Below are 72,089 nucleotides of genomic sequence, written 5' to 3'. Positions count from 1 at the left end.
CCTTTTGTCCTTAATATCTTTGTCTAAATCCTTTGCATTCTTCTTAATTCTATTTTCCAAAGCCATCTCATGTCCGCGTTTTGCCCTCCTGATTTCCCTCTTAAGTATACTCCAACTTCCTTTATACTCTTCTAAGGATTCACTCGATCTATATTGTCTATACCTGACATATGCTTCCTTCTTTTTCTGAACTAAACTCTCAATTTCTTTAGTCATTCAGAATTCCCTATACCTACCAGCCTTCCACTACACCCTGTCAGGAATATACTTTCTCTGGACTCTTTATATCTCATTTTTGAAGGCTTCCCATTTTCCAGCCGTCCCTTTACCTGCGAACATCTGCCTCCAATCAGCTTTCAAAAGATCTTGCCGAATAATGTCAAACTGGGCCTTTCTCCAATTTAGAACATCAACTTTTATATCTGGTCTATCCTTTCCATTACTATTTTAAAACAAATAGAATTATGGTCGCTGGCCTCAAAGAGCTGGCCACTGACACCTCACTCACCTGCCCAGCCTTATTTTCTAACAGTAGGTCAGATTTTGCACTTTCTCTCGTCGGTACATCCACATACGGAATCAGAAAATTGTCTTGTACACAATTAAGAAATTCCTCTCCATCTAAACCTTTAACACAATGGCAGTCCCAGTCAATGTTTGGAAAGTTAAAATCCCCTACCATACCTACCCTATTATTCTTACAGATGGCTGAGATCTCCTTATAAGTTTGTTTGGCAATTTCCCTTTGACTATTGGGTGGTCTGTAATACAATCCTAATAAGGTGATCATCCCTTTCTTATTTCTCAGTTCCACCCAAGTAACTTCCCTGGATGTATTTTTGGGAATATCTTCCCTCAGCACAGCTGTAATGCTATCCCTAATCAAAAATGCCACTCCCTCTCCTCTCTCACCTCCCTTTCTATCCATCCTATTGCATTTGTATCGTGGAACATTAAGCTGCCAAGCCTGCCCATCCCTGAGCCATGTTTCTGTAAATGCTATGAGATCCCAGTCCCATGTTCCTAACCATGCCCTGAGTTAATCAGCCTTCCCTGTTAGGCCCCTTGCATTGAAATAAATGCAGTTTAATTTGTTAATCCTACCTTGTCCCTACCTGTCCTGACTGTTTGACTCTCTTCTGTTCTCAGCTGTACCCGTCTCAGATCGAGCTCCCAAAATCCTTCCTGTGATTGTTATCACGTTCCATCCCTGCATTCTCCAAATCCCTGTAAAGTCCACCCATTCCTAAAAGCCGTCCTGTATCTGTCACCTGTCTCAGCTTCCACAAACCTCCCTATCTCTGGAAGACACCACCACCCCCCACTCCCCTGTCCCAGTTACTGCAGCTTGCTGTATCACTAAATGCCAGTAGTCACTATAATATCAGAGTAAGGTGTGAAAGCAGGAATACTGTACTGGGTTAAATGAACAGTCGTGATCATATTGAATGGTGGGACCGACTCTGTATTCAAATGGCCGATGCCTGCTGTTCCTTCCTGTGCTTCTCTATAAACTTACGATCCGTATAACCTCCTTCAGTCTCCACAGCCCTCCCTATGTGTGTAAGCCCCTTCAGTCCCCACAGCCCTCCCTCTCTCCCTAAACTCCTTCAGTCCCCATGACTCTTCCTATCCATGTAACCTGAATCTTCCCCCACAAACCTCCCTAACTCCATAACCTCCAAAAGGCCCCACGACCCTCCCTATCTCCATAATCACATCCTGACCCAACGACCCTCCCTTTCCGAGTAACCTCCTTCAATCCCAATGATCCTCCTGATCTGTACAACCTCCTTCAGACCCAACAGCCCTGCAGATCTCTTTGGCCCCTTTCAGGCCCCACAGCACTCCCTATCTCCATAATGTTCATCAGTCACCACTGCACTCTCTGTGTCCATAATCTCATACAGTCCCCACATCACTCCCTATCTCCATTATGTCCTTCAGTCCCCACGACCCTCCTTATTTCCAAAACATCTATTACCTGTTGAACCTGTAAGCTACCTTTTTCAGATTGATAAACACGAATTCCCATAACCCTTTCTGCTGCCAGTCTGAAACCAAACAGTGTTAACCTGATTGTAGGTCGGGAGCTGAAATATGTTTGAAAGGATATGTCAATGAACAATAACTGGACCCTTAGAAATGTTTTTAAGAAAAAGAGAATGTGTGTTTGAATCTGTTGGATTTTATTTTTATTGGTGAGAATATAAATAGCAGAATAGATACGGGTGTAGGAGTGGTTGTACAGAGGATACGGTTTATTTGAATTTTCAGAAACCTTTACACAAGTTTCAATAAGGGCTAAGGAGTAACTTGGTAGAGAATAGGGCACCTTAACTGTCAGGAGGTGGGTGAGATATTAGACAAAATAGTGTTGTCAGTATTTAATGTGGAGAAAGACATGGAAGCTCGGGAACTTGGGGAAATAAATAGCGATATCTTGGAAAGAATCCTCACCAGAGAAGAGGAAGTGCTGGAATCTGAAAACAAATAAAGGTAGATCAATCCTCAGTGGCTTATTAGGTCGATCCTAGAATATTGTGGGAATCTGGGGAAGAGATTGCAGTGTCCCTTACAGAGATATTTATATTGTCAACAGACACAATGAGTTACCGGAAGACTGGAGGCTAATGCTGTTCCATCACTTAAGGTCTGCAGGGAGCAGCCAGGAAATCACAGCCCAGTGAGCCCAGTGCTGGGTAAGTTGTTGGAGGAGATTCTGAGAGAAAGGAGCTACATATATTTGGAAAGTCAAGGGCTGATTTGAGATAGTCAGCATGGCTTTGTGAGTGGGAAACCATGTTTCACAAACCGGATTGACTCTTCGAGGAGTTGACCAAGAGATGGATGAAGGCAGAGCAGTCAGCGTTGTCTACATAAACTTCAGCAAAGCATTTGACAAGGTTCCAAGGGATGTAGAACATCTAGTCAAGAGGAAGAAGGAATCTAACTTAAGTTTGAGGAAACAAGGATCCGACGCAGGGCTCTAGAGAGTTACATGGGGCAGCACGGTCGCTCAGTGGTTAGCACTGCTGCCTCACAGCACTAGGGACGTGATTTCAATTGCAGCCCCAGGCGACTGTCTGTGTGGAGTTTGCACATTCTCTCCAAGTCTGAATGGGTTTCCGACAGGTGCGCCGGTTTCCACCCACAGCCCAAAGATGTGCAGGTTAGGTGAATCAGCCATGCGTTGTTCAAGAAAGGGAATAGAGATAATCCTGGGAATCACAGACCTGTCAGTCTTCTGTCTGTGATGTGCAGATTATTGGAGAGGCCTCTGAGGTACAGGATTTATGATTCCTTGGAAAACCATTGTTTGATTACAGGAAGTCATCATGGCTTTGTAAGGGACAGGTCATGCCTCACAAATCTTACTGAATCCTTTGGGAATGTGGCAAAACACATTTATGGCTCATTGAGAAAGTACAGAGCATGGGACACAGGGAAACCTGCCTGTCTGGATACAGAATGCCTGGCCCATAGATGACAGAGTGTGATGACAGATGGAAATCATTCAGCCTGGAGCTCAGTGACCAGTGGTTTTCTGCAGAGAGAGGTCAAAAAATCTCTGCTCTTTGTAAATTTACGAACGGGTGGAAGAGTGCGTAAGTAAGTTTCCCAATGACACGAAGGTTGGTGGAGTGGTGAATATTGTGGATGTCTGCTGGAGGTTGCAATGGGACATTGACAGGATGTAGAGCTGGGCTGAGAAAGTGGCAGGTGAAGTCAAATCTGGAAAAGTATGAAGTGATGCATTTTGGAAGGTGAGACTTGAATGCAGAATACAGGGGTAAAGGCAGAATACTGAATAGTGTGGAGGAACAGATGGATCTTGGATTTCATGACCAGAGATCCATCAAATTTGCCACCAAGCTGATAGTTTTGTTAAAAAAGAATATATTATATTGCCTTTCATTATCTGGGGGATTGAGTTTTAAAGCCATGAGGTTATGCTGCAGCTCTATACAGTTCTGTTTTGATCCCAATTAGAATATTGTGTTCAATTTTGATCCCTTCATTACAGGAAGGATGTGGAAGCTTTAGAGAGGGTAAAGTGGAGATTTACCAGGATACAGCCTGGACTGGAGAGCATGTCTGATAAAGAAAGTTTGAGGGAGCTAAGGCTTTTCTCATTGGAGTGAAGAAGAGTGTGGTGCGATTTGGTAGAGGTGAACAAGATGGTGTGAGGCAAAGATAGAGTGAACAGTGAGAGACCTCTTTATCCCATGGCATACATGGTACAAGGGGGCATAATTGTAAGGTGATTGGAGGATGGTTATGGGGAGATTTCAGATGTAGGTTCTTTCCACAGAGAGTGGTGGGTGGGTGGAACGGGTCACTTTAACAGACTCTTGGCTAGGCACATTGATGATAGCAAAATGAAGGGTAGGAAAGTTAGTTTGATCTTACAGTCGGATAAAAGATGGGCGTAGCATCATGGCCGAAGGGTCTTGTGCTGTACTGTTCTGTGTTCTACGTTCTCTATGGTAAACTGGTAATAAGCCCACATCAATGTAAAAGGATATGGCATTCAGGAGGAGCTAGTCAACTGGATACAAATTGGGCTTGATGGTAGGAGACAGAGGGTGATGAGAGACATGTTGCCTTTCTGACTGGAGACATGTGACCAGCGGTGGAGTGGGTCCCCTGTTGTTTGTCATTTGGATAAATGGTTTGGTTGGTAATATTGGTTTTGTGTTAAATAAGTTTTTTGAGTGACACTGAAATTGTTGGTAAAGTGGACAGTGATGAAGGTTATCTGTGATACAACAGGATGAACTGTACTGCTGGGATAGTGGCTGAAGAATAGCAGATGGAGTTTAATTAGATAAATGCGAGGTGTTCCATTTTGGTGAAACAAACCAGGGTGGGACTTGTACAGTTAATGTTCGGGCCCTGAGTAGTGTTGTCAGTCAGAGACCCAGGGATGCAGATGGACAGTTCTTTGTAAGTGGTGTCACAGATAGACAGGTTGGTGAAGCAGGCGTTTGGGATGGTTACCTTCATTGAGAGTCGAAGTTGGGATGTCATGTTGTGGCTATACAGGACATTAGTCAGGCCACCATAAAAGCATTGTTGACCAGTAGGAAGTACTCATCTGATTCTCTTACGTCCTTTAGAGAAGAACATCTGACATTCTAACCTGGTCTGGCCTGCACGTGACACCAGACCCACAGCAATATGGCTGACTCTGTGCTATACTCTGGGTAATTAGCAGTGGAGCAAAGAATGTTGGTCCAATCAGTGACATCCTCATCCCATGAATGAATAAATTAAAATACATATGTCCCTCCCTACCTCTGCAAACCCCTCCAGCTGCAGCAATCCGTACTGGCTTGGTAACACCGTTCAGGCCCTGACCCCTCTCTGTAACACTCTCACGACCTCCAGCACCTTCAGCTCTCCCGGTTCCTTTTGGGACATAAAACCTTGACAATTATTCCCTCTTCCACCTGACCACCTCCTGCGAGCAGACCCTTTGCAATCCCTCTAAAACTTACTCCTGAAGCATTCTCTCACTTCAGGATTTTAAGTACTTTTTGGTGATCCTCTAAGCCCGATAATCTAATATGATCCTTTTTACTTGACTGAGGGACTGATGGGGATTTCTTGCTGAGGATTTGTCTGTTTCAATGGAATGTCATTTTGTTGAGTGTTTTACACTGCTCCTTCAAATGTTTTCCACTGTTCATTTACAGGCACATATTTCAGTCTGTTTAGCCTGTTTACCTTGGTCAGTTCTCCTCTCAAACTCACGTTATTGGTTATTTTTGTTTCTAGTTGTAGCTTGTCCTTTCTGTGATTCACTTTAAAACTTTATATTTCTTTAAACTGCACTTTATCACAATTTCGCAGAGGATCTCTGGAGGTGTCATTACTCATTCACGAAGTTTCATCACACAATGGTCGCTCTGGTACAGCGCTCCTGCCTCACAGCACCAGGGTCCCAGGTTCGATTCCAGCCCTGGGCGACTGTGTGGAGTTTGCACATTGTCCCCGTGTCTGCGTGAATTGCCTCCGGATGCTCCTGTTTCCTCCCACAGTCCAAAGACGTGCAGGTCAGGTGAATTGGCCATGCTACATTGCCCATAACGTTAGGTGTATTAGGTCGAGTGAGATGGGTCTGAGTGGCTTACTCTTTGGAGGGATGGTGTGGACTGGTTGGGTCGAAAGGCCTGTTTCCACACTGTAGGGAATCTAATCTAAGGGATTGCTACTTTTGTACATCAGCAATGGTTTCATATTTATTAATGGATTCTTAATTGGTATTTTTAAAATTATTGATTTTAAGTTCCACCATATCTTATGGTGGGATTCAAACCTGCCTCCCCTGAACATTAGCTGAGGTTTTGTACAAATGCCCTAACAATAATGTTACTAGGCCATCAGTTCACCTGCTCACTGGTTGCTCATCCCTGAGCACTGATACATGAAGCTAAACCCATTCTTCCAACATGATTGTGTGATCCTGAAGTCTTCCAGGACACCAGTGATATCACTCAGTCTCTCTCCATGTGGTATCCCTCACTGTGTGGGTCTAATTGTTGCCTCTGTCAGTGTCTCTCACTCTTGCAGCTGCTCCAGATCCTGAGCTAACAGAATTCTCCACTCCAGAGAGACGCAACAGCACAGGCCAGTGATGGAGACTGGGAATTTCCAGATATCTGTGGGGCTCATTTCCATTCTCCTTGTTTAACCATCCCTGCATCAGTCTAATTTCCCATTCTGTCTATCTCTCTGTCTCCTGTAGGTACTCAGGAAGTTGCTGACTTAATAGACTTCCCAACTGCTGTCTGTCTCATCCATCACCTCATTGAAGATGGTTGGTCAGCCAGAGAGACAAAGGGAAGGGAGATCTGGAGCCTTCAATAAATCCTGGAATGAGGTATGATCACTCACAGTGCACAGAGCAGGGCGCAATGAGAGGGCTCCAAGCATCGGCTAACAAGACATGACATCGATACAGTGCTGGATGGGAGCACAGTTTAGACACACCCCATGCTCAATCACCACGTCTACTTTAACTTATGTTGCACTAAGACAGCATCGGGAGTTCAGAGTTATCAATCCAGACCTGCGCTGTCTTAGTGAGCATCAGGACAACAGAGGTTAAAGCAGGCTTCCGATGAGAGGGTGGGAATGCTGCCTGGGATCTTTCCGTTCTGTGTTCTCCATCCAACACTGTACTACGACTCACTATTCTGCAACACTGTATCTGTAGCGTCACTTGTGCACCAGTGTCTTCAGTCATTTTTAAGTCCTCTAATAGTAGTTGTCCCTATAACCTGCTCCATTCCCGATAGTCCCTCCACATATTTGAGACGTACTGCACTCCAGATTACCATCCCCATCACTGTAACTTGCTTCAGTGTCGACAACATGCCTTATTTTTGTACACTAATCCTCTTTAACTGGATACAGAGTGATACAGCACGGAAACAGAACCTGTGTTCCAACTCCTCAATGCTGCCCATGTTACCTAAACAGAATGAGTCTCATTAGCCTGCATTTGGCCCTTATCTCTTCAAATCTTCGCCTCTCAATGTACCTCCCAAATGTCTTTTCCATGTTGTAATTGTTCTTCTTTCTCCCATGTGCCTGAGGCAGTCTGTTCCGTCTATGCACCATCCTCTGTGGATAATGTTCCCCTCAGCTCCCTCTTTAAATTCTTGCTCTCTCACCTCCCGTTTATATCCTCTAGTTTTGGACTCACCTACCCTTGGTTATTCACCATTCTTAGGGTCACCCCGTGGCCTCCTCTGCCCAAGGGAAATATTTAGAACAATGTTACAAATGTCTCCAATATATGTAACAAAGTGCTGGCCAATGTCGGCAAATGTGCCAAATGTCACTTTCCTCACCCTGTCCACCTGTGATGCCACTTCCAAGGAACAATGTAACTTGCACCTCCCTGGTCTCTCTCTCTCTCTGTTCGACAACACTGCCCAGAGCCCTTCCATTAACTGTTAGTTCTCCCTGGTTTGTCTTAACAAAATCCAACAGCTGAATTAAACTCCATCTTTCATTCCTTGATCCACTGGCCCAGTTGGTCAGTATCCCCTTTGATAACCGTATTTACTGCCCACGACACCATTCATTTGATCATCAACAAACTTTAGCACAATCACTCCGATATTTTCACCCAAATCCTTTATGGAGATAATGCACATCAGTGGACCCAGCCCTGATCCTTTCTTCAATAATGGAATCAAACCATATTCTTGTCATAGAGCCATACAGCATGGAAACTGACCCTTCAGTTGATACCCACCATAATCTAAAACTAAAATCTTCCCAGCTGCCTGTTGCTGGCCCATATAACTCCAACCCTTCCCTATTCACCTCTTTATCCAAATATCTTTTAAACATTGTAATTGTACGCACATCAACCCCTTTCTCAGGAAGTTCATTCCATAACTCAAACCACCTTCTGTGTCGAAAATTGCCCCATATCTTTTTTTTGGACATCTCTCTCCTCTAACCTTAAAAATGTGGCCCCTCCTCTTGAGACTCCCCCATCCTGAGGAAAAGGCAACTACCATTAAATTGATCTATATACCTCTTTTTTTTCATAAACCTTTATAGCATCATGTCCCAACCTCCAGGCTCCAGTGAAAAAAGACTCAGCCTATCCAGCCATTTTTCCGAACTCAAGCCTTCCATACCCAGCAATATCCTGGTAAATCTCTTCTGAATGCTCTACAGCTTAATAATATCCTCCCTGTTAACTGGGCTAAAAGAACTGGACAGAGTATTGTAGAACAGGCCTCACAAATGTCTGTGCAATCTCAACATGACGTCCCAAATCCTCCACTCAATGGACTGAGCCATAGTCAGGCATGCCAAGCACTGTCTTATCCATCCTGTGATGCAAACTTCAAGAATTATGTATCTGAACCCGGAGGTCCCTCTGCTCTAAAACACTAACTGAAGCCTTAACATTAATTGTATAAACTCTACCCTTGTTTGTTTTACAAAATGCATTATCTCGCATTTACTCAGATTGAATTCCATCTCTAGTTTTTCAGCCCATTCACTCCCTTCATCAAGATCCCTTTGTACTCTCAGAAAACCTCCTTCACTGTCCATGATGCCACCCTCCAGCCTGCCAGCCCATGCCGCTCATGTTCATATAAACCTCTGTAAAGTCACCCCTCAGTCTCCGATTCTCCAGTGACAGTAACACCAGATTATTCAGCAACAACCCGGGCAATATCTTGTTAATCTTTTCTGAGCCCTTTCAAGTTTCACAACATCCTTCCTGTAGCAGAGAGACTGAATTGCAGAGTACTCCAATTGTGGTCTCATGTATTACTCTTGTTCCCTGAGTTCCCCAGACTTTCTCCACAGTAAGTTCTGGAGTGAAAAAAATGTTTAGGATCTTAGCAAATATCCTGCAGTTCCACACATCGATGGCATCATTGATCTTTAATGGACACTATTTTGTCCTGAGTTACTTATGCACACTGAATAGACTGATACAATCACTTTTGGATTCCCCTTTCCTTCTCTGCTGAGGCTATTTCATTTAGCCTTTCTCCATTCCTGTTTTCGACTCAAAATGTATTCCTACAGCCCCTGTACATCGTCAGGGATTCCCTTGATACAGCTGGCTTTTCCTGATATGTGCCCCCTTTTCCTTGACCAGACCCTCAATATACAGCCAGTGTTTCCGAATGCTGTCAACATTAACCTGCTCACAAACAGGATAATGCTGGCGCTGATCGATCAGTTTATCTCACTTTTAAAATATTCTCACTTGCCAAACTTCCCTTTCCCTGTAAATAATTCCCTTCCCCAATCACATTTTGAAAGTTCCGGCTAATACGATCAAGATTGGTCAGGCTCCATTTTATAACTTGCACTTGTGGACCAGGCCTGTCCTTTTCCAAATCTATTTTCAAACTACAAGAACTGTGGTCACTTTGGCAAAACGCTTTCCCACTCTCACCTCAGTCCCTTTCCCGACCTTGATTCCCAAGTGGATGTCAGGTTTTGCCCCTTTCTCTTTTCAGGCCATTTACATACTGATTGGCAGTTTTCTGGAACACAATTACCAAATTCCTCCCTTGCAAACGCTGAACACTGGCAGTCCCAGTCTAGGTTTGGAAAGCTCAAACACCCTTCCATAACAGCCCTATTATTATGGTTGATATTTAAGATGTCCCGACATATTTGTTCCTCAGTATGCCACAGATTATTCGGGGTCAGCAGTCCGATCGTATCAAAGTGATGACCCATTCTTATTTCTCTGTTCCACTAACATAGCGTCACTGAGCGATCCCACAGGTATGTCCTCTCTAAGTACTGCTGTGATGATTCATGCAATCAAAACCCACCACCACAATCCTCTCTTGCCTCCCCTTCCTGTAGCATCTCTACCTTGAAACAATGAACTGCCAGTCCTGCCCCTCCCTCAGCTGCGTTTCTGTAATAACTATAATATCGCAGTCCAATGTTCCAATCCATGCCCTGAGTTCATCTTCCTTAGCTGTCAGGCGCTTTGCAATGAAATAAATGCAGTTTAATCATCAGTTCCCCCTCCCCCATTCCCTGCTATGTTCTTGCCTGCCTTGTCTGCTGAAATTGCCGGCTTTAACTTGTGTACCAGCCTCAATCTTCTTACTGGCCTTACGTTTATTTAAGGTCCAAAACCCTGCCAGACTAGGTTATATCCTCTCAAGCAGCTCTAGCAATTCACCCCACCAGGATATGGGTCCCTCTCTCGCTCCCAGTTGAGGTGCCTATCCCAACCTGTCTCCCTGTGCTGACACCTTCAGGGATCTATTGACTTGTCCACCAAGGTCCCTGTATTCCTCAGCACTCCGCAAGGACCTACCGTTTATTATCTCTGTTCTTCGCTTATCGTACCTCTCACAGAGTATTACCTCACTTCAATCAGAACTAAACTCTGCTTAGATTATCATCCGATCGACATCGGACTGCAGAAGGAGACCATCCTCCTCACTGTGAACAACACCCTTACCTTTCATGTCATCTGCAAACCGACTAATGATACCTTCTGCTTTCACATCCGAGTTATTAATGTTCAATGGTTCCTACACAGTTCCCTGTGGTACACCCGGTGGTGAAAGTATTCGAACCACCAATTTTGCATCCAATTTGCCAACTTGCCTTGGAAACCAGTCCTTTTGGACCAGCCTTCCATGTTGGATCTTGTTCAAGGACTTATTCAAGTCCATGTAAATCACATCATCTGCACAGCCCTCATCAATATACTTAAGCACCATTTCAAAAAAACTGAACTGAATTCCTCAGACAGTATCTTCCTCTGCCAAATCCGTGATGACTAAACCGAGTTGATCCTTACCTTTGCAAGTGTTGATTCATTCTCACAATTGTTTCCAATAATTTCCCTTCCCCTGCTGTCAGACTATCTGCTCTGTAATTATCTGGCCTATCCCTGCTGCCGTTCTTGAACAAAGGAACCACATTAGCGATCCTCCAGTCATTCTGCACTTCAACTGTGGCCAGCAAAATATTGCATATATCCTCCAGGGCCCCAGCAATCTCTGGGTAATTAGCATGGGGTCAAAGAATGCTAGTCCAGGCAGTGACACCCACATCCCATGAATGAATATACAAAAATACATATATCCCTCCCTACCTCTGCAAACCCCTCCAGCTGCAGCAATCCGTCCTGACTTTGTAACACCGTTCAGGCCCTGACCTCTCTCTGTAACACTCTCACCACCTCCAGCACCTTCACCTCTCCATGTTCGTATCGTGTCAATAAACCTTGTCAATGATTCCCCTTCCCATTGCCCTCCTCCTGCTGGCAGACCCATGCAATCCCTTTAAAACTTACTCTAAAACTCTCTCTTACTTCAGGATTTTAAGTCCTTTGTGGTGATCTTCTCAGCCTCATAATCTAGTATGATCCCTTTTGTCCTGAGTGAGGGACCGGTGGGGATTTCTTGCTGAGTTTTTGTCTGTTTCAGTGGAATGTCCTTTTTTTTAGAGTATTTTACACTGTTCCTTCAAATGTTTTCCACTGTGCATTTCTAGACACATATTTCAGTCTGTTTAGCCTGTTTACCTTGGTCAGTTCTCCTCTCAAACTCATGTCATTCGCTATTTTTGTTTCTAGTTGTAGCTTGTCCTTTCTGTGTTTCACTTTTAAACTTTATATTTCTTTAAACTGCACTTTATCACAATTTCCCAGAGGATCTCTCCCGATGACATTACTCATTCACGAAGTTTTATCACACAACAGTCTCTCTGAGACAGTTATGTCCCTCGCCAGTTGCACAATGTGTTATTCTAAGAAGCACTGAAAAGTTTCTCTGAACTCCTCTTCCAATATCACTGTTGTCAGTGTGATTGTCCCAGACTTTGCGAATATTGACGTTTCACTAAATGTTCACCGTGCCTGTATTAAACATTCCAATGAATTCCTATTTATTGCAGTGACGAGCCATGAAATGCTGTTCGGTGGGTGGTCGAAAACTGTTCTGCTGCTTGTGTCCTTGGCAGGTAGTAGCCAGAATTAACATTCTGACTGACTCTACTTCATGATCTGATGCCTAATGCTTTCTCTGTCATGCCTTTCTTACCCATTATTGTTAGCGTCGTCCATTTTGCCTGAATTTGCACAAGGTTGTGAACCATTGAATATTTACATTCCACCTTTTGTTCGCCCTGTAACCACATCTCTCTGGTGTCTAAATCTCTTTTATCCCTGTGTCACAAATCCATCAACCTTGTTGCAGAGACTTTGTCTATTAATAAAAAAACATAATTTACTCGTTCCCAGAATTTCCTGTCACAAATGGATTTGCTGATCTACAGTTTTAGTTAAACTTTGCCCCATCCTGTTCCTTTCTGTTGTCTTCAGTCACATTCCCACGCTGCTCTGATGCTTCACGTTTTCTCTTTGGATTTGGAAAGCTCCTTTCACCTGAAGCTTGTCCCTGCATCCTCTCTGTCAGTTTAAAGTCCTGTCCAAAAATCTACCAACGTGATTGGCCAGGACATTGTTCCACTGGAACTGTGCTGGGACCAATCGGAATGGATTTTTTTTTAAAATCAGGTATGGGATGTGGGTGTCTCTATCTGACTAGCCTTTATTGCCCATCCCTTGCTGCCCCTGAGCTTAGCAGCTGGCTCGCCCATTTCACAGGGTAATTGAGAGGCAAACACTTTGCTGTGGGTCTGTCGTGCAGACCACATGAGAGTGAACTGTTGTTTTTCTCTGAAGGTCAAGTGTTTGGATTTTTATCAATACTTATTTATGGATTGTTAATTCCAAATTTTAAAACATATATTCATTTCAAATTCCACATGGTTAGAAGTTATAAAGAAGGGGTTGGTCAGTTTGTTGGGACTGTATTGTAGACTGTTGTAGACCCAATAGATACCAGAGGAGCAGTTGTGTAGAGAGATTGCAGATAACTAAAGGAATAATAGAGGAGTGCAGGCTGGAGATTTTAATATTCCCTGTATTGACTGGGCCACCTCGAGTATAAAAAGAACTGGCCGGAGGGCAATTTTTCAAATGTGTCCAAGGAAGGTTCCTAAATCAATATGCAGAGGGCCCTACTCTACTCAGGCGGGTGCAACACTGAACCTCCCCTCAGAAAATGAGGTCGGGCACGTGACTGAAGTGTCATTCAGAGAGCACTTTGGGTCCAGTGCCCACAACTGTCTTCATTTTAACATAGTTATGGAAAAAGATCAGCAGGTCCACAGATTGAAGAGGAAAACTGGAACAGGGCCAGGTTTGGGGTCATTCTGCAGGATCTGGCCAGCGCCAATGCCGTGAAATTAAAATTGCACAACGCCCAGTTATAACCCAACACGCTTTGGAAGGGCTGATGATCACTGTAACAGATGAAAGGCTTAAACTAAATTTGTTTGATATTGTATTCCATGACACTGCCATCCTGTTGCTATAAATTCTGTACCTTAGGATTGTGCTCCACAACCACCTGATGAAGAAGCAGTGCTCTGAAAGCTAGTGCTTTCAAATAAACCGGTTGGACTGTAACCGAGTGTCGGGTGATTTTTAACTTTGTACACCCCCAGTCCGACACCGACACCTCCACATTATGATTCTAATCGATTGGGTGAGTCTGTTTGAAGACAAAGGAACAACTGGCAAATGGGAGGCTTTTCAAAGTGTGATTTGAAGAATCCAGGACCAGTATGCCCCATTGGGGTAAAGGGAAATGCTGGCAGGGTTAGGGATCCTTGCTTGATGAGGGATAATAAGGCTCTGGTCTTGAAATGAAGGCTGCATACATTGGGTTTAAGATTTCCGTATCTACATATTCTTAAAGACACGATGAATCTGTGGAGACCCTCCAATCCTCTCAGTCCCTGTTATACTCCCAATCTGCAGAAGTCATTCCAATGCCTGTGACTCTTTCAATACAGTTCCTACAAGACCCACTATCGATGTGATATCTTTTCATTGCCAGGACCCGCCCTGTCAATGTAAGCTCCTCCAGTGTCTCCATCCATCTACTCATTTCCACAATCTTCTCCAGCTCTTCCATGTGTAAACATCACCCTCCCCTACAACCCTTCCCACTCTGACCAAACTGGAGGAGGTTACTAATGCTCCCTAATCTGTGAAACTGTCTCCAACCAAAATTGCTGTCTTTATCACTTGGAGAATCTGTCTGATTCCACACCCCCTTTATCTAAATAACCTGCAGAACCTAAGCCTTCCTGTGTCCAGAAACATCTTCAGTCACGACTACCCTCCATACGTCTATTTGTTTTTCCAATCTGTACAACCCACTTTATCTCTGTACTCAGCTCCATTCACCTGAAACATTCCTGTCTGTGTAAAACACCCCATCCTACCAACATCCTTATCCCTGTAAACTGCTCCATTCCTCCCAACCTCCCCATCTCCATGAAACCCCTGTAGGCCCGACATCTCTCCACATTTCTGTAACCTCCTGTGGCTCTATGCTTCTTCCTCCCTGTGAAAGCCCCTCCAGTCCCCACAATTCTCCCAGTCTGGGTCATCTGCTCCAGATCAGACCATTGCTGTCTCTGTTACCTCATACAACTTTAGCAACGCCTCCTATTTGTGTCACTTCATTCAGATCGCACCCTCTCCCGCTTCCCGAATCCTCTTGCTGCCATCATAACCCTTGCTATTTAGAACATGGAATAGCACATTCCAGTACAAGCCCTTCCACCCTCAATATTGTGCTGACCTTTTATCCTACTCTGAAGATGAAATGAACCTACATACCTTATATTTTCCTCTCATTGATGTGCCTATCCAAGAGTTGATTAGATGTCTGTAATGTGTCTGAATCTATTACCATGGCTGGCAGTCCATTCCACGCACCCACCACACTCTGTGTAAATAAGGTACCAGTCCCTTCCATGCCGACAGGATATCCCAACCCAATCTAGTCCTACCTGCCAGAACCTGGCCCATATCCCTCTGATATCTAAACTAAACCTTCTGCCAATTACCTTAAACTTATGTCCCCTTGTGATAGCCATTTTGCCATGGGAAGTAGTCTCTGGTTATCCACTCTATCTATGTCTCTCATTCCCTTGTACACTTCTATCATGTCACCATTCTTCCTCCTTCGCTGTGATGAGAAAAGCCCTAGCTTCCACAACCTACCTTCGATGGGCATGCCCTCCAGTCCAGGCAGCATCCTGCTCAATCTCCTCTGCACTGTCTTTAAAGCTTCCACGTCCTCCATATAATGAAGCGAACAGAACTGTTCACAATATTCGAAGTGTGGTCTAACTGGGGTTCTGTAGAGCTGCAGCAAAATCTCACATCTCCTAAATTCAATCCCCCTGCTAATGAAAGCCAACACACCATCCGCCTTCTTAACAGCCTGTCAACTTGGGTGGGAACCTGAGGGACACAGGATCCCTTTGTTCCTGCACGCGGCTAAGAATCCTGCCTTTAACCACGTAAAGGTTTTCTGCAGAATCCTCCAATCTAAAACTATCCCTATCTTTGTAAGTTCCTCCAGTCCCTACAACACTCATAAACTGTGAAACCTCCTCAAGTCCCTATATTCCTAATGTCTGCAAAATCCTCCCGTCCTGATGTCCCTCCATATCTCTGTAACCCCCACATTCCTCCAGTGCTCTTTTGGGGAACATTGCAGAGGAAGGAGGAGTTGGAGAGTCTGGGCCATGTTACGAGGTAGGAAGGGCTGCAGAACCTGGAGGATGGTACAAATATCTGAAGGAACGTGGGACTTGCAGAAGGTTAGAGATTCCAGGATTCATTGAACCTGCAGGATGGGACAAGGGATGGCTTGTGAAACATGGAGGATATTATGATTTGAACCAAAGGTAATTTTTGATTGGACCATTCAGCCGATCTTACAGTCATAAAGATGTACAGCATAGAAACAGACCCTTCATTCCAACCCGGCCATGCCGACGGGATATTCCAACTCAATCTAGTCCCACCTGCCAGTACCTGGCCTATCTCCCTCCAAACCCTTTCTATTCATATATCCTTCCAAATGCTTCTTAAATGTTGCAATTGTACCATCTGTAAGATTGGCTGAAAGATCTAATCAAACATTACCTGTGGTTCAAATCAGAACATCCTCCAGATTCCACAACCCATTCATGGTCCCATCCTGCAGATCAGATATCCCAACCCAATGTAGTCCCACCTGCTAGCACCTGGCCCATCTCCCTCTAAACCCTTCCTATTCAGATACCCATCCAGATGCCTTTTAACTGTTGCAATTGTACTAGCTTCCACAATTTCCTCTGGCAGCTCATTCCATATAGGTACTATCCTCTGCGTGAAAAAGTTGCCCCTTAGTTCTCTTATATATCTTTCTATTCTTACCCTAAACCTCACCCTATAATTTTGAACTCGCACACCCCAGGAGAAAGGCTTTGTCTATTTACCCTTTCCATGCCCCTCTTGATTTTATAAACCTCTATGAGGACACCCTCAGCCTCTGACTGTCAGAGGAAAAACAACCATCACCTGCTCAAACTCTCCCTGTAGCTCAGCCCTGGCAACGTTATTGTAAATCTTTCAAGTTTCATAACATCCTTCCGATATGAAGTAGAATAGAGTTGCATGCAGCATTCCAAAAGTGGCCTAACAACTGTCTTGTACAGCCACAACATGACCTCCCAACTCCTGTACTCAATACTCTGACCAATAAAGGAATGTATACCAAGCGCCTTCTTCGCTATCCTAACTACCTGTGACTCTACTGTCAAGGAACTCTGTGTTTCATTTGAAAAATTGCATAGACAGGTAGAGTGGCGCGAGGTCTTCTGGGTAATGCTAGTTCAGTCTAAGCTGGTAGGCAGAGCCAGTGAAATATTTGCAGCGCTGTCTGATGAATGGTCGAGAGATAATGCACATGTCAAACAGGCTATTTTAAGTGCTAATGGATTGCTTATGAAAGGGAAGCCACTACAATTCCCTTTACTGTACCATCGCTATCTGTCAAAGATCCTTCAGGTCTATATCCTCCGAATTGTTGAAACCTGCTCTTACCTTTGCAACTCCCATTATATCCTAACATTTTTGAGTCTCTAAAACCATCCCTATCAGTTTAATCCCCTCCACTGCATACAACACGCCTAGTCTGTCTAATCTCTTCACATCCTTCAGTTCCTATATACCTATGTATTGGTGTGACTGTTTTGTGGCCATTGTATCCTCATTTATATCTGCAAAAGACTCCGCTCACTGCAGCACATCCTATGTTCATAAGTAAATCTGGTTTCTCACAAACCTCTCTACAAGCTTCCCTATCCCTGTCGTATCTTGCAGCATGCACACCACTCCCTCTCTGACATACCTTCCAGTGCATAAAATCATCTCTCCTTCAAACTGTATCCAGTCTACAACTTCTTCCCTATCCGTGCAGCATTCTCCAGCTTATATCATCTTCCATGTGCTTACAACATTCTCCAGTCCATACCACCCTCCCTTTCCCTGTTATATTCTCCAGTCCATACCACCCTCCCTTTCCCTGTAATATTCTCCAGTCCATACCATCCTCCCTATCGCTGTGATATTCTCCAGATCCCACAACTGTTGTTAAATGTACGACATCCTGGAATCATGGGAATGTTTCTGCACCCTGATCAACATAGACCATGTAACGATCCACAACCCTACACACATCCTACACACATTGGTGGGCGGCACGGTGGCACAGTGGTTAGCACTGCTGCCTCACAGCGCCAGAGACCCGGGTTCCATTTCCGCCTCAGGCGACTGACTGTGTGGAATTTGCGCATTCTCCCCGTGTCTGCGTGGGTTTCCTCCGGGTGCTCCGGTTTCCTCCCACAGTCCAAAGATGTGCAGGTCAAGTGAATTGGCCATGCTAAATTGCCCGTAGTGTTAGGTAAGGGGTAAATGTAGGAGTATGGGTGGGTTATGCTTTGGCGGGGCGGTGTGGACTTGTTGGGCCGAAGGGCATATTTCCACACTGTAAGTAATCTAATCTAATCAATTACATCCCTATCTCTGAAGTCTAATCAAAGACACTTTATCTCTCTAACTTTCTCCAAACAATAAAAACTTTTCTCCTGCAGACATTCTGTAGCAACTGTAACTATGTTTAACCCTGCAACATTGTCGCGCCCCAAACGTCACTCCCACTCGTGACCTCCATCCATCCCTCAAAGGCCCTCACTCGGTGACACGCACCATGCATTTGCAACAAGGCAGATGGAATGACAGCATTAACTGCAGAGAACAGATATGATCGAACTGTTCTTGAGGAGGTGTGGCTGCAGAATGATCATGACAGCAATGTGATTATTGAGGGATTGTAGGGATTTAGGCAGGATCAGCAGAAAACCAAACAAGGTCCTGTTTTGTTGTGAAGAAAGGATGCAGTCCGCGCATTAGTGAGACAGCCAATTTAATCTGTATTTAATCAAAATATAGAGTCATTTTGAATGGACAGCTTCCAAATAGCAAGGGGGATCTGGATGATCAAATCAAAATCCATGCTTGTTGTTAAGTTGGATGCAGTATTTTCTTGGTGATAGTACACAGAGGCATGTGGAGTGGTGAATTTCTGGTTGGACGTCTGTGGCCAATGCTGTTTCACAAGGATCAGTGCTGCGATGTCTTTGTGTAATTTATATCTGTGATTCAGATGAAAAGGTCAGCAGTTTGAGTGGTAATTTTGCAGACGACATTTGGAAAGGCATGTAATGATTAGGGATAGTTTGGGGAATTGTGGATAGTGAGGAAGAGTGTTCAAGGTTGCAGCAGTGTGTAGATCAGCTGGAACGCTGGGCAGAGATGTGGCAAATTGAATTTCATCGGGACAGATGTGAAGTGATGCATTTATGAAGTCAAATGGACGAGAGAATTACACTAATTGACTAGTTGGAAACATTGATAAACAGATGACCTTGGATGCAAACCCATAGGTCCCTCAAAATAACAACACAGTAGGATGTGCTGTTAAAGGAGGAGTATGGTAGGTTTCCCTTCATTGGTCACAGTATTGAGTACAGACGTTTGCATGTCATGTTGTGACTGAATTAAACTTCATTCGGCCATGTTTGGAAGGTTGCGTGTCATTCTCATCGACACACCACAGGAAGGATGTGGAGGTTTTGGGGATGGTGTAACAGAGGGTTGGCAGAATGTTGCCTGGATGAGAATGTGTTTACTGTAAGGAGGTTGGACGCAGTTGAATTGTTTTGCGAGAGTATCGGAAACTGAGGGGTGACCTGGTACATATAGCATTAGGAGCGGTATGGATAGTGTGGATAGTTGGAATCCTCCTTCCAATGTAGAAATATCAAATACTCGGGCGCATCGGTTTAAGGTGAGAGTGAGAAGTTTTAAGTGAGATGAATGAGACCAGTTGTCTTTACCAAGAGGGTAGAAGCTGCTCAGGAGGTGGGAGAGGTGGCAACGAGAGTAAAGTTTTGAAGGGCATTTAGACAGAAACATGAACAGGCCGAGAATAGAGGGATATCGCCCATGTGCAGGCAGATGGGATTAGTTTAGAATAGCGTCATGGTCAGCACAGCCATGGTGGGCCGAAGGGCCTATTACTGTGCTGTACTGTTCTAGTTTCTAACTTCATGGCATCCACCCTATCAAAGCCCCTCACAATCCTGGATGTTTCATTCAATTTCTCTCCCATTCTTCAAAATCCCAATAGGTTCAAGGTCAATCTACTCCACCTCTTCTCATTGGAAAATCCTGCCATCTCCAGGATCAGCCGAGTGAACCTTCCCTGGCCTGCCTCTAATACAAGAATGTCTTTCCTTAGGGCACGCATACTGTTCAATATAATCTAGGTGTGGTCTGACTTGTACCTTGCATCGTTTTTGCAACCCTTCCCTATATTTCGACTCCATTCCCTTTGCCTTCTCGATTACCTGCTGATCCTGTAAGCTACCTTTTTCAGATTGATTCACAAGGATTCCCAAAACCCTTTGTGCAGTCAGTCTGAAACCAAACCGTGTTAGCCTGACAGTAAGTCGGGAACGTGCTGGAATGTGTTATAAAGGATATGACAATAAATGCTAACTGGATGTTTAGAAACAATGGGAGATGTATGATTTTATAAAAGGGGAATATTTTTAAATCTGTTGGATTCTATATTTTGGTGTGACCATAAATGCAGAATAGATAAGGGTGGGGGAGGCTAGTTGCGGTGGAGGGATATTTGAAATTTCAGAAGCATTTTGACAAGTTTCAACAAGGGCTAAAACTTAGCTCGTGAGAGAATAGGGCCCCTGAAAGATCAATGAAGCTGTCTGTGTGGAATCACTGCTAATGGGTGAGATACTGAACAAATATTTTGCATTCGGATTTACTGTGGAGAAAGACATGGAAGCCTGGGAACTTGGGAAATACATAGGGATGTCTTGAAAAGAGTGCACATTGGAGAACAGGAGGTGCTGGATGTCTTAAAATGCAAAAGGTTAGATAAAACCTTGGGACATGGTCAGATGTATCCCAGCGCCTTGTGAGAAGCGAGGGAGGAAATTACAGGACCCCTTCCAGAGATATTTGCATCATCAACAGCCACTACAGACCAGTGAGACTGATGGCAGGGATGGTAAGTTGTTGGAGGAGATTCTGAGAGAAACGATCATTGTGCATTAGGAAAGGTAAGGACAGATTAACGATCATCAGCATGGCTTTGTGCATGGGGAATCATGTCTCAAACCTGAGTGTGGAGGTAGACAAGTGAGAGGTCAAAGCAGAGCAGTTCATGATGTCCACATGAACTTTAGCAAGGCCTTTGACAAGGTTCTGCATGGCAGACTGGATAGTAAGTTTAGATCAGACATAACCAGGGAGTGCTCACCAACTGGATACAAAACAGGATTGACGGTAGGAGACAGAATATGCTCATGGAGGGTTTCTGCTCAAACTGCAGGCCTTTGACCAACAGTGTGCTCATGGGTTCGGTGCTGGGTCACTGTTGTGCATCATTTATATAAATAATTTGGATGATAATATAGGAGTCATGGTTTGCAAGTTTGTGAGTGAGACTGAATTTGGTGATAATGTGGACAGTGAAGAGAGTTATCGAAGCGTACAATAGGATCAACAGTACTGCTGGACCAGTGAGGTTAGGAATAACAGGTGGAGAAATGCAAGATGTTGTATTGTGGTAAAGCAGACCAGGCTGGACTTGTACAATTAATGTTCGGGCCCAGGGTACTGTTGTCAATCAGTGACCCAGTGATGCAGGTACACAGTTTTTTTAAAGTAGCGTCACGGGTAGACAGGCTGGTGAAGCAGGTGTTTGGGAGGGTTACCCTTCATTGGGCAGAGCATTGAGAGTAGGAGTTGGGATGTCATGGTGTATCTGTACAGGATATTAGTGAGGCCTCTTGTATAAGCATTGTTGATTATCTGGAAAAAATCAACTTGTTCACGTATGTCCTTCAGGGAGGGATATCTGACATTCTTACCTGGTCTGGCTCACATGTGACTCCAGTCCCACAGCAATATGGCTGACTCTGAGCTGCCTCTGGGCAATTAGCAGTGGTTGAATCCCCTCACAATTATCCCAGTGTCTTTGTTACAAATTCAAACAATTCCCTGTTAATACAGTATCTAATAATGTGATATCACTCAGTCTCTCTCCATGTGGTATCCCTCCCTGTGTCAGTCTATTTGTTGCCTCTGTCAGCATTTCTCCCTCTTAAAGATGGTCTGAGATCCTGAGTCAACAGAATTGTCCATTCCAGAGAGATGCAGCAGCACAGGCAAGAGATGGAGACTGAGATTATCGAGATCTCTGCTGCACTCAGCGCCACTCTGCATGTGTTCTCCTCATTGCATCAGTCTCCCTTCCCATTCTGTCTATTTCTGTCTCATGCAGGTCATCAGGATGTTCCTAACTCCTGTCTCATCCATCACCTCATTGAAACTGGTTGATCAGCCAGAGAGGGATGGAGAGGGAGATCTGGAGCCTTCAGTAATTCCTGCAGCTGGTAAGATCACTCACAGTAAACAGCACAGGGTGGAGGTAGTAGACTTCTATATTCAGACCTGGAAGACCGGACATAGATACAGAGCTGGTCAAGGAACAGCAACATTCTAGGCTTCATTCCCACCATCTTGTGAGGGTCCTGCTTTCACCTCTGCTGTACTGGTCCTCAATGCGACAGCACAGGAGATCACAGGCATCAATCCTGGCCCATGCTGTGTTAGTCATCTCTGTAATATTCTCCAGTCCCGATAATCCTTCCTCTGTTTGGAATCTCCTCTAGTTCACATCATTCTCTGTGTCTGTGTCTCTGTCTCTGTCTCTGTCAGGTTCTCCACTCTCTAACACCCTAATCCCTAACCTTCTCCAGTAGATACTAAATTCCTTCATCCCTGTAAATCCTGATAGCCCTGTCTATCCCTGTAAGCTTTTCCCACCAATACCACCCTCCATGTCAATGTATTTGTCTTTAACCTCTCCATCCGTCCCTATCTATGTAATCTTCTCCAGCTCCTACAACCCTTCCTTAGCTGTGAAAAATGTGTAATCTCCTTATCCTTCTCCAATTCTTTGATCTTTATCTTGTTAAATTTCATCCTCATTCCCGACACCATACCCCTCCCGACCACAGGAACCTCTTTCAGTTTGTGCAGCCCTCTCCATCTGTGTAAGTGTCTCCAACCCAGTAACCTGGCATTCTCCATTGCCTTCTGATCTCTGTAACCTTCAGAACCGAGAAGCCTTCTTATAACTGTAAACGTCTTCAGTCACTACAATCTTCCATATCTCTGTTAGTATTCACAATACACTTCTCCTGGAAACACTCCCCGTCTGTGCCTCTCAGTCTGCCTGCCTCTCCCTACCTCCATCCTTATCTCTATCTCCAGAATCTAATCCAGCTACATTATCTCTGTAAATTTCTCCAATCCCTAAACCCCTTTGTCCCTCTGACATTCTTGACCAGATGTAACTCTGTTTAACTCTAACATCCTCGAGTCCCTGTAAGCCTCCCTATCTCTGTTATCTCTACACATCTGTTCAACCCCCTCCCACTACTGAGGAATGACTCCTTGTATTCGCCATAAGGGAGAAGGAATGACAGTGATCAGATATGATGGAACCGTCATTCCGGAGATTTAGCTGCAGAATCACCATCACTGGGAGGTGAATACTGAAGGGTTGTTTGGGACAGAGTTATAGAGTCAGAGAAATGTGCAGCATGGAAACCGACCCTTCGGTCCAACCCATCCATGCTGATCAGATATCCCAACCCAATCTAGTCCCAATAGGCAGACTAGCCAAAAAGCCAACAACGTGTGAAGGAAGAATGAGTTTAATACATTAATGGGACAGTCATGTGGATCTGAATATCAAAAGTGGAGCTGAGAATAAGCAAACAGCAGCAACCGTTAGCAGGAATTCTTTTGTAAGCACCAGACAGTGATGGGAATGTCAATATGGTTTCAGTCAGGACACTGAATGTACTTATGGCAAGGGCAGTACAGTAACTGTGTGTGACAGTGGTCTCCATGCCGACTGATACAGCACTGACTATCAATGCTGTGATGGATAGAATCCTGGATTGTATGTAAGATGGTTTTCGATAACATCATATCATATTTGTAGATCAAATGCTGTGTACTAATAAATATCCAATAATCCCATTATCAACGAGTTTTTTGAGCAGAGACCCATAATATTATGCAGGATATATTGAGTTTGTGCTCAGACCATGAGATGTAGGAGGGGAATGAGGCCATTTGACCCATCGAGTATGCTCTGTCCTTCAATCAGATCATGGCTGATCTGATACTGTTCAACTCTACTTTCCTGCCTTTTCCACAAAACCCTTGTTTCGCTGATTCATTAACATCTGCAGGAGGTTACAGAACAGTTGGAGAGATAGACAGAAATGGCAAATTGAGTTAATCTGGACAAGTGTGAGATGATGTCAAATTCAATAAGATCATTAGCATACTGAGGGATATTGATATCCAGAAGAATCTTGGTGCAAGTTAGTAACTCCCAGAAAATGGCAACAGAAGTGTTTCGTATGGGAAAGAAAGCAAATGGAGTACTAGCCTTCATCAATCACAATGTTGGGTATCGTGGTTTACATCTGATGCTGTGATTCTATAAAACGTTTGTTTGGCCACATTTGGAGTACTGTGTGCAGGTCTCATCTCCACACAATAGGGAGGATGGGGAGGCTTTGGAGGGGGTTTATCAGCATGTTGCCTGTATTAGGATTTTTAAGGGTGTGTTAGGTGTAAGAGGAAATTAAACAAAGTTGAGTTGTTTTGTCAGAGTATCAGAGGCTGACAGGTGACCAGGTACAGGGATATAACATTTGGAACAGCGACAGATAATGTACATAGTCAGAATCTCTTTTCCAATGTGTAAGTTTCAAATACTGGAGCGCATAGATTTAAGGTGAGAAAGAGGAAGTTTAAATGAGATGTGTGAGACAAGTTTTTCTCACGTAGAGTGGATGTTACCGAGGGAGGTCGTAGAAGCAGAAATGTGAGTAAAGTTTTGAAGTGGGATTTAGACAGAAACATGAACGGGCAGAGAATAAAGGGATCTAGACCCATGTGCAAGCAGATGGTATGAGTTAGAATAGTACATTGGACAGCATAGTCGTGGTGGGCCGAAGGGCCTGTTGCTGTGCTCTATTGTTCTATTTACTAACTTCCCAGCATCTGCCCGATCAGACTCCCTCAGCATCTTGGATGTTTCATTCCATTTCTCTCTCATTATCTAAACTTCAATGGGTTCAACCTCAACCTACTCCACCTCTTCTCATTAGAAAATCCCTGTATTCCCAGGATCAGCCGAGTGAACCTTCTCTGACCTGCCTCCAATGCAACAATATCTTTCCTTCGGGCACTCACACTGTTCATAATATTCGAGGTGTGGTCTGACTTGTACCTTGCATAGTTTTAGCTAGACCTGCCTATTTTTAGCCTCCATTCCCTCTGTAATAAATGTCAGCATTTGATTTGCCTTCTCTATTACCGGCTGACCCTGTGAGCTACCTTTTTCAGATTGATAAACAAGAACTCCCTCAACCCTTCCTGCTGTCGGTCTGAAACCAAATAGTATTAGCCTAACAATAAGTTGGGAGCAAACTGAAATTGTTTGAAAGGATATGTCAACATACAATAACTGGTCACTTAGAAAGCCAATTGATTAAAAGAGAATTTGTTTTTGAGCCTGTTGAATTTAATTTGGGGGTGTGAATATAAGTGGCAGAATTGTAAGGGTGGATGAGGGGTGTCATGGTATAGGGGATATGGTGTATTTCAATTCTCAGAAGCCTTTATGCAAGTTTCAATAAGGGCTAAAGAGTAACTTGGTAGAGAATAGGGCCCCTTAAAGATCAATAAGGTCGCCTATGTGTGGAACCAGAGGAGATGGGTGAGGTATTAGGCAAAACAGTCTTTGTCAGTATTTACTGTGGAGAAAGACATGGAAGCTCAGGAACTTGGGGAAATAAATAGTGATGTCTTGGAAAGAATCCTCACCAGAGAAGAGAAAGTGCTGGAATCTTAAAACAAATAAAGGTAGATCAATCCTCAGCAGCTCATTAGGTCGATCCTAGAATATTGTGGGAATGTGGGGAAGAGATTGCAGTGTCTCTAACAGAGATATTCATATTATCAACAGACACAGTGAGGTGTTGGAAGACTGGAGGGCGGTGAATGCTGTTCCATCACTTAAGGGCTGCAGGAAAAAGCCAGGAAATTACAGCCCAGTGAGCCCAGTGATGGGGAAGTTGTTGGAGGAGATTCTGAGAGAAAGGAGATCCTTACATTTACAAAGGCAAGGGCTGATTTGAGATGGTCAGCAGGGCTTTGTGACTGGAAAATTACGTTTCACAAACCGGATTGACTCTTCGAGGAGGTGGCCAAAGACAGATGAAGGCAGAGCAGTCAACGTTGTCCACATGGACTTTAGCATCTAGTCAAGAGGAAGGAGGAAGTTTACTTAAGGTCGTGGAAGCAAGGATCAGACAGGGCTCCAGAGAGTTACATTGGGTGGCACGGTGTCTCAGTGGTTAGCACTGCGACCTCATAGTGCCATGGACTCCATTTCGATTCCAGCCTCAGGCGACTGTCTGTGGGGAGTTTGCACATTCTTCCCGTGTCTGCATGGTTTTTCCTCCAGGTGCTCTGGTTTCCCCCAACAGCCCAAAGATATGCAGATTATGTGACTCAGCCATACTAAATTACCCATAGTGTTCAGGGATGTGCAGGTGTGGCGCAGTAGTTAGGGCAAATGGAGATTAATAGGGTGGGGGAATGGGGCTGGGTTGGATACTGTCTGGAAGGTTGGTATGGAGGTGTTGGTCCAAATGGCCCGTTTCCACACTGTAGGGATTCTCTGAAGGTACCAGGAAGGAACCGAGAGATGGACTTAGGGCAACTAGAAGGGGACGTGAAAAAGCATTGTTGGGAAGGATTAAGGAAAACCGTGAGGCATTCTCCACTTATGGGAGGAACAAGAGCATGACCAGAGTGAGGATAGGGCCGGTCAGGGATAGTGGAAGGAACATGTGTCTGGAGTCACAGGAGGTAGGGGAGGTCCTTAATGAATACTATGCCTCAGTATTCACTGCTGAGAGGGACCTTGTCATTTGTTAGGACAGTGTGAAACAGGCTGATGTCTGTGAACAGGTGGATGTTAAGGAGGATGTGCTGAGAATTTTGTAAAAGATAAGTCACTGAGCCAGACTGGATGCGTCTAAAGTTACTATCTGAAGCGAGGGAATGGATTGCTGCGCACCTGGGTGATGACCTTTGCACCCTCACTGTCCACTGGAGTCGGACCAAATGATTGGAGGCAGGAAAATATTATTCCCTTGTTCAGGAAAGGGAATAGGGATAATCCTGGGAATTGCACACGTGAAAGTCTTATGTCTATGGTGTGCAGATTATTGGAGAAGACTCTGAGAGACAGGAAACCATAGATTGATCAGAGATAGTCAGCATGGTTTTGTAAGGGGCAGGTCATGCCTGACAATTCTTAATCAATCTTTTGAGAATGTGACGAAACACCTTTATGGCTCATTCAGAAAGTATGGAGGCATGGGATACAGGGAAACCTGTCTGTCTGGGTACAGGATTACTGGCCCACAGAAAACAGAGGGTGATGATAGATGGACAGCATTCATCTTGGAGCTCAGTGCCCAGTGGTGTTCTGCAGGGAGTGGTTACAGGACCTCTGCTCTTTGTGATTTTATGAATAAGTTGGATGTGTGAGTGGAAGAGTTGGTTAGTAAGTTAGTAACTCCACCAATGACACAAAGGTTGGTGGAGTGTTTGATAGTGTGGAGGGCTGTTGTCGGTTGCAACGGGCCATTGACAAGACGCTGAGAAGTAGCAGATGGAGTTCAATCTGGAAAATTGTGAAGTCATTCATTTTAGAAGATTGACTTTGAATGCAGAATTCCTGGTTAATGGTAGGATCCTTGGCAGTGCGGAGGAACAGATCCATAGATCCCTCAAAGATGCCACCCAAGCTGATTGGCTTGTTAAGAAGGAATATATTGTGTGGGATTTCATTAGTTTGGGGATTGAGTTTTAAAGCCGTGAGGTTATGTTGCAGCTCTATAGAGCCCTGCTTAGACCCCAGTTGGAATATTGTGTTCAGTTCTGGTCCCTTCATTACAGGAAGGATGTGAAAGTTTTAGAGAGGGTGAAGAGGAGATTTACCAGGATGCTGTCTGTACTGGAGAGCATGTCTTATGAAGAAAGTTTGAGGGAGCTAAGGCTTTTCTCATTGGAGTGAAGAAGGATGAGGGGTGACATGGCAGAGGTGAACAAGGTGATGAGAGTCATAGATGGTGAATAGAGAGAGATTTTTTTTACCCTGACATAAGTAGCTATTACAAGGGGTTATAATTTTCTGGCGATTAGCAGATGCTTAAGGGGAGATCTCAGAGGTAGGTTTGTTACATATAGAGTGGTGTATGTGGAGTGCACTGCCAGCGGTGGCAGTAAAATTAGATGCATTAGGGACATTTAATATACTTCTGGATAGGCACATGGGTGATAATAAAATGAAGGGAATGGAAGTTAGAGTCATAGAGATGTACAGCATGGAAACAGACACTTTAGTCTAACCCGTCCATGCCGACCAGACATCCCAACCCAATCTAGTCCCACCTGCCAGCACCTGGTCCATATCCCTCCAAACCCTTCATATTCATATACCCATCCAAATGCCTCTTAAATGTTGCAATTGTACCAGCCTCCATTTCTTCTTCTGGCAGCTCATTCCATACACATACCACCCTCTCTGTGAAAAAGTTGCCCCTTACGTCTCTTTTATATCTTTCCCCTCTTATCCTAAACCTATGGACTTCCCAACCCCAGGGAAAATACTTTATCTATTTACCCTATCCATGCCCTTCATAATTTTGTAAACCTCTATAAGGTCACCCCTCAGCCTCCAACACTCCAATGAAAAAAGCCCCAGCCAGTTCAGCCTCTTCCTGTAGCTCAAATCCTCCAACCCTGGCAACATAATTATAAATCTTTTCTGAACGCTTTCAAGTTTCCCAACATCTTTCCAATAGTAAGGAGACCAGAATTGCACGCAATATTCCAACAGTAGCCTAACCAATGTGCTGTACAGTCGCAACATGACCTCCCAACTCCTGTACTCAATACTCTGACCCATAAAGGAAAGCATACCAAACGCCTTCTTCACTATCCTATCTACCTGCGACTCCACTTTCAAGGAGCCATGAACCTGAACCTCAAGGTTTCTTGGTTCAGCAACACTCCCTCAAACCTTACCATTAAGTGTGTAAGCCCTGCTAAGATTTGCTTTCCCAAAATGCAGCACCTCGCATTTATCTGAACTCAACTCTGTCTGCCACTTTTTTTTGATCTTGCAGTCGGATAAAAGATTGGCATATCATCATGGCCGAAGGGTCTTGTTCTATACTGTTCTGTGTTCGAAGTGTCATATGGTAAACTGGGTAATAAGGTCAGATCAGTGTGAAAGGATATGGCATTCAGGAGGAGCTAGTCAACTGGACAGAAAATTGGGCTTGATGGGAGGAGACAGAGGGTGATGGGAGACGTTGTTTTTCTGACTAGAGGCATGTGACCAGCGGTGGAGTGGGTCCACTGTTGTTTGTCATTTGGATAAATGGTTTGGATGGGAATATTGGTAAGTAAATTAAATAAGTTTTTTGGGTGACACTGAAATTGGTGGTAAACTGGACAGTGTTGAAGGTTATCTGTGATACAACAGGATGGATAGTACTGCTGGGATAGCGGGCTGAAGTATAGCAGATAGAGTTTAATTAGATAAATGTGAATTGTGTCATTTTGGTGAAACACACCTGGGTGTTACTTGTACAGTTAATGTTCGAGCCCTGGGTCATGTTGTCAATCAGTGACCCAGGTACACAGTTCTTTAAAAGTGCTGTCACAGATAGACAGGCTGGTGAAGAAGGTGTTTGGGGTGGTTTCCATCACTGGGCAGAGCATTAAGTGTTGGAGTTGGGACGCCATGTTGTATCTGTACAAGACATTGGTCAGGTCACCATAAAAGAATTGTTGATCAGTGGGAAGAACTCATCTGGTTCGCTGACCTCCTTTTGTGTAGAATATCTGACATTCTAACTTGGTCTGGCTAACATGTGACTCCAGACCCACTACAACATGGCTGACTCTGAGCTGTCCTCTGTGTAATTAGCAGTGACACCCACATCCCATAAATGAATAAATAAAAATACATATGTCCCTCCCTACCTCTGCAAACCCCTCCAGCTGCAGCAATTCAGACTGGCTTTGTAACACCGTTCAGGCCCTGACCACTCTCTGTAACACTCTCACCACCTCCAGCACCTTCATCCCTCCCTGTTCCTTTTGTGACATTAAACCCTTACACTGATTCCTCTTCCCACTGCCCAACTCCTGCGAGCAGACCCTTTGCAATCCCTTTAACACTTACTCCGAGAACATTCTGTCACTTCAGGATTTTAAGTACTTTTTGGTGATCTTCTCAGCCTCATTATCTAATATGGTCCATTTTGTCCTGGGTGAGGGGCCGGTGGGAATTTCTTGCTGAGATTTTGTCTGTTTCAATGGAATGTTCTTTTGTTGAGTGATTTACACTTCCTTCAAACTGTTCTTATACAGGCCCATATTTCAGTCTGTTTCGCCTCTTTGCCATGGTCAGTTCTCCTCTCAAACACATGTAATTGGCTGTTTTTGTATCTAGTTGTAGCTTATCCTTTCTGTGGTTCACTTTAAAACTTTATATTTCTTTAAACTGCACTTTATCACAATTTCTCTGAGGATCTCTCCAGGTGACATTACTCATTCACTAAGTTTCATCACACAATGGTCGCTCTGAGATAGTTATGTCCCTAGCCAGTTGCACAATGTTTTATTAAAAAAAACACCGAAAAAATGTTTTTCTGAACTCCTCTTCCAATATCACTGTTGTCAGTGTGACTGTCCAAGATTATGTGAATATTGAAGTTTCCCAAAATTATCACAATGTGTTTGTTAAGAAATTCCAGTGAGTTCCTGTTTAATGCAATGATGAGCAATGGAATGTAGTTCGGTGGCTTAAAACTGTTCTGCTGCTTGTGTCCTTTGCAAGTCGTTGCCAGAATTTAAATTCAGACTGAATCTACTTCATGATCTGAGGTCAAATGATTTCTCTGAAATGCCTTTGAAATCCATTACTGATAGCGTTGCCCATTTTGCCTGAGTTTGCACAAGGTAGTGAACCATTGAATGTTTTTGCCCACGTTTTGTTCGCCCTGTACGCATGTCTCTCTGGTGTCTAAATCTCTTTTATCTCTGTGTCACAAGTCAATCTACCTTGTTGAAGAGACATTATCCATTCCAAAAAAACATAATTTACTCTTTCCTACAATTTCCTGTCACAGACCTATTCCCTGATGTACATTCCCTGATGTAGTTAAACTGTCCCATCCAGTTCCTTTCTGTTTGCCTTCAGTCACATTCCCATGCTGCTCCCATACTTCACCTTTTCTCTTTGCATTTGGAAAGCTCGTTTCACCTGAACCCTGTCCCAGCATCCTCTGTGTCAGTTTAAAGCCCTGTCACACAAACCTACCGACATGATTGGCCAAGACACTGGTTCCAGTACAGTTCCAGTAGGACCATCCTAATGGATTATTTATTAAATCAAGTATGGGATGTGGGTGCCTCTAGCTGACCAGCCTTTCTTGCCCAGCCCTAGCTGCCTTCGAGCGAAGTAACTTGCTCGGCCATTTCAGAGGGTAATTGAGAGGCAAACACTTTGCTGTGGGTATATCGTGTTCACCACATGATGAGCAGATGCCCTGATCTAAAGGACAAGTATTTGATTTTTTTGTACATCACCAATGGTTTCATATTTATTTATGGATTGTTAATTACTATTTTTTAAATTATTAATTTCAAACGCCACCATTTCTGATGGTGGAATTCAAACCTGAACATTAGCTGAGGTTTTGGATAAATGCCCTAACAATAATGTTACTAGGCCATCACTTCGCCTGCTCACTGGGTGTTCATCCCTGAGCACTGACACATGAAGCTAAACCCATTCTTCCAACATGACTGTGTGATCCTGAAGTCTTGCAGCACTCCGGTGATATCACACTGTCTCTCTCCATGTGGTATCCCTCACTGTCTGGGTCTAATTGCTGCCTCTGTCAGCGCCTCCCGCTCTTCCAGTTACTCCAGACCCTGAGCCAACAGAATTCTCCACTCCAGAGAAATGCAACAGCACAACCCAGGGATGGAGTGGGATTTTCCAGATATCTGTGGGGCTCATTTCTATTCTCCATGTGTAACCCTCACTGCATCAGTCTAAGTTTCTATTCTGTCTATTTCTCTGTCTCCTGTAGGTATTTAGGAAGTTCCTGAATCAATAGACCTCCCAATTGCTGGGGGTCTCGTCCAACACCCCATTGAAGATGGTTGATCAGCCAGAGAGACAAAAGGCAGGGAGATGTGGAGTCTTCAATACATCCTGGAGTGAGGTAAGATCACTCAGAGTGCACAGAGCAGGGAGCAATGAGAGGGCTCCAAACATCGCTAACAGGACATGACATAGATACAGTGCTGGATGGGGAGCACAGTACAGTACAGACACACCCAGACTCAATCACCACCTCTACTTTAATTATATGTTGCATTGAGACAGCATGGGGAATTCAGAGTTATCAATCCAGGCCTGTGCTGTCTTAGTGAGCATCAGAACAACAGAGGGGCAAGCAGGCCTCTGACGAGGGTTTGGGAATGCTGCCTGGGATCTTTCTGTTCTGTGTTCTCCCTCCATCACTGTGCTAAGACTCACTATTCTGCAACTCTGTGCCTATGGCATGGCTTTTGCACCAGTGTCTTCAGTAATTTTTAATTCCTATAATAGTTCCTGTCCCTGTAACTACCTCCCTTCCCGATAGTCCTCCACATATTTGAAATGTACTGCATTCCAGACCACCATCCTTATCGCTGTAAATTGCTTCAGTGTCTACAACATGCTTTATTTTGGTACTGTAATCCTCTTTAACTGGATACAGAGTGATACAGCACGGAAACAGAACCTGTGGTACAACTCATCAATGCTCTCCATGTTTCCTATACTGAATGAGTCTCATTTGCCTGCGTTTGGACCTTATCTCTTCAAACCTTCTCCCCTCCATGTACTTGTCCAAATGTCTTTTCCATGTTGTCATTGTTCTTGTTTCTCCCATGTTCCCCTGGCAGTCTGTGCACCATCCTCTGTGGATAATGTTGCCCCTCAGCTCCCTCTTTAAATCTTTGCTCTCTCATGTCCCTTGTGTACTCTCGAGTTTTGGGCTCCCTTACCTTTGGCTATTCACCATTCTTAGGCCCAATCCTTGTGACACTCCACTGGTCACAGACCTCCAGTCTGATAAGCAAACCTCCACCACCACCCTCTGTCTTCTACCTTAGAGCCAGTTCTGTATCCAAATAGCTAGTTCTCCCTGTATTCCTTGAGATCGAATCTTGCTAATCGGTCTCCCATGGGGAACCTTGTCGAACGCCTTACTGAAGCCCATATAGATCACATCTACCGCTCAGCCCTCTTCAATCCTCTTTGATACTTCTTCAAAAAACTCGATGAAGTTTGTAAGACATGATCTCCCACGCACAAATCTCTATCTCTAATCAGTCCTTGCCTTTCCAAATACATGTACATCCTGTCCCTCAGGATTCCCTCCAACAACATGCCCACCAGCAACGTCAGGTTCACTGCTCTATAATTCCCTAGCTTGTCCTTACCACCCTTCTTAAACAGTGGCACCACGTTAGCCGACCCAAGTCTTCCGGCACCTCACGTGGGACTATCGATGATACAAATATCTCAACAAAAGGCCCAGTAATCACTTTTTTAGCTTCCCACAGAGTTCGAGGGTACACCTGATCAGGTCCTGGGAATTTATCCATCTTTAGCTTTTCAAGACATCCAGCAATTGCTCCTCTGTAATATGGACATTTTGCAAGGTGTCACCATCTATTTCCCTACATTCTATATCTTCCATTTCCTTTTCCCCAGTAAAAACTGATGCAAAATATTTGTTTAGTATCTCTGTCTTTTAAACTTTGTAATTGTAACCACGTCCACCCCTTCCTCAGGAAGTTCATTCCACAATCAAAACACCGTCTGTGTAACAATTTGCCCCCATGTCTTTTTTTTGAACATCTCTCTTCTAACCTTAAAAATGTGGTCCCTCCTCTTGAGACTCCCCCATCCTACGGAAAAGGCAACTACCATTAAATCGATCTATATCTCATTTTTTAAAAAATAAACTTTTATAACATCACATCTCAAACTCCAGGCTCCAATGAATAAAGACTCAGCCTATCCAGCCATTTTTCAGAACTCAAGTCTTTCATATTCAGCAACGTCTTGGTAAATGTCTTCTGAACCCCCTGCAGCTTAATAATATCCTCCCTATAACTGGGCGACCAGAACTCGACAGAGTATTGCAGAACAGGCCTCACCAATATCTGTGCAATCTCAACATGACGTCCCAAATCCTCCACTCAATGGACTGAGCAATAGTCAGGCATGCCAAGCACTGTCCTATCCATCCTGTGATGCAAACTTCAAGAATTATGTACCTGAACCCGGAGGTCCCTCTGCTCTAAAACACTAACTGAGGTCCGAACATTAATTGTATAAGCTCTACCCTTGTTTGTTTTACCAAGTGCACTTCCTCGCATTTATTCAGATTAAATACCATCTACAGTTTTTCAGCCCATTCACCCATTTCATCAAGATCCCTTTGTAATCTCAAAAAACCTCCTTCACTGCCCATTATGCCACCCTCCAGCCTTTCCAGCACATCACACATGGTTCTCAATGGTATAAATATCTTTGCTCGTGGCTCCAGAATTTCTTCCCTAGCATCGCACAATGTCCTGTGATACAGTTAATCAGGTCCTGGATCTTTCCATTCCTTTGTGTTGTAAAATCTCCAGCACCACCTCTTCTATAACATGCATCTTTTTAAGTCATAGAGATGGGCAGCATGCAAACAGATCCTTTGGTCCAAATCATCTATGCTGACCAGAAGATCTGAATAAATCCATCCCATTTACCAGCATTTGGCCCATGTACCTCTCATCCCTTATTATTCATATACCCATCCAGATGCCTTTTAAATGTTGTCATAGTATCAGTATCTGCTACTTTCTCTCTCAGCTCATTCCATACACACACCACCGTGTGCATAAAAAAGCTGCCCCTTCAGTGCTGTTTAAACCTTTCCCCTTCAACCTTAAACCTATGCCCTCTAGTTTTGGACTCTCCAAGCCCTGGGAAAAGACCATGACTGTTTACCCAATTCATACCCCTCATGTTTATATAAACCTCTGTCAGGTCACCCCTCAGTCTCTGATGCTCCAGGGAAAATAACCCCAGCTTATTCAGCAACAATCCTGGCAACATCTTGTAAATCTTTTCTGAGCACTTTCAACTTTCACAACATCCTTCCTGTAGTGGGGACACTGGAATTGCAGAGAACTCCAAATGTGGTCTAACGTATTACTCTTGTTCCCTGAGTTCCCCAGTCTTTGTCCACTGTAAATTCTGGAATACAAAATGTGTTTAAGTTCTTAGCCATATCCTGCTGTTCCACACATCAATGGCCTCATTGATCTTTAAGGGACACTATTTCGTCTTGAGTTATTCTTTTATACAATATATTTATACAATCACTCTTGGATTCTCCTTATCATTTTCTGCTGAGGCTATTTCATGTACCCTTTCTGTATTCCTGATTTCTACCCAAAGTGTATTCCTATAGCCCCTGTGATCCTCGGGGATTCCCTTGATCCAGCTGGTTATACCTGACATGTGCCCCCTTTTCCTTGACCAAACCCTCAATAGACAGCCAGTGTTTCTTAATGCTGTCAGCATTGACCTGCCCACAAACAGGAACATGCTGGTGGTGATCGCTCAATTTATCTCACTTTTAAAATATTCTCACTTGCCAGACTTCCCTTTCCCTGCAAATAGACTAGCTAATCACCTTTTGAGAGTTCCTGGCTAATATTATCAAGATTAGTCTGGCCCCATTTTATAACTTGAACCTGTGGACCAGCCCTGTCCTTTTCCATTGCTGTTTTCAAACGAATGGAACTGTGGTCCCTTTGGCAAAATGCTTTACTCACACCTTAGTCCCTTTCCCTACCTTGTTTCCCAAGGGGAGGTCAGGTTTTGCCCCTTTCTCTTTTCAGGCCATTTACATATTGATTGGGAGTTTTCTGGAACACAATTACCAAATTCCTCCCTTAAACACTGAACACTGGCTGTCCCAGTCTAGGTTTGGAAAGTTTAAAAACCCCAACCATAACAGCCCTTTTATTATGGTTGATATTTGAGATCTCCCGACATATTTGTTCCTCAGTCTGCCACGGATTATTCGGGGTCAGTAAGACAATCGTGTCAGAGTGATGATCCATTCTTATTTCTCTGTTCCACTAACATAGCTTCACTGGGTGATCCCACAGGAATATCCTCTCTAAGTACTGCTGTGATGATTCATGCAATCAAAACCCACCACCACGCGTCCTCTCTTGCCTCCCCTTCGATGCTTCCTGTAGCATCTCCACCTTGAAACAATGAACTGCCAGCTCTGTCCCTCCTTCAGCTGTGTTTCTGTGATAACTATAATATCCCAGTCCCATGTTCAAATCCATGCCCTGAGTTCATCTTCCTTCGCTGCCAATCCCCTTGTATTGAAATAAATGAAGTTTAATCATCAGTTCCCCCTCCCCCATTTCCTGCTATGTTCTTGCCTGCCTTGACTACTGAAATTGCTGTCTTTAACTTGTGCACCAACCTCAATCTTCTTTCTGGCCTTACGACTGTTTAAGGTCCAACACCCTGCCAGATTACATTATATCCTCTCAAGCAGCTCTAACAATTTGCCCCATCAGGATGTGGGTCCCCCTCCTGCTCCCAGTTCAGGTGCCTTCCCCACCCTGTCAACCTGTGCTGACACCTTCAGACATCCAGAGACTTGCCCACCTGTGCTCCTCAGTTCTCCAGGAGGACCTACCCTTCATGATGTGCATTCTTCGCTGATGAGACTTCCCACAATGCATTACCTCACAGTGATCAGAAGTAAACTCCATCTGCCATTACTGTGCTCAGTTTATCATCTGATTGATATCTGACTGCAGCCTGAGTCCATCCTCCTCACCTTTCATGTCATCTGCACACCTACTAATGATTCCTTCAGCTTTCACATTGGAGTTATTATTCCACAGAATAACCAACAATGGTTGCTGCACAGATCCCTGTGGTACACCCGATGGTGAAAGCATTTCAAACACGAAGAAGTCTATCCACTAATTTTTTATTCAAATTATCAAAATGCCTTGGATCCCCGTGGCTCTTCCCTTTTGGACCAGCCTTACATGAGGGACCTTGTCAAAGGTCTTATTCAAGTCCATGTAAACCGCATCATCTGCACTGCCCTCATCAATATTATTACATACCATTTCAAAAACACTGAACTGAATTCCTCAGACAGTATCTCCCTCTACCAAATCCGTGATGACGCTGCCGAGGTGATCCTTGCCTTTGGAAGTGTTGATTCATCCTCACGATTGTTCCCAATAATTTCCCTTCACCTGCTGTCAGACCATCAGTTCTGTAATTACCTGGCCTATCCCTGCTGCCCTTCTTGAACAAATGACCCACATTAGCGAACCTCCAGTCATTCAGCGCTTCACCTGTTGCCAGCAAAATATTAAATATATCCACCAGGGCCCCAGCAATCTCCTCCCTTACCTCCCATAACAGCCTGGGATACATTTCATTGGGTACTGGGTATTTCTCCACCTTTATGACTGTGATAACATTTAATACCTCCTCCTTATTGATCTTTACATGACCTCACCATCTTAACTGAAATCCCCAGCTATAATGCCTTTCTCCTGTGTGAATACAGACGGGAAGTATTCATTGAAGTTCTCACCTACTTCCTCTGGCTCCATGCACAGAGTGTCCCTTTGGTTTCTAACAGGTCTCGCTGTTTGCCTGGCAATCCTCTTGCTCCAACTATACTCATTAAATACCTTGTGGCCTCTCCTTTACAGTATCTGCCAAGGATATTTCATGCCCATTATTTGCCCGTCATTTTAAAGATCCCTTTGCACTCTCTATTCCTTGGTCGGTCTTTGCCTGTTTTCATCGCATTGTATTTCCATTGTCAAAATCATGATATCGCTTGACCAGTATTCACTGGAGTTCCTGCCTTTGTCATTCACTCTTTGCAGAACACAATGGCCTTGAATTCTCCCTGTATCACTTTAACATACTTCCTCTTTCTGAATATGAACCCAACAGCAAATAGTTCCTCCCAGTCTGTGTTTGGCAGATCCTGTTCCGTGATCGTGATAATGCCCAGTGATGGTGATATTCTAACGATTAGGGGGCTTCCACAAATGTGACCTCTTCACTTCTGCCCTATCCTTATATTTTTCCAAAACGACTTTGAAACCTAGTGTTATGACCATATCAACAAAACCCTATAAAAATCCTTATATCTGTCTAGCACCGACAGCCCACTCTGTCTGTAACATCCAGCCCATACTGACCTCCCCATCTATGTACCTTCCACCAGCCTCTCCAGCACATGATGCCACTGTATCTTCTCCAGTCACCACAGCACTCCTCCATCCTGTCCTCCAGCACCTCATTACCTCTAACCTTCCACCATCCATTTCACCTCACTGTCTGTACAGAGTCCTCCAGTTCCTACAGCGTTTCCTACCAGCCCTCCCTATGTGTAACGTTCTGAAGCCACCTGAACGCTCCCGAGATCTATAAACTTGCCCTCTCTCTCTCTCTTTAATCTTCTCTGTCTCTGTGACTAACTCCCATCACTACAATATTCCTTACCTTTGTCCACCTCCAGTCACTACCAGCCTTCCGAGCTCTCGAAAATCCTGCAGCCACTAAACCCATCCATGTGCCTGAAGTATCCTCTCAATTGTTGTAACAACTCTCAACTGCATCTGTTCATAACCTCAGCCATTCCGTAGAATCCTTGCTGACTCAGTAACCTCACCCAATGTGTACAACTCTGAGTCTGACGAACTTCATCCAGTCTCCCCAACTGTCCCTACCTTTAATTGTAGAGTGAATCCACAACCTTCCCTATTGCGTTAACCTCCTCCAGTCCCTCTCATGGACACCATCTATGTAAACTTCTCCTGTTCCGTACTATATTTTCCGCCTGTTCCAATAAACCTTTGTGACCTAGTCCAATCTCTGCAGTGCTCTGTATAATCAGCCTCACTGTGCCTGGAACCTGGATTCAATTCTAGCCTTTGCCGACTGTTTGTGTGGACTTTGCATGTTCTCCCCCTGACTGTGTGGGTTTCTTCTGGGTGCTCTGGTTTCCTGCCATAGCCCAACATTTGCACGATACGTGATTGGCCATCATAAATTGACTGTAGTATTCAGGCAAGTGTGGTTTAGGTGTGTTCACCATGAGGAATGCAGGGTTTATTGGATAGGGTGAGGGATGGGTCTGGTTAGGATGCTCTTTAGAGGGTTGGTGTGGACTTGTTGGGCCGAATGGCCTGGTTACACACTGTGGAGATTCTATTCAGGTTATTGTCCAGTCCTGTCAACCGTCCCTGTCTCTTGAACCTTGCCTCATCTCCAATACTCTCCTTATATGTGTAATCTCCAACAGTCTCTAAAACACTCCTTGGCGATGTACGCTTCTCCAGTCCTTACCACGATCGCTATGACTGTCACCTCTTCCTGCTTTTAGAACAATCCCTATAACTGTTGACATTTGTTACATCACTCCCAATCACTGTTCCATCCTGAAACCCCCAAAAACATTTATATCTCTGTAAACTCATCTGGACTGTCTATACTTTCTTTTGACAGTCCCGTTCTGAGACTTTCTCTATATCAAAAAAGTCATTAAGAGTCGGTAACGCTTATTATTGTAACCTCCCTCCAGCCTTACGGCACTGAGGATCTGTAGAAGCTCTTTTCAAACAGGCAGCCATCTCTGTGTCTGTAATCTCCTCCACTCCCAATAATACACTCTCTCTGAGCTCCTCTGTAGTCCACTAAACACTCCCTAACACTGTCTGTATCAGTGTAACCTTCTAAAAAAACACAACCTTCCCTATCTGTGTAAATCCCTACACCAGTCCCTATCCCTCTCAGCTCTGTCTAACAATACAACCCTCCATGTCTGTGTATTCACCTTCAGTCCCTACATCCCTCCCTATCTGTGTAACCTTCTCCATGCATTTTTGCTTCAGTCTCTTCAACTGTTCCTGTCAGTGTAATATCTTCCGGACCCGAAAGCTCTCCATCTCTTTAACTTTCTCCGGCCACACAACCCTCACTATCTGTGACCTACACCTGTCAGAGAACCCTTCCTCTGTGAATTGCTCCAACTTTTCAACTTTCCATAAGCTCCTGCAGCTCTTACAGCCCTCCCTATCTAACAAACCTCTTCCGTTTCCTAAAACGCCATCAGTCTGTGGAGACCCTAATACCATCCCTATCTGTGTTATCCTCTCAGGTCCCTGCAACACTACCGATCTGTAAATCCCACCCCAATGCCTGTGCCTCTCCCTATCCTGTTCCTACAAGAATGATTAACAATGTAACATCCTCCCGTCACTATCACTCACCCTGTCAATGTAAGCTCCTCCTATATCTTCATCCACCGACCCATCTCCATAACCTTCTCCACCTCTTACACCCCTATCTGTGTAAACATCAATCTCCACTCGAACCCTTCCTATCACAGGAACTTCGTCCTGTTTGTGCTATGCTCCCTTATCTGTGAAACTGTCTCCAACCAAACTTGCAACCCCAATCTCTCAAAAAAGAATCCAGATTTCACAGCCTCCATGTCTAAATAACCCCCAGAACCTAAGCCTTCCTATATCTATAATAATCTTCAGTCACAATGACCCTCCATATCTCTGTTTGTCCTGCCAGATGATACAAAATTCTTTATCTCTGTAATCTGCTCAGCTCCCTAAAACAGTCCCTGTCTGTGTAATCCAGCCCTGGACTACAAACATCCTTTTCCCTGTAAACTTCTCTATCCCTCCCAACATTCCCATCTCCATGAACCCCTGTCAGTCCTACAGCTCTCCACATTTCTGTAACCTCCTGTGGGTCTATGGTCCTCCCTCCCTGTGAAACCACCTCCAGTCCCCCCATCCCTCCCAGTCTGGGTCCTCTGCTCCAGATCAGACCATTGCTGTCTCTGTAAACACCTGCACTCCTGCCAACTCTTCCCATTTGTGTAACCTCGTTCAGACCCCATACTCTCCAGCTTCCTGAATCCTCTTCATGCCATTGCAACCAAAACCACATGTTTATGTAATATCAACCAGTGCTTATACCCTCCCCAACTCAGTAACCTCTTACAGCCCTAACAAAGCAACTAAACTGTGAAACCTCTTAATTCCCTACAATCCTCCCTCCCCAAATGCCTTCATCACCATGAAACCTCACAATTACTGAAGCTTCCTTGTGGCACTGCAACCCTCCGAATGCCTGCAAAATCCTCCTGTCCTGATATTCCTCTCTATCTCTGTAACCCCCACCACCCTCCAGTGCCCTTCTGGGGAACATTGCAGAGGAGGGAAGATTTGTAAAGTTCGGGCCATGTTACGGAGGTAGAATTCTGGGAATTACGGATTTGGTCGAATGTCTGTGGTGTGCAGATCATTGGCGAGGATTCTAAAGACAGGATTTATGACTACTTGGAAAACCATAGTTAAATTAGTGACAGTCACTATGGGTTTGTGAGGGGTCAGGTCATGCCTCACAAACCTTATTGAATTCTTTGAGGATATGACAGAATACGTTGATGGCTCATTCAGAAAAGAAGGATGATTGGGATACAGGGAAATCTGTCTGTCTGGATACAGGATTGGATAGACCAGAGAAGACAGAGGGTGGCAGCAGATGGACAGTATTGAGCCTAGAGCTCAGTGACCAGTGGGGTTCTGTAACAATCAGCTCTGGGACTCTGCTCTTTATATTTTTGTAAATGACTTGGATGTGGATGTTGGAGAGTGGGTTAGTAAGTTTGCCAATAACATGAAGGTTGGTGGAGTGGTGGGGAATGTGGAGGGCTGTTGTAGGTTGCAATGGGACATTGACAGGACGCAGAGCTGGGCTGGAAGTGGCAGATGGAGTTCAATCTGGAAAAGTGTGAAGTGATTCAATCTGGTAGGTCGAACCTGAATACAGAATACAGGGTGAAAGGCAGAATACTTGGCAGTGCGGAGGAACAGAGAGATCATGGGGTCTGTGTCCATAGATCCCTCAAAATCTCCACGCACGTTGGTAGGGTTCTTAAAAAGGCATATGTTGTGTTGGCTCCCCTTAGAACGGGATTGACTGTAAGAGCCGTTGGGTTTTACTGCATCTGTATGGCTTCCTGGTGAAACCACACTTGGAATAATGTGTTCAGTTCTGGCCCCCTGTTTACAGGAAGGATGTGCAAGTTTTAGAGAGCATACACAGGAGATGTACCAGGATGCTGCCTGGAATGGAGGGCAGTTCTTATGGAGAACGTTTGAGGGAGCTAAGGCTTTTCTCATTGGAGTGAAGAAGGGTGTGGGGCGACTTGGTAGAGGTGAACAAGGTGATGAGAATCACACAGAGAGAGTGAATAGTCAGAGACTTTTCCTCCTATGGAATAAATGGCTATTACAAAGCGGCATAATTTTAAGGTGACTGAAGGATGGATAAGAGGATAGAGAATGGTAGGTGGTTGGAATGCACTGCCAATGGTGGGAGTAAAATTAGATACTTTTGGAACATTTAATAGACTCTTGGACAGACGCATGGATAAGAGTAAAATGAAGGGTATGTAGGTTAGTTTGATCTTACAGTTGGATAAAAGTTTGGCATGAAATCATGGCCGAAGGGCCTTGGGATGAACTGTTTTGCGTTCTAAGTTCTGTCTGGTAAACTGGGTAATAAGCTCAGATCAATGTAAAAGGATATGGCATTCAGGAGGAGCTAGTGAACTGGGTCCAAATTTGGCCTGATGGTAGGAGACAGAGGGTGATGGGAGACATGTTTTTCTGACTGGAGGCAAGTGACAGCGGTGGAGTGAGTCCCCTGTTGTTTGTCATTTGGATAAATGGTTTGGATGGAAATATAGGTTTCCTGGTAAGTAAGGTTTTTGGATGACACTGAAATTGGTGGGAAAGTGGACAGTGAAGAAGGTTATCTGTGATACAACAGGATGAACAGTATTGCTGGGATAGTGGGCTGAAGAAGAGCAGATGGAGATTAATTAGATAAAGGTGGGGTGTTCTATTTTGGTGAAACAAACCAGTGTGGGACCTGTACAGTTAATGTTCGGGCCCTGGGTAGTGTTGTCAATCAGAGACCCCGGGATGCAGGTACATAGTACTTTGAATGTGGTGTCCCAGGTAGACAGGCTGGTGAAGCAGGTGTTTGGGATGGTTACCTTCATTGGGGAGAGCATTAAGAGGAAGAGTTGGGATGTCATGTTGTATCTGTAAAAGACATTGGTGGGGCCACCATTAAAACATTGTTGATCAGGAGGAAGAACTCATCTCGTTCACAAACCTCCTTTAGGGAAGGACATCAAATATTCTAACCTGGTCTGGCCAACATGAGACTCCAGACCCACAGCAATATGGCTGACTCTGATCTACCCTCTGGGTAATTAGCAGAGGGGTCAAAGAATGTTCTTTCATGCAGTGACACACACACATCCCATGAATGAATATATAAAAATACCTGCGTCCCTCCCTACCTCTGCAAACCCCTCCAGCTGCAGCAATCTGTACTGGCTTTGTAACACCCTGACCACTCTCTGCAACACTCTCACCACCTCCAGCACCTTCACCTCTCCCTGTTCCTATTGTGTCAATGAACCCTGACCGTGGCTCCCCTTCCGACAGCCCTCCTCCTGCGAGCAGACCCATTGTAATCCATTAACATTTACTCCTAAAGCACACTCTCACTTCAGGATTTTAAGTACTTTTTGATGATCTTCTCAGCCTCATAATCTAGTATGATCCCTTTTGTCCTGAGTGAGGGATCAGTGGGAATTTCTTGCTGAGGGCTTTAGTGTTTCAATCGAATGACCTTCTGTTGTGTTTTACACTGTTCCTTCAAATGTTTTCCACTGTTCATTTACAGGCACATATTTCAGTCTGTTTAGCCTGTTTACCTTGGTCAGTTCTCCTCTCACACGCATGTAATTGGCTATTTTTGTTTCTAGTTGCAGCTTGTCCTCTGTGATTCACTTTAAAACTTTATATTTCTTTAAACTGCACTTTATCACAATTTCCCGAAGGATCTCTGCAGGTGACATTACTCATTCACTAAGTTTCATTACACGGTCGCTCTGCGATAGTTATGTCTCTAGTCAATTGCACAATGTGTTTTTCAAAGAAACACTGAAAAAAAATTCTCCGAGCTCCTTTTCCAATATCAATGTTGTCCGTGTGATTGTCCCAGATTATACAAATATTGAAGTTTTCCAAAATTACCACAATGCCCTTTTTAGAAAATTCCAATGAATTCCTGTGTAATGCAGTGATGAGCAATGAAATGCTGTTCGTTGGCTAAAACTGTTCTGCTGCTTGTGTCCTTGGCAAGTAGTAGCCAGAATTTACATTCAGACTGACTCTACTTCATTTTCTGAGACTAATTGCTTTCTCTTTAATGCCTTTGTTATCCATTATTGTTTGTTTTGCCTGAGTTTGCACAAGATTGTGAACCACTGAATATTTTTGTTCACCTTTATTCATCTCGCCCAGCTGTCTAAATCACTTTTATCTCTGTGTCTCAAATCCATCTACCTTATTACAGCGACGTTGTCCATTTAAAAAAAACCACAACTTACTCTTTCCCACAATTTTCTGTCACAAATCTATTCGCTGATGTACAATTTTAGTTCAACTCTGTCCCTTCCTGCTCCGTTCTGCTTGTCTTCAGCTGCACTCGCATACTGTTCCGATGCTCCATGTTTTCTCTCTGGATTTAGAAAGCTCCTTTCACCTGGAGCCTGTCCCTGCATCCTCTCTGTCATTTGAAAGCCCTGTCCATAAACCTACCTTCATGATTGGCCAGGACACTGCTCCCAGTACAGTTCCAGTGGGACCATCCTAATGGATTATTCATTGAATCAGGTATGGGATGTGGGTGTCTCTGGCTGACCAGCCTTTCTTGCCCAGCCCTAGCTGCCCTTGAACGGATTTGCTTGCTCGGCCATTTCAGAGGGTAATTGAGAGGCAAACACTTTGCTGTGGGGATGTCGTGCAGACCATATCAGGATGGGCAGATGTCTTTCCCGAAAGGACAAGTGTTTGGGTTTTTTTGTACATCAGCAATGGTCTCATACTTATTTGTGGATTGTTAATTACTATTTTTAAAATTATTGATTTTAAATTCCACTATTTCTGATGGTGGGATTCAAACCTGTCTCCCCTGAACATTAGCTGAGGTTTTGGGTACCTGCTCTAGCAATAATACCACTCGGCCATCACTTCACCTGCTCACAGGTTGCTCATTCCTGACCGGTTATACCAGTGCATCATGAAGCAAAACACATTCTTCCAACACAGTTGTGTGTGATCCTGATATCTTCCAGTACTCTGGTGATATCACTTAGTATCTTGCGCTTTCTCTCTCTCTCTCTCTCTCTCTCTCTCTCTCTCTCTCTCTATTGAAGCTACACCAGAACCTGAGGCAACAGAATTCTCCACCCCAGAGAGACGAGGCACGTACCTGCCCAAATTGAACATTTCTCTACCACTTCCCCTGGAAGCTCATTCCATAACTGCACCATCCTCTGTGTAGAAACTTTTCTCCTAAAATCGCTTTTAAGTCTTTCCTCTCCACCCCATATTTTTGCCCACTAGAACACAGAACATGACAGCGCAATACAGGCCCTTCGGCCTTCGATTTTGCACCAACGTGTGGAACCAATCTGAAGCCCAAGTAGCCAACACTATTGTGTCTAGTGTTCCCATTCTGGACAAAGTTTGCGCACTGCACTTAGAGAGTGTCTGGGTCTACAGGGAGGAGCAGGACACGGATCTTTTTCTGAAACTTCTACAAATATTTCCCAATAACATATTTTACCAGATGCAAAGTTTGAAGCCAGTTTATTTCAACAATGTGGAGGTCACAGAGCTGTGAACCTCCTTCAGCATATCCAATAGTCTCACACCAGGGAGAGGACTGTACTCACAATCTCCAACAATGGTTTTGTTCTGGAACATTCCAGGCAGGAGTGGGTGACATAACCATTATGCCACAGTGCCATCCTCTCGTGTATTCATGAGGTGACAGAGGCCATCTCTGTCTGGCGAGGTAAATATGTTGGTTCTGTCTCCACCAAGGAAGAAACAGAAAATCCTCCTGAAATATTAAGGAGCAGAGTGACTAGGGAAAATGAGGAACCGCAAGAAATTAGAATTATTAAAGTGGAAATGCTGGGAAAAAAACTCATTGTATTGAAGCTTGATAAGTTTCTGGACCAGATGAGTGATGAATTGAGAGGGTCACAGATTTAGGGCTGGAGAGTTGGGTTTGCTGGATAGATCTGTCCGGAGCAGGAATGGACACAATGGGTCAGTGGCTTCCTTCTGTACTGTCAATTCCATAACTCTATGAGGGAGGTCAAAGTTGGTCAAAGCGCTTTATATTATCGAAAGGGTCCTGCAAATTTGAAAGTAGCTACTGTTGTCGTAAATACTTATAACAGGAGAGGGAGAGAGAGAGGAACAACAGATTATCAACTGATTGATAAATTGATGTCAGTTATGACAAAAATATTATATTTTTTCGTCATTACTAACAAGTAGATCTTTGGAGAATGATGATATGATTTGCAGAGTCAGTCGAGATTCAGGGAAGGGAAAATCGTTTTTGCTAAACTAGTAGGAGTTTTTGGAGGATGTAGATTGTGATATCGACAAATGCGAACCAATGGGAATGGTGTCTTTGAATTTTCAGAAGGCATTTGAATGGTGAGCGAAGAACGTTAGAGTCCTTCAGTAAGGGGTGAATATACTAATTGGATTGAGAATTGGATAATGGGGAGAATACAGAGAGTAAGATCCTGCTCTGAACTGAAGATCATTGCTCATAGGGTATCAAATGTATCAGTTCTTGGAACACAGCTGATCACAAGGCAAAAAAAGTAATTTGAATGTGAGCAACAAATGTAGCCCTTTCCATTTTGTATTGGTTAGAAGATGAGAGGTTGGGAACTGCAGTTGTTAAAAGGCAAGTAATCAGGACAGTGAATGATCTGTTGTCATTCATTATAAAATTATTCAAGTAAAGGAGTAAAGACATCTTCCTGCAGTTGTAGAGTGTTGCTGAGACAGTATTTGGGGCACTGTTGGCAGGTTTACTCTCTTTTGTAAGGAATGATTTTGTTGCGATCGAGAGTGCAAAGGAGTTTCACTTGACTAATTCCTGGATGAGACAGAGAGTATAAAGGAAATGAGTGTTTAATCTGTAGCACTGCGAGAGAATAGCAGGCGATTATATTTCAACTTGAGGATTATGAGTGTCAGTCCATAATCCTCAAGAAAAATTGTGAAAATTTGAATTTTCCACATGATACATTTTTCCCAATATTTCACGTACCTGTGTCAAATCTCCATGTTGGTTGAAATGGAGTATTATGCTCTAACTAAACCCTCAGTGTCTCAGTGTGCAGTTGTGTGCGCCCCTGCACTGTTCATAAATCTGTCAGTAGGCACAATGGCTTATTCCTGAAAGAGTTAGCCATTCCCACCAGCTTCTGACCTCCACAGGAACGCCAGTTTGTCTTCTCAGAGATAGAAGGTATTTTCTTGAGACTTTGCACAAAACATCCATTTTCCATTCTCACCTTCAGCAAACCACATTAAAGTGACACGTGTCTACCACGAGCAATAGAGCCAGGAGGAACAACATGCAGCAGTCTATCTGTGGGGTATCAGTAACATCCTCCTATTTCTGAATAAGTAGCTTGACAGGCTGCATAGCCTCTTCCTGGTCATATGGAAGTGGCTCAAGGACCTGACGTAGCGAATCCTGGTTCTATCTACACTCATTCCCTACTTGTGTAATAGGCAGAAAGGACTGAATGGGCTTATCCAATAGTTTCCATGGGTTGAATGGCGTTCTTATATTCCGTTAAAACCAGTGTGAGATGCTGAATGAGCTGCTCATGTTTAACTGTGGCGATGAGCAATGTCTAGCAGGACTGTTATATGAATGTTACCTACAGCACAGTTTAAATGCTATCCAGGTCTTTCTGCACGTGGACACAGACTGCTTCAGCAGCAGAGAAGTGACAACTTATTCTGAACATTATGCGATCTTCAGAGACCATCTCCCACTTCTGACTGTATGCTCTGGGAAAGATGTTGATGCAGCTGAAGAAAACTACCTAGAGGATGCCTGCAGAGATGTCCTGTGACTGAGATGGTTGATCCTCAACAAACACAAGCATCTTCCCTTGTGCTCTGAATGGCGTCTAAGCAGCGGGGAGTTTACACATCATTCCCATTACATTCATTTCTGTTCGGGTTCCTTGATACCATCCTCAGTTAAATCCTGCTTTGATATCAAGGCCTGCCTTACCTTGTGTTCATATTTTGATTCATATCCATAGGTCATGGTGTGTGTGCGCGGAGTGTTTCATTCTCACAGAGGGTAGTGACTATCGGGACTTCTCTATTCCAGAGGATTAAGGGAAATGGATCACTGAGAAGATTGGGGGTGGGGGGGGGGGGGGGTGGGGTGCACAATGGATATTTGACACATCAGAGAGTTGAGGGCTGCAGGAGTTGGACACAAAAGAGGAGTAGAGGCATTGAGCAGATTAGTCATGATCTTATTTAAGGGAAAGACACGCCTAAAGGGCTGAATGACTTATTTGTGTTTCTGTTGTTCTCGCATTCAGTTATTGGAAAGTTATTTCTCTGGAAATTCTGTTATTGAAGATTGCAGTCAGGGAGACCAGATGATTTTGTGAGACACCTCTGGGTGAGGTTTCGGAGCTGTACACATAATGAATCAGGGTCTGTAACATAACCAGCAAATGAACACAGTTCTGTAAAGAGAGTGGAGTAGGATGTTTCACACTGGCACCGACGCTTTCTTTTCCCAAGAATATTTTCCAACTCCGTACCAAACTGTGTGTGACAGTCTTCAGGTGCTAAAAAAAAGTGAGGACTGCAGATGCTGGAGATCAGAGTCGAGTGTGCAGTGCTGGAAAAGCACAGCAGGTGAGGCAGCATCCAAGGAGCAAGAGAATCGACATTTCGGGCATAAGTCATTTGTCAGGATTCCTGCTGAACAGTTGTCTGACCTGCAGTGCTTTTCCAGCACTACACTATCGAGTCTTCAGGTCCTGAATGGTCTGCTCTGTTTCTGTGTACCAGCTTATCGATGTAAATGACCTCCAAATGCTCTTGTCTGGCAGGTTTGAGGAGCTGAATGGAACATAAGGACATTGGACTGAGGAGCAGGAGTGGGTAATTAAACACTAAGATTGTAGCTGATCAGTTTGTGGTCTCAGCCCCAATTTCCTGTCTGTAGTTCATTGTCCTTTACTCTCCAATATCTAATATATAGCTTTTACTAAACGCAAACACGCAGGTAATACAAACTTCCGTGGAAAGGCATTTACCCTCAAACAGCCCTTTGTGAATTACTCCTCATCCATGCTCAGACTGTGGTTAGAGGGGTCACTGTTTTATTTTCTCGTACCGCTACTCCACTGGTCATTATAAATTTTAAATGCAACCAGGTTGGTGTTATGGCCAATGATATAGGTCTCAGTCTAGATCACATTCTTTGTGAGGGACAAATCAGTTCGAAATCTTACATTTGCAAAAATAAAAGCCTAATCAAAGATACTGAAAGTAAGATGGAAAGATACATGACAAGCAGTTTGGACAGATTTGTGCATTAATATTTATCTTACAATGCATACACCAACACACTTTGTGCATACACACAGACACATGCACAGGTGCACACAGACACACCCATACACATGCCTGAAGACAGATAGAAAAAACTCTGCAGAATACCAGCTCGAAAGAGCTTTACAAGAAATAGTTAAATTCAAGACAAAAAAAGGAAAAACAAAATAAATGGTATTCTGCCTCTGAGGGTATTCTGCTCACACAAGCTGTTGGCAATCGGATTCCTTCCTGTGACATTTGTAGTTGATTGAATTCCCTTTGCCTCAGGCAATGTGGAGATTCCAATGAATCCTCAACAGGAAATCTTCATGAATGGTAAAGATGACTGACAGGTTTTCACCTCTCATACGTTGCTGTGAGAAGGAAGAAGGAAAGAGAGGGAACAAAAAGCTGTGGCTTCTCAAGCAGGTTGCAATCTCTCGATCTTTTAGCTGAAATATGTAATAATGTTATCTGACTACGATACTGGATCATGTGAAGCCTCGTTGAACATTCTAGGGATTGTATGACTCCATCCCTGTAACCTGCTCCATGTAGGAGCAATTTTAAAGCATAATTTGAAGATACGTTTGGATGTGTCCTCATAATTTTTGTCCAATAAATTCATGTCTTCAAAGTATCTGTTTTAAAATAAGTACATCGTTCTCTTAAATTTGAATCCTTAGTTCTTGTCTCACATAACCGTAGGAAATGTCCATCAGCTACGCAACTAATACACTATCCTCAAGATCTTATATGGTTCAGTATGAACATCACCAATTCTCAATCCTGAAGTACTCTGGTCCTGTAGAGGTTTATAAAATGACGAGGGGTTTGGAAATGGTGACATTTCCTTGATTGTGGGAATCCAAAACTAGATCACATAAATTTAAGGCGAGAGGGGAAAGATTTAAAAGAGACAAAAGTGGTAACCTTTTCATGAAGTGTATGGAATGAACTGTCAGAGGAAGTGTTGGAAGCTGGGACAATTACAGTAATTAAAGCCCATTGGTTTGGTACGTGAATAAGCAGTGTTCAGTGGGATATGGGCCAAATGCTGGCAAATGGGACCACATTAATTTAGCACATCCAGTTGGCGTGGACAAGTTGGACCAAAGTTTCTGTTTCCATGGTGTATGACAGAATAAGGCCTTCATTCCAGGAAAAAAAAAGTGAAGCATTTTTACAAGACTCGAAAACAATTGAGTATATTTACTATTCAGTTTAGGGAATCATAGCTCTGTACAATGTATCTAATGTGGCCTCAGGAATGCTCTGTACAGTTGCAGTAAAATGTCCTGACAGACTTTGTAAAAGTAGAGGCATTCCATGTACCTTCCTAAACACTCGCTACTTTTGCATAATAACTTTGTTTGGTGTCTGTACCTGGATTGATAAATCCCTTTGCACACTGAGTTTTGTGACCTCGCGCCATTTAAACAGTTTACTGTTGTTTTACCTTTCTTTCACAGTACAAACCTCGGTAGCCCAGCTTATACTGTTTCTGCTGAAGGATTGCGCACTAAACTCCCCTGTCTATATCCCATTACAGAATCTCTACTTCCACTTGACGTCTGATTGAATGACTATCCTGGTGGCTGAGCTAATTGAACTCCAATACAATCAGTGTCCACATCCAAGTCATTGACAGGTTCGAAATAGTTGTGGATCTTGCACTGATCTATGAGGTACTATACGAAGTTCAAGTTTTCCAATCTGAAAATAAACATTTATCCCTTATGTCAATTTCCTGGTAGTTACTCAGGGCTCCACGTTCCTGTGAAGCAACCTAGAAAGGTTGGACGGCCTCCTCCTGTGCTGTGTATTGTACTCAAACGGCTGAATAACTTCATCCTCTCCCTTTATAAATTCTTAGTAGGAACAGAGGTCTCCTCGTGTCTCATTGTATCGATCCTGACTGGCTGAATGGGATCTTCCTCTCTCTGTAACAGCCTCGAGAGGTTGAGTGAGAGAACAACACATCGGGCAGGAGCAGCAGTTGGCCACTCAGCCCCTCGAGCCTGCTGCACCATTCGGAATGTGCATTGTTGTGATTGTAACTACACATCCCCTTCCTGTCTGTTCCCAATAAACATGGATTCTCTTGTTCATCAAAGGGTTATGGAACTCAACCTTGAGTGTTTTCAGGAACCCAGTCTTCACTGCTCCCAGGGGATGAGAACACCACAGATCACACAATCCTAAAGAGAAAGGAACATCCCCGTCTCAGTCTGAAATGGGAAGGTCCTTATTCTCAAAATTTGTTCCCCTCAAACCAATCACTACTGTTTCGAAACACAAGGACACGACAATTAGGAACAGATATAGACCATTCAGTCCCTCAAACCTGTTCACATTTCTATTAACTCTCTTCAATCAAATACGTACTAAATGTAGCCTCCACTGAAGTTAAAGGAATTCCAGATACTATAAGCTCACAAGAGTGTAGGAAATAAGAACATAGAAAAATACAGCACAGTACAGCTCTTCAGCCTACCCTACTGTGCCATGCTTTTAGCCTACTTTAAGATAAAACTAAACGATATACCCTTAATTTTAGTATCTTCCATGTGCCTATCCATGAGTCATTTAACTCTCCCTAATGTATGTGATTCTACTACCACCGCTGGTAGTGCATTCCACGCACCCATCAATCTCTGTGTAAAAAAACCTGCCTTTGACATCTACCAAAACCTTTCTCCAAACACCTTAAAATTATGCTCAACTCGTGACAATCATTTCCATCCTGGGAAGAAGTCTTTGGCTATTTACTCTGTTTGTAACTCTCACCATCTTGTTCAGCTCTATCATGTTACCTCTCATCCTTCTTTAATCCAATGAGTAAAGCCATAGGTCCCTCAAACTTTCTTCATAATACAAGCCCTCTAGTCCATGCAGCATCCTGGTAAATCTCCTCGACACCCGTTCTTCAGCTTCCACATCCTTTCTATAATGAGGCGATCAGAACATTTCAAATCTGGTCTCACCAGGGCTTTATAGACCTGCAGCATAATCTCCCGGCTCTTAAACTCAGTCCCACTGCTAATGAAAACCAACACAACATACGCCTTGTTAACAACTTAGATGACAACTGAGAGACCTACAGACATGGACCCCAAGATCCGTTTGTTCCTCCACACTTCTACAAATACTGCACTTGACCCAGTAATCTGCATTCAAATTCGACTTCCAGAATGAATCCCTTCACAAAATAGGACATTGAAACAGAATTAGGCCATTTATCTCCTTAGATCTGCTGAGCCGTTTGATCACGGTTGAAATGTTTCTCAGCCACATTCTCCTGCCTTCACCAACTGACCATTGATTCCCTTATTCACGAAAAACGTACTTATCTCTATCTTAAATAGACCACTCTGTTTGTGTGTAAGTGTCCATCTCTGTATGTATATGTGCTGTGTGTTTAATGTGCCTATGTATCTTTGTGTGCATCTCTGTGAAATGATGGCTGTGTGGGTTTGGGGTAAATCCATTGAAATTGAGATAAACCCCTACTCCCCCTCCCCCCATCTATGTCTGTCCCTATTAAGTTTATAGTCATACAATGCCACCCTCTGCTGGTCTCCCCATGACACTGAACAAGTGTCAGTTTTTTTCTCTCTGTCAGAGGACATCAAATACTGTGAATCTCTCACATTGCACGGCTGTTTGGCTTTGCAAATATCTCTGGAGGCGCAGCACAGTTTTGTCTAATACCTACATATATTACCATCACCACTGGGTCAGTTTCAGGACTTTTCAATCCTTTCTCACTTACACCTTGTAGGGGTGAATTATAAAATATTTCAATTTAAAGAACATGTAATAAATTCATCGCATCACCTTACAGATGGTTTGGTCAGAATTGCTTGGACGCAGTTGCAGTGGAAATACTCTTTAAGGTGTACACTCTGTGTAATGAATAATCTTCAAAGACAAATCACTTCCACATTGCAGAGCGAGCACAGATATTACTCAGGAGCATTCGCGACTCTGAGTGTCCTCAGTACAATGATGATCCTCCCTCTATCCAACTCTGTGTGTGTATGTGTGTGTGTTTGTGCATGTGCAGATGGTGCTGTCAGTTTGGATCGTGCTATAATCTACCTCCCTCTCCCCACCTCCTATACTGAATCCCTTCTGGTTTTCTCCCTACACTGCCATTAATGCAGTAGAGTGTGAAGGCCAGCAGAGGTGGACACTGCATCACTTTAAACACCACAGAGGCTGGCAGATCTGCACACGGCACACGGATATGTACAGAGACACGCAGATACACACAGGTATGAATATAGATACACAAGCACACATAGAGACTGGTGCGGTCACACAGATACTAAAGCAGACACACAGAGACAAATGCCGATACACTGATGCACATGCATACACAGGTATACAGGCATCTGAACAGACAGATCACAAACACTGACGCGCTGACGTTTATACAGACATGGAGAATCTGCCAGTATTTAGTTTTCACATGGTGACTTCCTCAATATTTCATTCGATCGTGTGGTGTGTGCCAATATTTCTGTTGATCCGTAGGGATTCTTCTCGCTATAGCTTTCACATCTTTCCTAGAACAAGGCGAACAGAACTGAACACAATGTTCCAAGTGTGCTGTTACGACACAGCAATGAACCTGTTTGTTAATTAAACCAAACACCCAGAAAAGCTCAGCTTGCCTTAGAATCTGTTAAAGCACGAGTGACAGAGAACTCGGAAATTCCACTATTCAAAGAAAAATAATATCAATTTATTTCATAACTCTAAAAGTGAACATTGAACAACAAATATTCACAGCTCTAAGTTCCCTTTCTCTGAACTGTTTGTTATTTGCCTCCACCTCTAATACAATATACTGTTCCTTTTAAAAAATAACCAAATTAAAATTACATCATTTAATTTCAAAACCAGACAGCGGCTGTCATCTCCAGTGTCCTCCTGCTTTCAACTATAGATCTCACTGGGTCGTCTTCTGTCTTTTACTGCAAGGGTGTTGCATGCAAAAAAAAACATAATTTTAATAGAGAATGTTTTGTATGGCAGTCTCTTTCGACGTCAGTTTACTCTCTGTCTATGTTTCATAATGCCTACCTCTTTATCCCCTCAACATCAAATCATCTCTGGTTAAATGTTGGAAAAACAGTAAATTCAAAATCTGTTGGATTTATTATCCTGAGGCATAATTTAAACAGATTTGTTAAATATGAAAAGTTGTCCAAAGAACAACCGAAACTCAAGGTATCTTTGTAACAGCCAAATGTTATATATTTTCAATTTTCCCAAGTACATTCTGATACTGCTGCCTAATCATATGACAGTTGCTTACAAGCTCTCAATGCAGAACAGCACTCAACTTCATCGAGCTGCAGCATAATATCACAGCTATGAAACTCAGTTCCCCGGCTTGTGAAAGCCAGCACACCTTGCGCCTTCTCAACAACCACATCAATTTGCGTGGCAACTTTGTTGATCTGTGGACATGGAACCCAAGATCCATCTATTCCTCTACACTGCCAAGTATCCTGCCTTTAACCCTGTACTCTGTATGCAAAGTTTTCCTTCCAAAGTGAATGACTTCACACTTTTCCAGGTTTAACTCGATCTGCCACTCATCAGCTCAGTTCTCTCAATGTCTTGCTGCAACGGAGAACTTTCCACACTATCCACAGCTCCACCAACCTCCGTCCGCAAGCTTACTAACACACCCTCCCAATTCCCCATTCAACTTTCTTATAAAAGCCACAAAGAGCAGAGTTCCCAGAACCAATCCCTGCATAACACCACTGGTCAACGAGCTCCAGGCTGAGTACTTTCTAACTACCACTACACTCTGTCTTTTATTGGCCAGCCAATTTTGTATCCAGACATCCAGATTTCCCTGCATCCCATGCCTCGTTACTTTCTGAATGAACCTACAATTGGTAACTTTATCAAATGACTTGCTAAATTCCAAATACACCACATCCACTGTTCTACCTTCATCAGTGTGTTTTTTTTCATATCCTCAAAAAGTTCAATAAGAATTATGAGGCATGATCTGCTCCTTACAAAGGCATGCTGACTGCCTCTAATCAAATTATGGTTTTTCAAGCAATCATAACTCGTGTCTCTCAAATCCTCTCCAATACTTTGCCCATTACTGGCGTAAGAATGATTGGCCTCTAATTCACAGGATTATCTCTATTCCCTTTCTTGAAGAAGGGAATAACATTTGCCAACCTCCTATCATCTGGTACGAATCCAGTAGACAGTGATGACACAAAGATCATTGCAAAACACACAGCAATCTCTTCTCACGCTTCCGAAAGTATCCTAGGTTTTTCTTTTCCCAGCTGGCGAAGAAGATTTGTCTATCCTTGTTATTCTCAAAATTGTCAGCACATCTTCCTGTTCTAGCACATCTGCCTGTTTCACACTGTACCCAAAAACATGAAAGTCCCTCTCAGTCCTGAATACTGAAGCAAGGCATTCATTAGGGAGCTCCCAGATTTCCTTCATGAATTTTGCCAGAACGGCGAGGGGAGAAGGAGAGGTGAAGCGAGGGCTGCCGGGAAGGGTGAGTTTACCGGCATTAAAAGGGACTTACCTTGGGAGTTGGGCCTTCATTTGCCGAGAGGTACGAGGGAAGAGCGAAGGACTTCTGGCAAGTCATATATTTGTGTGGTTGTGTTGCCCGATTGTGCACCAGATTGGGGAGCAGGGTAAGGTAATGAGATATTTTTATTCCTTATTTTTTTCAACAGTCTCTTTGGGAATTTAGAATAGTGGGAATGCAAGTTAGGGCAGTTGAATGTTTCTCCTGCAGAATGTGGGAGGGAAGGGTCACCACCAGTGTCCCTGCTGACTACATCTGCGGGAAGTTCGCCCAACTCCAGCTTCTCGAAAACTGCTTTAGGGAACTGGAGCTTGAGCTGGATCATTCGGGAGGCAGAGAGGTTTATTAAGACGAATTACGGGGAAGTAGTCACTCCTAAGGTACAAGAAAAATTCAAATGATTTATAGTCGGGACGGAAAGGGAACCGGCAGGCAGTGCAGGGATCCCCTTTGGCCATTCCCCTCAACAATAAGTATACCGTTTTGGATACTGGTGGCGGGGTGGGGGGGGGGGGATTCTTACAATGGGAAGGAAAGCAGTGGGGTAGAGGGCTCTGGCACAGAGTCTGTCCCTGCTGCTCAGAAGGGAAAGGGGAAGATGAGCAGAGCAGTATTCACTGGGGACTCCATTGTTAGGGGGACAGATCGAAGGTTCTGTGAGAAGGAGGGACACTCACGGTTGGTGTGTTGCCTCCCAGGTGCTAGAGTCCGTGATGTCTCTGATCGTGTTTTTGGGATCCTTAAGGGGGAGGGGGAGTAATCCCAAGTCATGGTCCACATAGGCACCAATGACATAGGTAGGAAGAGAGATGGGGATTTTAGGCAGAAATTCAGGGAGCTAGGATGGAAGTTTAGAGCTAGGACAAACAGAGTTGTTGGCTCTGGTTTGTTGGCCATGCCACGTGCTAGTGAGGCAAAGAATAGGGAGAGAGAGAAGGTGAACACTTGGCTACAGGATGGTGCACAAGGGAGGGTTTTGGGTTCATGGATAATTGGGGGTATTTCTGGGTTAGGTGGGACCTCTACAAGCAGGGTGTGCTTCATCTGAACTGGAGGGGTACCACTCTCCTGGGGTGGGAAATTTGCTAAGACTATTGGGGTGGGCTTAAACTAATCCAGTCGGGGAATGGGAACCAAAATTGTCGTTCGGGTATAGAAAAAGGTTGAGAGTAGGGAGGTCCAAAATCAAGTTTTAGGGATTCAAGATGGCACCGGCAAGCAAGAGGTTGGTTTGAAGGGTGTCCACTTCAACGCCAGGAGCACCCGGAATAAGGTGGGTGAACTTGCAGCGTGGATTTGTACCTGGGACTTCAATGTTGTGGCCATTTAGGAGAAATGTTTAAGAGCAGGGAGAGGAATGGTTGTTGAAGGTTTCAGGATTTAGATGTTTCAGGAAGAACAGAGAATATGGTAAAAGAGGGGGAAGTGTGGCATTGTTGGTCAAGGACAGTATTGCAGTTGCAGAAAGGATGTTTGGGGACTCGTCAACTGAGGTTGTATGGGTTGAAATTAGAAACAGGAAAGGAGAGGTCACCCCGTTGGGAGTTTTCTATAGGCCTCCGAATAGTTCCAGAGATGTAGAGGAAAGGATAGCAAGATGATTCTCGATAGGAGTGACAGAGACAGGGTTAGTTGTCATGGGGGACATCAACTTTCAAAATATTGAACGGAACACTATAGTACGAGTACTATAGATGGGTCAGTTTTTGTCCAGTGTGTGCAGGAGGGCTTCCTGACGCATTATGTAGACAGGCCAACAAGAGTCGAAGCCACATGAGATTTGATAGTGGGTAATGAGCCCCGTCAGATATTAGACTTGGAAATAGGTGAGCACTTTTTTGATAGTGATCACAATTCTGTTATGCTTACTTTAGTGATAGAAAGGGGTAGGTGTATACCACTGGGCAAGAATTACAGCTGGGGGAAACGCAATAACGATGCCATTTGGCAAGATTTAGGAGGCATAGAATGGAGAAGGAAACTGCAGGGGATGGGCACTTTAGAAATGTGCAGCCTATTCAAGGAAAAGCTACTGTGTGTCCTAGTCAGGCAGGGAGGAAGCTGTTGAGCGCGGGAGCCGTAGTTTACGAATGAAGTGGAAACTCTGGTCAAGAGGAAGAAGGCAGCTTATGTTAGTATGAGATGTGAAGGCTCAGTTGGGGCGCTTGAAGGTTACAAGGTAGCCAGGAAAGACATAAAGAGAGAGCTCTGAAGAGCCAAGAGGAGACATGAGAAGTTGTTGTCAGATAGGATCAGGGTAAACCCTAAGGCTTTCTATAGGTATTTAAGGAATAAAAGAATAATGAGAGTAAGATTTAGGGCCAATCAAGGATAGTCGTGGGAAGTTGTGTGTGGAGTCAGAGGAGATAGGGGAAGCATTAAATGAATATTTTCAACAGTATTTACTCTTGAAAACGACAATGCTTTCGAGGAGATTACTGAGATACAGGCTACTAGACTAGGTGGGATTGAGGTTCACAAGGAAGAGGTATTAGAAACCCTGCAGCGTGTGAAAATAGATACGTCCGTTGGGCCAGAATGAATTTATCCTAGAATCCTCTGGGAAGCCAGGGAGGAGTTTTCCAAGCCTTTGGCATTGATCTTTAAATCGTTATTGTCTACAGCAATAGTGCCACAAAACTGGAGGACTTCAAATGTGGTTCGCCTGTTCAAGAAGGGGAGTAGGGACAACCCTGGTAATTATAGACCAGTGAGCCTTACTCCAGTTGTTGGTAAATTGCTGGAAAACGTTATAAGAGATAGGATTTATAATCATCTAGAAAATAATAATTCTTTTAGGGATAGTCAAAACGGTTTTGTGAAGGGTAGTCGTGCCTCACAAAGCTTATTAAGTTCTTTGAGAAGGTGAACAAACAGGTAGATGAGAGTAAACCGTTTGATGTGGTGCATATGGATTTCAGCAAGGCGTTCGATAGTGTTCCCCACAGTCAGCTATTGTAGAAAATGCCTAGGAATGGGTTTGTTGGAGATATAGCAGTTTGGATCAGTAATTGACCTGCTGAAAGAAGACAGAGTGTGGTGGCTGATGGGAAATGTTCATCCGGGAGTCCAGTTACCAGTGGTCTACCGCAATGATCGGTGTTGAGTCCACTGCTGTTCGTCATTTTTATAAACGACCTGGATGAGGGCATGGAAAGTTGATTAGTAAATTTTCAGACGATACTAAGGTCGGTGGAGTTGTGGATATTGATGAACGATGCTGTAGGTTACAGAGAGACATAGATGATCTGCAGAGCTGGGCTGAGAGTGAGGGTGGGAGAGGGTACCCCTACTATTAGTGCTGGTGTAGTGGAAGGGGGAAGGGTGAGATGTCCGGAGGGAGTCTGACCACAGTGTTGTATCCATGCAGTGGTATTCGTGTGCGTGGCTATTGTGTCAGTGGCAGAAAAAGTCGGGGAGGGAAGGTGCGAATTCAACAGTGAGTTTGGTCGTGCTTGAGCCTTATTTGGAGATAGAGTGTGAGCCTTGTTCAGGGGTAGGTGTTATAACAGATATATAGTGAGTGTGAGGGAGCAGAAGAATATGGTGACACTTATCCTGCAAAGTTGGGGGAAAGAATATTGATGCTTGTCCTGTATTGCTGACCAATTCTTCAGATCATCTCAGCATTTAGGTGAGTCTCCCTGAACGTCTTGTCCAAGTCTATCGCTAATAACGCCACAGACCTTTTCCATCACATTCAAAAGAATCAGTTTGGGTAGATCTTACAAATACCAAGGTGAAGCAAACATTAGTGCATTATATATCAAACCCAAATCTATCACACAAATACTTTACATCATATGTTCTGGAAATTAGGTGTGTAAGTATATGCAAGGGAAAGCAATGACATAGTGATATTATCGCTGGGCTCTTCACCCAGAGACCCAGGTAATATTCTGGGGACATGAGTGCAAATCCTGCCATGGCAGATGGTGGAATTTGAATTCAATATGTATCTGGAATCAAGGGTTTATGATGACCAGGAATCCATTGTCGATTGTTGGAAAAACTCATCTGGTTCACTGATGTTCTTGAGGGAAGGATACTGCTGTCCTTACTTGGTGTGGCCTGCATGTGACTCCAGACTCAAGACAACGCAGCTGACTCTTAACTGCCCTCTGGCATGGGCAATAAATGCTGGTTATCCAGCGACGCCCTCATCCTGTGAATGAGTAGCAAATAATCATGGGTGCTGCAGTAATACTGGATTGTCTCAAGTTGCACCGAAACTGCATTAACTAAGTGACTACTAATACTGTGAAGAATAACTTCCGTAAGTGTGCATCACGTCGGTTGAACAGTATGTTGTGAACCAAACTAGAGAGCAGGTTATTTCAGATTTGGTGTTGTGTGGTCAGGAGGACTAATTAATAACCTTGCTCTGAAGCAGCTTTGGAGGAATAGTGACATCAATATGTTGCATTTTTACACGGCGTCTGAATACAGTATCAAATGTTTGAATATTCTGGTCACGCATCATGGAAGCCCGGAGGCTAGAGGGTTAATTACACTCCAGTGAATTGGGGAAGTACAATATAACATTCAATGGGAGAAGCAATGATTGTGAGAGTCATACAGTCCGACAGCAAGGAGACAGGCCCTTCAACTCAAACTGGTCCATTCCGAACGAAATGTCCATTCACATTAACCACATTTCCCTACCCTTGCCCCGTATCCTTCTTATCCTTTCCTATCCGTGTATTTGTCCAAATGCATTTTTAATTTTGTGAATGTACGCGCCTCAAACACTTCTGCTGGCAGCTCATTCCATGTGCATACCAACCTGTGTGTAAAAGAAATTGCCGCTCAGGTTCCCTTTTACTCTTTCCCCTCGGATCTTAAATTAATGCCCTCTGGTCCGTGGTTGCTCAACCCTGGGGAAAAAAGACAGAGTGCATTCACTCTATCCATGCTTCCCATGATCTTATACACTTCTATCAGATCCCCCTCAGTCTCATACACTCTAAAGTAAAAACTCCTAGCTTGCCCAACCTCTCACAATAACTCAGACCATTGAGTCCAGGCAACATCCTTGTAAGTTTCTTCTGCACTATTTCCAGTTTAATAACATCCTTCCTATAGCAAAGTGAACAACACTGAACATAACACTACCAGTATTGCATCACCAGCATCCTGTATAACTGCAATATAACTCCCTAATTTCGATACTCATTGCTCTGACTGATGAAGGCCAGTCTGCCAAATGCCTTTTTCACTGCCCTATCTACCTGTGACTCCACTTTCAGAGGACTTTGAACCTGAATTCCAAGGTCCCTTTGTTTCAATACCCTCCTAAAGACCCTGCTATTCACCATGAAACTCCTACCTTGCTTTGACTTTCTAAAATGCAAGAACTTACACTTATCTGTATTAAACTCCATTTGCCATTTCTCGGCCCGCTTCCTCACCTGATCAAGGCACTGCTGAAATTTCTGAAATTCCTGATAGTCTTCCTCACTGTCCACGACACCGTCTATTTTAGTGTCACCTTGAAACTTATAATTCATGCCTGTACATTCTCATCTAAATCATAGATGTGTGTAATATGTAAATATATATACAATATACATGCATAAAACAAACAGTAATAGTCCCAGAACTGACCCCTGAGGCATTCCACTCATCACAGACCTCGAGTCCGACAAGCATGCTTCCACTATTACCCAATGTTTCCTACCATCAAACAAATTTTGGATTTGATTTGCCAGCTCCCCCTCAATTCCATGTGATCTAAACTTCCAGAGCAGCGTACCATGTGGAACCTTACTGAAGGCCTTACTGAAATCCATATACACAAGATATACCACCAAGGTACGTGTCATTTCACCAAAGCACTCTAACAAATTTTTGAGCCATGATCCCCCATGCACAAAGCCATGCTGACTGCTCATAATCACACCCTGCCTTTCCAAATGCGTGTATATTGTCTCTCTCAGAACCTTATCAAGAAACCTATCTGCTGGAGATGTCAGGTTTACTGGTCTATAGGTACCAGGTTTTTCTTTGTAGCTCTTCTTGAATAAGGGCACAACATTCGCTACACTCCAGTCCTCCGGGACCTCACCCATTGGCTACCGATGATACAAAAGTACCAACCAAGGCCCCCGTTATTACTTCTCTGTCCTCCTGCAGTGTTCCTGAATATATCTGGTCAGGACCAGGAGGTTTATTGAAATACTGATATGTCTACTTATTTCAGCTGAAAACACCAAAGAGTGAGAAAGTGACTTAATGATGATTAAAATAACAAATTAAAGAATATATTAATCACAGGAAGTGACTTCAGAAGAATTCCAGACTTTGTGGAATCCTGAGAATTCTCAGAAAATTGCAATACAGAAAAGGAGGGTCATGAAACTGATCAGGAAATCAAAAAGCGAACATGCATGCAAACAAACAGGAACACAAAGATTGCAAAAATCTACGATCTATATTTCAAAGGATTGATAAACATAGTCAAATGTGGAAATTTGCAATCGGGAGAGACGAGTTTATGGTGAATAACAGGGAAATGGCAAAGCAAATGGCCAGTTACTTTCCATCTGTCTTAATGGAGTAAGATCCAGAAAATCACCCAGAAATACGAAGTGATCGTATAGGACTTGTGGAAGTAAAGACATAAAAACAATTTATATCAGTAACAAGGCAATATTGAACATGCAGCTGGATTGAGCATTTCTATGCTTGACAAACTAGATGTACTTCATACCAAAATCTTCAGAAATAAATCACAAATAGAAGTATTGATTGCATTGTCGATGACTGCGTTCTATTTTCCTGTACATTCTGCAGAGTCTGGAAGCTGGTGTAGATAAATGTACATTAGTAAACATGATCCAAGCACGATAGATGAATGGTAGGGATCCAAGCATCGACAAAGGGAAGAAGAGATAGTGTGGAGAAGTGTTGACAAATTAACTTGACATTTGTCGGGAAACTGTTGGAATATATTATATAGGATGTGATATTGGATATTTAGACATTAACAGCAAACTTTGAGAGACTCAGTATGCATTTCTGAAAGGGAAATCATACTTGACAAACTTTGGAATTGTTTGAAGTTGATTCTTACAGCATAGATAATGAGGATCCAGTAGAATTGGCATATTTTAGATTATCAGAAGGCTTTCTGTAAGAACTGATGCAGTGAGTTCGAAAATACAATGATTTGAAGGGTATTTGGAGGAATATATTTAAATGGAAACTTAAAGTTTGGTTTGCCTTCCTTTAAGGGAGTCAGAATATAGATGTAAAGACATGTTGAAGCAGTTTCACAGAGTGTTGGTGAGACTGTACCTGGAATATTGAGAACAGTTTTGGTGACCAAATCTGAGAAAGAATATACTGACCACAGAGGAAGTCTCATGGACATTATCCAGATAAATCCCTCAGGTGGCGAGATTGCGTGATGAGGAAACTCTGCCTGTGTTCTCTTGAGTTTCAAAGAATGAGAGTTGGGTCACTGTCAACTTTATAAAACTCACAAAACATACGACAAGTTGGAAATTAACAGATGTTTATCAGGCTGTCTAATCCACATTCAAGGCAAATAATGGCAGGATAAGGACAGACCATTGAAAACTGAAATAAGGAGGAAATTCTGCACGTGGAAGGGACTGACGAACACAGGGGCAAGGCAGGGCAAGATTAGGGAGAATCCCCAGACAATCGATAAGTGTGTCAAGTGGAACAGAATAACCAGTAAATAGGTAGGCCTCATTAATGACTGAAGGAGCCTTCCACATTCATCAAAGTTTCACCTGCACATCCACTAAATATAATTTATTGTATCCGTTGCTCCCGATGTGGTCTCCTCTACATTGGGGAGACTGGGCGCCTCCTAGCAGAGTGCTTTAGTGAACATCTCCGAGACACCCGCACCAGTCAACCAAACCGCCCCTTGGCCCAACATTTCAACTCCCCCTCCCACTCTGCCGAGGACATGGAGGTCCTGGGCCTCCTTCACCGCCGCTCCCTCACCACCAGACGCCTGGAGGAAGAACGCCTCATCTTCCGCCTCGGAACACTTCAACCCCAGCGCATCAATGTGGACTTCAACAGCTTCCTCATTTCCCCTTCCCCCACCTCACGCTAGTTCTAAACTTCCAGCTCAGCACTGTCTCCTTGACTTGTCCGACCTGCCTATCTTCTTTTCCACCTATCCACTCCACCCTCTCCTCCTTGACCTATCACCTTCATCTCCTCCTCCACTCACCCATTGTACACTATGCTACTCTGTCCCCACCCCCACCCTCCTCTAGCTTATCTCTCCACGCTTCAGGCTCACTGCCTTTATTCCTGATGAAGGGCTTTTGCCCGAAACGTCGATTTCGCTGCTCGTTGGATGCTGCCTGAACTGCTGTGCTCTTCCTGCACCACTAATCCAGTCATTAGTGACTTGCCAAATTGCGTCTAAATCAACTTTAGTAGTAGGAGAAAGAGGGGAGTGTAGAAGGCTGTTTGTGTGACTGGAGGCCAGTGTACCACAGACATCAGTGCTGGGTCCCTTATTATTTGTGATTCGGAGGTGCTAGTGTTGGGCTGGGGTGGACAAATCTAAAAATAGCATAACACCAGACTATAGTCTAACAGATCTATCCGGCAGCACAAGCTTTCGAAACACTGCTTCTTCATCAATGTGCACAACCACGTGATGTAACTGATGTTGAGAGATTTTTAACCTTATTATTTGTGGTATTCATAAATGATGCAGCTGTGAAAATGGATGAGGTGTGGGGTATGTAATAAATAAGTTTGATACAAAGATTGGCCGGGTGATTGGCAGTGAGGAGTATGGCCTTATGTTACAGGGTGATACAGATGGAATGGTCAGATGGGTGGATCAATGGCAGATGGAATGTAACTCTGATAACTATGAGATGATACACTTTGGGAGAAGGAACCAGACAGGGGAGTACTCAATGAATGGCAGCACACTAGGAAGCTCAGAGGGTGCTTCTCTACACATCCCTGAATGTGATTGAACAGATTAATACACAATCTGGGGAAGGATAGGGGAATATAAACATAGCCTTTATTCATCTAGGCATAGATTTTAAGATCTATGCAGAACTTTGAAGAGGGCAAGATGGAATTCTGTGTGTAGTTCTGGGAACAACATTACAGGAAGTATGTGATTGTACTGGAGGGGTTACAGAGAATATTCACCAGGATGTTGCCTGGGATGAAGCATATCAGCTATGAAGAGAGGCTGGATAAGCTCAGGTTCTTTAGTTTGGAGGAGAGAAGGCTGAGAGGTCTGTGATTCAGAAGAATAGGATTACGAGGTACATGGACAGTGTGGATAGACAGCAGCTGTTGCTTTTAGTCAAAGGGCCCCACTTTTAAAGTGAAGGGTTTGCGGTTTAGTGAAGATTTGAGAATTGTTTTTCAACCAGAGGGTGTTGGGGTCTGGAATGCACTTCTTGAGAGTGCAGTTGTCATGGTAACCCCAACCCATTAGAAACGACACGGCTGTGCACTTCAAATACTTTAAGATTCACGGCTAAGGTCTTGTGTCAGAAAGTGGGCCTAATGTAGACCGTGCTGTATTTCTGGTAGTACATAGTCTGTGTTTCTGTGATTGTATGGCTGTGGAAGGTCAATCATTGAGTAGCTTAAGGTAGGAATTGATGGGTGTCTGAAGAATATCTTAACACCGTTGATAAGAGAGAACTTGAAATATTTTCTGAAAATATTTCAAGGGCAAAATTAAGAGCAAAAAGGTGCAGATTTCTTACTGTCTGATACCAGATAATTGAGGACAGGGAAATGGCAGAACGTTGGAGCAAATACTTCAGTTATGCCTTCACACAAGAAAATAAAACAAAAAAGAAAACTTCCTAGTAATACGAGGGAACTTTATTTTGGTGAGAAAAAGGGATAGAATGAAATTAGCAGCTAAACAGTTTAGAGAGAGTATTCGACTGAAATTAATGGGCATAGACAATGTCAACAGAGATTTATGAAATGGAAACCATATTTGAGAAAGTGGCTTTTAGTAGAATTATGTAAAAGTTATCAATGCCATACGAATGGAATCTCAAAAACAGTGTTAATAAAGCCCAAGCCTATTCTGCAAATTCGTCAGGGCCAAATGCCTTTGTCGTATCTACAGTGTCCAGCTGTTTCTTCATGTCACGTGCAGTGAATTCAATTGGTTGAAGACGGGTATCTGTGATTCTGAGGGCATCATAGTGAGGGTGAGGTGGGTAATCGACTCAACACTTCTGGCTGAGGATGGTGCAGATCCTGCATCGTCTACATGGATGCACAGGGCTGTTCTATCATTTAGGATGGGGATATTTGTGGAGTCCTCTCCTCCAGTAAGTTGTTTAATGGTTCATCGATTTTTATCCATGGATTTGACAGGACGACAGAGCTTAGATCTGATTTGTTAGCCTTGGGCTCATCTCTCTGTCTGTATCAGATGTTAGTCCTGCTGTTCATAGTGTAACCAGTCAAGTGCGGTAGCTTTAATGGATTGTAATCAGGTTTAGGTGCACGTGATTCTGACCCGACCATGTTCACCCACACTCGTCACTGACCCATGGATCGGCTTTATGGAAATGGAGATGGATGGACTATCCTGGGGGAAAGGTTACAGATTGTCATTGAAATCTACAGCATCAGATGATAACCCAGTTTTAGCTGAAATATCTACAATTCAATACTACTGACTGGCCCCAGTTCACACCGAGACCCATTCACCCATCAGCCCTGTACTCAGTGAACTACTCTGGTTTCTGATGCGGAAATACTTCCATTTTCATATTCTCATTCTGCTGGAATTTTTTCCTTGTGTGACGCCTCCAATTTGTTACATAAACTATATCCACTTAAGGTACGAATCTGAATCTTTTCCTTTCAGTAATGCCATCTTCTGTATTTGAAGTGAACGTGTTTTCCTCTGTTTTTCTCCCTGACCATGATTCAGAGCTCTGCAGTGTCAGTGATGCCAGCCTTATGCAGTTTCAGAGTCAAGGAACTTGTCACCATGTGTTGCTGTTCCTGTTCAGTTCCCAGTGTACGGCACTCCATGTTGGACAGGATGTTTGGGCATCTTTGACAATACCTCATTGGAAATTGTTCAACAAACAGAAATTGCTGAAGAATTGGCTAAAGATGTTGCAGAATTTTCTGGAGTGAATGCAGAGCTAAACTTCCAGTTCCAGTGAACCTTCTATAAAGCTTTTTGTATTTTTATTTCCAGTATCCATAGTCATTTGTTTAATTGAAAAATTGTACTGTGCCTGTTCATTTCTGGAGAAACTCAGCAGGTCTGTCAACATCTGCAGAGAAAGAGAAACAGAGTTAGCGTTTCCAGCCCAGTGTGACAATTCTTCAAAACTGAATACAATTGCAAAATGGTATTTTAATCCCTTGCCAGAAGTGGAGGATGGGTGGCAGGGAAAAGAGGGTGTGGCAAAAGATAAATGGACTTTTAGCAGTGGGGAATGAGAAGATTCTGTATAACGGGTCGGAATTAAGGGTTACTGGGGGAAAGGGGTTCTCTTTATTGAATGCAAGATAAAGAAGACACAACCAGACAAAGTCATACGGAGGCCAGGAGGGAGAATGTTGACCATGTGGTAATATATAGATCTGGCCACAGATACGTTTTCACTGCCGTGATCATTACCCCCTTTAGACAAAAAAATTCAGGTGCTTGACTTCTTATTGGCACTAGTAAGCGTTTCATGCTGCCTTAGTATTGTAACATGGAGAAAAACAAGTCACAGTATGACGTTTGGGCTGAGTGTTGGTTACCTGTCATTTTTAATATTGTTTAATTTTGCAATGCTTATCTTTAAACACTTGTTCTTGAAGTTAGTATCAGATGGAGTGTAGGATGTTGAGGAGTGACATTATAGAAACCTATAAAATCATGAGAGGTATGAATAGGGTAAATAGCCAAGGTCTTTTCCACAGGATCGGGGAATCCAAACATAGAGGGAATAGGTTTAAGGTGAAAGAGGGTAGATTTAAAAGGGATGAAGAGTCAGCGTCTTTACAGGGCGGTGTGAGTATGGAATGCGCTTCCAGAGGAAGAGTCGGAGATGCAAGGACAGCTACAACATTTAAAACGCATTAGGGCAAACATATAAATGGGAAACATTTAGAGGCATATGGACCAAATGAAAGCAGATGGGACTAGTATAGTTAGGAAGATCTGCCCAGCATGGACATTTAGAAAAGCTTCTCACAGAGTCAGGGTGGTTTTGTGAAAGGGAAATTATATTTTGCCCTGTAAAATCATGCAAAGTATTTCTGGAGATGCCTGTAAATGTAACAAGTGGACTTGATAAAGGGGATCTGGTGGACACCAGGCTTTCCAGAGATTTTCCACAAGGTATTACAAAACAAAAGTTCTTACACAAAACAGAAGCTCCAGGAAGTCGGATACTGTATTAACGTGGGATGATGATTGTTTAACACAGAAATCGGAGAGTCAGGATTAATGGATCTTTATGATAAAGGTGTATCTGCTGGAGTACCACAAATATCAATCTGATGGCATCAGTTATTTGCAATCTATGCTGACAGCCTGAAGGAGGGAGTTGAGTGCAAAATACATCCGAGTTTGAGGATGACACTGAGAATCAAAAGGCAGGCTGTTATTTAATCGGGAGGACTTCCAGAAAAGGAACAGTACAAAGGGATTGGAGTCTTCCTGTGTATGAAACATAAAGTCAGCATGATGATGCAGCAAGGAACTTGGTTGCTATATTCGGCGGTTTACAGGGAAGAAAGGGTTTTGTTATTGAGAATCTCTAAGAAGGTGAGGCGATAATTCATTGGGGTTTAAATGAATGAGGAGTGATACTGCTGAAACATACAAGACACAGAAGGAGTTGGAGAAGGTAGATGTTGAGAAGTTGTTTCCATTGTTGGGCAAAATGTTGAACTCGAGGACATAGATACCGAATAAGGAACATCGATTTCAATCTGAGATGCAGAGTAATGTCTTCTCTCCGAAGGTAGTGAATGTCTGGAATTCCCTAACCCAGAGAGGTGTGGAGGGATACAAGGAGTCGGCAAGAGAGTGGAGTTGAGCCCTGGAGTAGATCAGCCATGTTCTTATTAAATGACAGGGTTAGCTTGAGGGGCCGATTGACCTACTCCTGTTCCTATTTATTCATTTCACATGCTACGCTTTTGGAAAGAAACTGGTTATTTTGCTGGAAATCGTGTTGTACAATGTTGCATTCAGAGAGGGCAGAGGATTTGTTGTTTTAACCCTAGGTGGGATATGTAGCTGTATTCCCAGCGTATCTGGGTCTGCAACATGACCCACATCTGGAGCAGAAGTTACAAAGAGGGGAAGCCTGGAAACAGGGATTGGGCGTGGGGGTGGTGGTCACTTCCTGATCCAGTCTGGATTTTCCAAGTAAATTTCCAAAACTCCACCTAACCATCGTAGTGGCCTCGAGCTGCCCCGGTTTAGCATATCCGAGGGCTGAATGGAACATAGGGCTGAGGGACACAAGTGGGCCATTCGGCCCTTTGACACGACTCCACCAGTAAATAAGGTCATGGCTCATCTCATTGTGATCCCAGCTGCACGTTTCTTTCCATGCACCATTATCCCTGATTCACCGGTCTATGGAAAATCAGACAAAGCCAGCTTAGATATAATTTAAAGGTCCAGCCACCCCAACTTCTGGGTAAGAGAATTCCCACTTGACTGAAATCCTACTTTGTGTATTTCTCCTGATTCCTGCTCTGATGGAGGTTGGAGGGTATCACTGTTTCCTTTTCTCGTGCCATTCCTCCACTGTTGACACCAAATTTTAAATGTAACCAGGTTGATGATATGGCCGATGATAAAGTTCTCAGACCGAGTCAGCTTCAGTGACAGGAACAAGTCAGGAAGATTTCTTTAGTCATCCACAAGTAACTATTATAACTAACGGATGTGCATGGTGGATCTGTGGTTAGCACTGCTACCTCCCATCACCAAGTAGCTGCGTTCAATACCAACCTCGGGCAACCCTTTATGTGGATTTTGAACATTCTCCCCATGTCTGTGTGGGTTTCCTCCCACTGCCCAAAGGTATCCAGCTTAGAGCGGATTGGCTATGCTAAGTTGCCGATAGTGCCCAGGGATGTGAAGGTTAAGTGGGTTAGTCATGGGAAATGCAGGGTTACATAGATAGAGTAGGGGGGCAGGTCCGGAGGGTGGGGGGGAATACAGTTCCGAGGGTCAATGTGGACTTGATGGACGGAATGTCCTGCTTCCACAATGTCGAGATTCTATAAAAACAACAAGAAGTTTTACTATACAAACATCCAGTGGGTATCTATCTGATCACTCTCCTCTAGGTTTTGTATGTTTCAATAAGATCACCTCTCATTCCAAGAGTAACCTGTTAAAGCCTTCATAATATAAGACCCTCATCCCTGGAATACATGAAGTGAAAGATCTATGAACTGCTTCCAATTTAATTATATCCTTTCTCAGGTAAGGAGACAAAAATAGATGAGACTAATTTTAGTTTTCTCAGTGGTGATAGTATTTGGAACTAACTTCCCTGCAGAGCATTGGAGGCAGGAATATTGAATATGTTTGAGGCACAGACAGAAGGTTCATTAGGAATAACGGAATCAAGGATTATCGAGGAATGGCAGGAATGTGCAGTGTTGGGGAAATGCTGACAGTGGTAAAAAAATCACACTGCTCCAGCACATCCAGGAATATAATGCAAAATGAAATGATAATATCGATAAAATGTTAAGGGGAAATTCAAGATGGTGGTGATCTGGAAGGTCTGCTTTGTTGGGTTCTGCATCACAGCACGGGCAAAGTGGTTCCCTAACCCACTCTATCACAGCCATTTACTTAAAAGATTAGTTTTGGAAAGATTTGAGATTTGGCAGTTGTAGTAGTTTTAGTTTGTGTAGTTTTTAAGCTCTATGAGACTTTGTTTAGTAATGATCAGAAAATCGAGTTCTTCGTCTCTCGAGTTCAAATGTTGCTACAGTGTGTTCTGGGTAATGATGTGCTTAAATGGTGTACCTGGAGCATTAAGGGGAGCCATTAGCCAGAAAAGCGGAAAAAATTACTTTCTAGTCTTAAAAAGAGAGGGTGGATGTTGTCCTATTGCAGGAGATGCACCTTGATGACAAAGAACACTTGACTTTCCAGCAGGTCGCGTTTGATCGGGTTTATTTCTCCTCTTTTAATATTACGAGTTGGGGAGAAGCCATAATGGATAAAAAGAATCTTCCACTTAACCTACTAGATTGCATTTGATACTCACGGGAGGCTCATAATCCCCAAAGCCTTGAACTATGGTAAATAATACAGTATTTTGAATGTTTATTGCACCTCCTCCCCACCCACCCCCACCCCCAGCGCACCCTCTTAAAATCCTGGTAGATGCATTTTCCAAATTCAGTTATCTTGCATTGTGGCACATTATTGTAGAAGATTTCAACTCTCTTATGGACCCCACGGTGGACAGAATGTCCAAAGGTGCCCCAATACCCTCTTTATAATGTAAGCAATTAGTGGATTTGTGTGCAGAAAGAGAGCTGGTGGATATC

Source organism: Chiloscyllium punctatum, chromosome 23 (genome assembly GCF_047496795.1).
Source record: "Chiloscyllium punctatum isolate Juve2018m chromosome 23, sChiPun1.3, whole genome shotgun sequence".
Lineage (NCBI taxonomy): Eukaryota > Metazoa > Chordata > Chondrichthyes > Orectolobiformes > Hemiscylliidae > Chiloscyllium > Chiloscyllium punctatum.
This window is presented reverse-complemented; position numbering follows the sequence as displayed.